The sequence below is a fragment of the Coenobita brevimanus genome, chromosome 71, assembly GCF_032717465.1.
Source record: "Coenobita brevimanus isolate Jiangsu-jjx chromosome 71, ASM3271746v2, whole genome shotgun sequence".
NCBI lineage: Eukaryota > Metazoa > Arthropoda > Malacostraca > Decapoda > Coenobitidae > Coenobita > Coenobita brevimanus.
This window is the reverse complement of record NC_137024.1, coordinates 28,901,694-28,973,782: the sequence shown is the minus strand read 5'-3', so window position 1 is coordinate 28,973,782 and position 72,089 is coordinate 28,901,694. Positions and strand designations below refer to the sequence as shown.

Genomic DNA, 72,089 nt, shown 5'->3' with positions numbered 1-72,089 from the left:
TACAGAGAAAATGGTAAACAAGTAGAGAAGGAAGATATGCTGATAGAAATATCGAATTTCTGAGGGGAAGTATATAAAAGATTTGAAAAAGATATCAGTAGAGTATGGAATAAGCAAAAAAAAAAAAAAGAGAAAAGTATGAAAATAAATGTGAGAGAATAAGGGAAGACATACAAAAGGGAAAGCAGTTTTAAGTACAATAGTAGGACTAGGAGAGAGAGCTGAAGGGGTGGAGGAGGAAATACAGCATATACTGTAGATGCATGCAGTGAAAAAATTAGAGAACACATGGAAATGTCAAAGTAAATGGAGGAATAATCAGTATGGAAGAAGGAATTAACCCATTAGCTGCCAATGTTCCCATCTGGGAACATATTTTAATGTGCTAGTTTTACAACTGAAAAATGCTTGTTGAGTGAAATCATGTTGCATCATGTATCAGCAGGATTGCTCTGCACCAATTATCACTCTAAAACTTGTTAGGCTGCCTCAGACTCTGATCAGTGATGATCTGAAATTTGCTGAATTCACACATACCTTGGTGTTCTGTAACACTTATTGATTTTGGTATGTGCTATTACCTGCATTTCAGTAATATGCATATAAAAGTACTGACAGATGTTTCCTCTTTTACAGTACAGGTATGTGACAAAAAGCAAGCCTATTTATTTTTAGTTAGAGTTATTATACTTTCATAAATTTGTTCCCAAATGGGAACAATGGTGGGATCTGCATACAGTAGTCCCTCATTTATCCAGATGCTCAGTATCCGGACATGTTCATGATCCAGACGCTGGACCTTGGCTCTATTAAACCATCATCCGAATTTGCTTGCTATTATCCGTATGTAAAAAGTCCCCGAGAACTTGGGCCGCCCATCCAATGTGTTCAAACATTCGGAATTATGGCCGCTGGGCTCGAGCCATGAGAGGGAAATATGTCGTAACCCACAACCAGAGTCAAAATGTCCGTCCCTCCCTGTACTGAATGGTCAAAGCCGTGTGCTAGTCCCATCACTCCCAACGAACCTCTAGCGCCCAAGTACAGTAATATGACTGTAACCCGCAAGCGGTGTCAAAATGTCCACATGCATCCCCACTGAATGACCAATGCTGTGCGGCCACCAGGCTAAGTCTTTCCCAATCGCCACCACCATCAAACACTGACCACAAGCCATAAGTACATGTTCGGAGACCACGGCCGTCTGCCTCTCTACCGAACATCGAAAGTCCCCCGGGCACCGTGAGATGTGTTCCCGCATGGCCACTCAGTATCTAACAGACGGCAAGCCATGAGTAAACGTACAGTAAAAGTGCCCGTCTGCCAGCCTGTTGACTGAAGGGGGAGAATCCTGCCCACAGCCTCGTCTCTCCTCCCCTCCTGTCCCTTCTCCATACCCTCCCGGATCCCCCGTCACTCCTACCCTCCTCCGTGGTGATAACACTGACTCATGATTTTTCAAAGTTTTTTGCGATTTATTCAACTACTGAACTATTGGTCGTATCAAAATTCCACAAAATCCTCGAGAAAGCCCATGAAATTCTACATCTAGACATAGGCTTAACTCTTGGAAGGTGCTGGCAAAATTTTGCTCTAGGATGGTGGGAAGTTATATGAAGGTATGTTTTATTCCTGAACACTATTCTCACTGCACTTCTGTACTTTTATGAATTATTTTATGTGTTTTTATTACCTTATCTTATAATATAAACACCAGCAAAGATGAGGGTATACAATTCATATCAATATACTAGTAACCAATTTCTGGTGGCATAGTTGGCTTTTTTTTTTCCCCCTGGGCACAATTGCTCATGACAGGTAAGTGATTTTCAAGCCGTCTTCAGGTTTTTTGTGCATTTTTGTTGGTTATGGACTGTTTTTTTGATGTTGAGCATTAATATGGATAATCCTATGTGTGTTCTGATGTCTCAATGTGGCAGAATGACCAGAACATAGTGCAAAATTAGGAGGGTTACTGTACATACAGTAGTGTATAGGTCAGGTGCTTTTTGGTTTTCATTTTTTTTTTTTTTTTCATGGTTTTCTTGGTGTTTAGCATTACTTCGGATATTCCTATGTACGTTCTGATGTCTAAATATGATAGACTGACCTGACAACAGTGCCAAAATTGGGAGGGATACCATACATAGAGTACAGGTGGCCCTCCACATTCGCAGAATAAACTTTTGCGGGTCTAGCAGATTTGTGGATTGCCCTTCTGTGGAGCCAAGACTGAAATTAATGGGTATGACTGTTAGAAGTTGTGGTATATATATGTAGCTCATGTGTGGGCAAGTCATTAGCTATATGTGAAATTTTATGCTGCTTTCAGGTCCCAGATATGGTTTATTATGTACAGTATGTGCACACTTGCTCACAAGGGGTGATTTGCGGGTGTAGAGGCATTTACGGGAGGGCACACCAAACATCTGGGGAAAATCCACATTTGCAGAGGTCTGTGTCCCCTACCCCTGCAAATATGGAGGGCCGTTTGTAGTTTACAGGTAGGGAGTTTTTTGGTTTTCAATGTTTTTTTACTTTCTTTCTTTTCTGGTGTTTAGGATTACTTTGGATATTCCTATGTGTGTTTTAATGTCTAAATATGGCAGATTGACCTGAAAATAGTGCCAAAATATAGAAAAGTACATACAGAACTTTGGGGGATGAAGTGCGTGAAAGGGTACAGCAGGGAAGGAAGGTTGTTGGTACACTGAAAGCAGTGATGAGAAATAGGGAGGTGAGTATGGAAGTTAAGAAGTCACTGCATGATAGTATTGTGATCCCTACCCTGACGTATGGAAGCGAGGCATGGACCTTGCAAGAGGGGAACAAGTCAAGAGTGACAGCAGTGGAAATGAGTTACTTGAGAGGAGCATGTGGAGTGACGTGGAGGGACAGGTTGACGAATGAAGAAGATAGGAACGCTGTGGGGTGGATGTGGATGTCGTTGAGAAGATTAGGAGAAATACACTGAGGTGGTTTGGACATGTGAAGAGAATGGAGAATGAAAGACTGACTAAGAGGGTGTATGTAGGTGAGGTGGAGGGAGGGAGGGAGAGGGAGAGGTAGACCGAGGATGAGGTGGAGGGATGAAGTTGAGAGGTATATGAGGGAGGGGGGGGTGAGTTGGGGGGAGGGTAGTCAAATGGTGGGTGACAGAGCGACTTGGAGGCGTTTTGTCTGCGGCCACCCTTTGCGGGATTAGGGCGTCGGGCTATAGATAGATAGATAGATAGACATACATTAGTGTCTAGGTAGGGTGTTTTTTGGTTTTCATTTTTTTTTTTTTTTTTAGCATGGTTTTCTTGGTGCTGAAAATTATTTTGGATAATTCTATTTATGTTTTGACATCAAATATGGCAGAATGACTGGAAAAAGCTGCCAAAACTAGAATGGCACTCAGTAGAGCACATACCTCCGCCAAAGCCCAAAATGCTTTTAATTCAATCACTGAAAAATTTATGAAAATGTTGAAAAATACCCTATCTCACGATGTTAAAAGTGAAAAAAAATTCCTGGGTCCGCATCTTTATCCGGATCTGAACTAAAATTTAATGAAGCCTATTCTGGGCCAAGGACCATTCTTCTACCAAGTTTCAGGGAAATCTATCCCATAGTTTTTGTGTAATCTTGCTCACAAACCAATCAACCATCAAACAAACTAACAGGGGTGAAAACATAACCTCCTTGGTGGAGGTAATAAGGAGGAGTACTGTACATACAGTACTGCCAGACAGGGCTATTTCAGACAGCTGGCCACTGGTCACATATGTTTTTTTCGTTAATACAGTAATCCCTCCACTATCCGATGTAATAGAGCCAAAGGCATGTCCGGAAAGTGGTCCCCAGCCTCCTCGACTTGTACTTATGGACCCTAACCTGCCCTGACTCAAAAAAAAACCTATACAACTCCCTACTGGACATGCATAGCACCTACTGAAGACCCAAATCACACCAATAAGGGACATAAAAGACTGAAATAAATGCAAAAGAACCAGAGAATGAGGTTTTAGAAGTGGGTTTATACAATATTAAACACTCTGCATACTCACAAGAAGTCCCTGGTTCCTGGACTGGTTTCAACTGCCAGTTTGCACTCCACAGTTGATCCTTTGCTCTCTAAATTCTAATTTCTTAACACTGCATAACACTGTAAATTCCCGTGTGGTCTAGTGGCGAGGTATTGCAGTTTATTCACTGTTTATTCACAAAAAATGAGCACATGTAGCTTCCATTATGATAAGCATCTGCTCTCGATCAGAGTTAGGCTGTGACTGTTGATGATGGGGCAACAGAGTTGCCAGATCGTAATGGCCACATTACCAAACTCCTCAATTTTCATTACCACATTTTACTTTTCATTACCAAATTTGTAAAGCTAGCATTTATTCTTCACTAATTATATATACAAGTGGAAATTCATGTAATCACTGTTCTTATAATTAACAGAATGCTGATTATTTTCACGCTATGTTGGCTAGCAGATTAATCAGAGAGAGCAAAAAATCCATCATCTCCATCCTGTGTATCCTCATATGTGAAAAATCCGTTTGGTAATGCATTATTCTGATTCATTACCAAACGAATTTTTCATTACCAAATTGGCCCACATTTGGTAATGAAAATTACCAAATGGCAACCCTGACAGGGGAGAGGGAAGGAGGGAGGAAGGAAGGGGTGAAGGGTCCATGGTGTACCTGGTAACAGCTGTTCGGTGCCGAGCGGCAGTTTCAAATCATGGGTGGGAAAAAATTCTGATTTTCGGGGGATATCTTTCCTTTTTTTTGGCAATTTTCGGGTTCCGATGGTCCAGGCCCACAATGTCCGGTAAGTGGGGTGTCCGGAAAGTGGGCTTCCGGAAAGTACAGGAATTACTGTATATTAAAAATATTCACTCAAATTACTTGTTCAATTTTATTTTTCAGAAATGCTGCATGCTTTGTACTTTAATTCTATGGAGATGTTATTTTTCTAGTCTTTGTTTTAGTCCCTTTTTCTTTTTTTGTTATCATTTTGTTCTTATGGCATTGTTTTTTCCCGCAGAATTGGTGAGAAAATATTAAGGAGCTGATACCGGACTTAAATACACCCAAAAGCAACTAAATTTTTTTTTGGAGGTTTGTCGACTTAATTATTAAGGTTTGTGTACCCAATATTTTAATAACTTTGATATAAAAAAAAAAAAAAAAAAGTCCAGGGCTATGTCAGACAGCAACACAATTGCTGTAGCATTTTCAGTTTATTCAACCTTGCACCTCCTCGGAACTTACAAGGGCCTTTTTTTCTCATTTATCTGTGTACAGATGGTAAGAAATTACATGAAGAGAGCCATAGAGAGGACTGACAAGTTTAAGAATTACCGTACTCTCAGGAGAAGTTTAATGCAGCTGTTCAAGCTGTTCTGGATGGACAGATGACTGTTCACAAAGCTGCCATCAAGTTTAATGTGTCCCTCAGCACAATCCTGGACAGAAAGATGGCCACAACTGAAGGGCTGCACATTCTCCAATCAGGACATCCCACCCCACTAACAAGGGAAGTGGAAGAAACAATTGCCCAAAATGTAGTAACTCTTGGGGACTATGGCTGAGCATTTGACTCTAAGGACCTAAGGAATTTCATCAAAGTACATCTGAACAGAACAGCCAGGATGGTTGTGCTTTTCAACAACAACCTACCAGAGGAGGACTGGGCTGCTGGGTTTTATAAAAGGAATTGCCATATTCTTACCAGAAGACACAGTCATAATAACAGTTGAAAATGTGAAGCCATCAGCTCAGAGCAAATTCAAGACTACTTCTGCCACCTAAAAGACTCCTTGTCTGGCACTCTTCCATCAAACATCACAAATTACAATGAGACAAACCTACAGGATGATCCCAAATCAAAAATGCAGTTTTTCAGTAGGGGAATCATGTATGCAGAGAGGGTTGTGAACACAAGCAAGACTAAGGGTACAGCCACACCGAATGTGATGAGTGGGGAGACTTGAACGGGGAGGGATGAGGCGACAGGATAAAACACACTAAATCCTGTGTGGGTGGGCACACTGAATGAGTGGGGAAGTTTGTTGCCCCGCTCACCCTCCATGCTTGTCGTTACGTGACACAGCATGTTTCAAAATGTCGTGCACTGCCTAGCAACATCCCCACTCCCCAGGCATTTCCGTCACCATTCAGTTGTGTAGGTACTGTGTGTTGGGGTGGCTGGGTTCTGGTAATTATGTCTACTGAACACCTTATTGGAGCCGTGTACCACAGGAGAGTATTGTGGGATCCAGATGATCCACTCCACAAAAACACTGGAATGTTGAAGAAACACTGGCAAGATATCTGTGAACAACTGTATACAAATGGCAAATTGTAATCGAGCATTATTTTGTCATACGATTGCTTAAGTAATGTTTATTCCAATGTTGTTATAAAACCTTTCAAAGACCATTAATGTCTAGAATTCATACTATAGTCGAGCGCGTGACTCTGAGGTTCTTATTATCATGATCTGTCAACCTACCCCTCAACAGTGCCTCCGATTTTGTGTATAATATGAGACACTTGATTCGTGTATACAGTAATCCCTGTACTTTCCGGACACCCCACTTACTGGAGATTGTGGGCCTGGACCTTCGGACCCCCCCCCCAAAAAAAAAAAAATCCCCCACCCGTAATTTGAAATTGCTGCGCAACACCAAACAGTTGGTGCACCATGGACCCTTCACCCCTTCTTTCCTCCCCCCTCCCCCCTCCCCTGTCAGGGTTGCCATTTGGTATTTTTCATTACCAAATGTGGGCCAATCTGGTAATGAAAAATTCGTTTGGTAACGAATCAAAATAATGCATTATCAAAAAGATTTTTCACGTGTGAGGATACACAGGATGGAGATGGTGGATTGTTTGCTCTCTCTGATTAATCTGCTAGCCTATATAGCATGAAAATAATCAACATGCTGTTCATTATAAGAACAGTGATTACATGAATTTCCACTTGTATATATAATTCGTGAAGAATAAATGCTAGCTTTACGAATTTGGTAATGAAAAGTAAATTTTGGTAATGAAAACTGAGGAGTTTGGTAATGTGGCCGTTGCGATCTAACTCTGTTACCCCATCATCAACAGTCACATCCTAACTCCGATCGAGAGCAGATGGTTATCATAATGGAAGCCACATGTGCTCATTTTTTGTGAATAAACAGTGAATAAACTGCAATACCTCACCACTAGACCACACAGGAATTTACAGTTTTGTGCAGTGTTAAGAAATTAGAATTTTGAGAGCAAAGGATCAACTGTGAAGTGCAAACTGGCGGTTGAAACCAGTCCAGGAGCCAGGGACTTCTTGTAAGTACCCACAATGTTTAATATTGTATAAACTCACCTTTAAAACCTCATTCTCTGGTTCTTTTGCATTCATTTCAGCCTTTTATGTCCCTTATTGGTGTGATTTGGGTCTTCAATAGGTGCTATGCATGTCCAGTAGGGAGTTGTATAGGTTTTTTTCTGAGTCAGGGTAGGTTAGGGTCCATAAGTACAAGTCCAGAAGGCTGGGGCCCACTTTCCGGATGGGACCACTTTCCGGACATGCTTTTGGCTCTATTAGATCGGAAAGTGGAGGGATTACTGTAATATGTTCATGTATAATAATATTTTTGTACAACATATTCGTGCATAACAATATGATTTGTGTATAATATGATACGAAATTGGAAGCACTTTTGAATTGTTGGTTACCAGGGTACAATAATGACAACCTCAGAGTCAAGCACCATGACTATAGTATTCAGTGCTATATTCCCTTTGTTACACAGTAGGCTTAAAACGAATAAACAGATGTGTATATACACTATATGTATGTGTATATTATGAACATCGAAAATATTATTATCTATCAATACAGGAAACTATGAAATATAATTCAGCAGGGAGTGAATTGTCCAGCAGACGTTTCACTATATGCAGTCAGGAGAAACTGGTATCGTGAAACAGTTCACGTGAAAAATCACGAAAAATAAATCACGTGATAAGTAATCCCTCCACTATCCGACGTAATAGAGCCAAAGGCATGTCCGGAAAGTGGTCCTGTCCGGATAGTGGGCACCAGACTCCTGGACTGGTACTTATGGACCCTAACCAGCCTAACTTTGAAAGCCACCTAAATAACTCCCTACCAGACATGCATAGCACCTATTTAAACTATTTAAGACCCTATTCACACCAATAATGGACATAAAGGATGAAATAAATGAAAAGGAACCAAAGAATGAGGAATTAGAAGTGACTGTACCTCAGCCAGGGTACTTACATCACGTTTGTGGCTGCCTTTCTAAGGTTTTGGCAGTGGTGAAAACACTCTTGAAGCACGTACAGTAATCCAGTGTTGTGCTGCACTTAATTCTTTGCACTGTGAGTTATAATTGTTTAACACTGCACATTGTTCTTAACTGCACCACTGCAGTTCTAACCGCAGTTTAAACCCCCAAATTGCACTCCACAGTTGATCCATTGCACTCTAAGTTCAAATTTCTTAACACTGCACAACACTGTAAATTCCTGTGTGGTCTAGAGGCGAGGTATTGCAGTATAATCACTGTTTATTCACAAAATACGAGCACATGTGGCTTCCAGTGTGATAAGCATCTATTCACAATCGAAGTTAGGGAGTAAGTGTTGATGTCGGAGAAACAGAGTTGCCAGATTGCAACGGCCACATTACCAATCTCCTCAACTTTCATTACCAAATTTAACTTTTCATTACCAAATTCGTAAAGCTAGCATTTATTCTTCACCAATTATATATACAAGTGGAAATTCATGTAATCACTGTTCTTATAATGAACAGCATGTTGATTATTTTCACGCTATATAGGCTAGCAGATTAATCAGAGAGAGCAAACAATCCACCATCTCCATCCTGTGTATCCTCACACGTGAAAAATCCGTTTGGTAATGCATTATTCTGATTCATTACCAAACGAATTTTTCATTATCAGACTGGCCCACATTTGGTAATGAAAAATAACAAACGGCAACCCTGACAAGGAGGGGGGAGGGGGAGGAAGGAAGGGGTGAAGGGGCCATGGTGTAAGCAGCTGTTTGGCGCCGCGCGGCAATTTCAAATTATGGGTGGGAAAAAAAAAAATTCGGATTTTGGGGGGATCCCCCCCCCCGGGTTCCGATGGTCCAGGCCCACAATGTCCGGTAAGTGGGGATGTCCGGAAAGTGGGCGTCCAGAAAGTAGAGGGATTACTGTAATCTTTAAGGTATCGTCAAATAAAAACATTCATATCAGTTAGCCATTGAAATTTTATTAATTCATTCATCATGTAATCCAGTGTTGCCCCATGAGGAGAGCAGAAGCTCAGGGCTAGGCAAGTTGGTCCTGTCGTTTAAGATGATAGTGAACAGCGTGGACAATGACATGTCTACACTGATGAACAGCTTCTGACTGTCCGTCACCTGCAAAGTTACCGTTTCCTATTTGGACACACATCGCGTTGATGCTCAACTCACTGCTCATCGCTTGACGCTACCTCCCTGCTCGTCACGTTTGGTGTGGCCGTAGCCTAATATCTCCATCATGTTCGCCGGCATTGTGGCCGGGCAAATGGTTGCCCTTTACGTTGTCGACATGGCTGAGCATCTCATGGATACATGGACTACAGGAGGTCCAAGCAACTGTCACTAACTGCACAACCAGTGATTGGTTGGACAGTCACATTTTCTCTGAATGGGTCAAGACGTGTGCACTGCATTACATCAGAATGCTATCACTAAATGAAACAAAAGTTTTATTGGGGGATAATCTGCCCTCACACATTTAATTTGACATCCTGTCTCTCTGCGACCAACATAATGTTAGTGTTTCTCCCACCAAATTCTACCCACTTACTACAACCTTTAGATGTCACTGTCTATGCGCCAGTAAGGAGAATATGGAGAAGAGTGCTGGAGGAATGGAAAGGAGGAAACGGAATGCATGAAGGGGTAATGCTGAAGTGGTTCTTCCCACAATTGCTTTCAAATTTACTGAAAGAGATTAGCGACAAGTGGCCACTGTTAATCAAGGAAGAATTTCAGGCTTGTGGTATTTACTGGTACCCGTTCAATCCATCTCGTGTACTGAATAAGTACGGAAATGACCAAAATGACACACCATGGAAACATGTGAGCCCAGACCTAATGCACATGATCAAAGAAGGGTGTGAAGGCACAAAGAAGCCTACAACATAAAGAGGAAAAAGGTTAAATGCTCCTGCTGGTTCATTTCGTTTCGTTTTTCAAGGCTCCAACATGCTTGCATGCGTTGGCTTTGGTCACCTAATGGCAGCTCTCCATGCTGCACAATCTATTGCAGCCTCCCTGTTCAGTCCCTTAACCCTGAGGTCACACTTAATGACCCCATCCCATGTCTTTCTTAGTCCACCCCTCATAACCCCTCTCCCAATATTAACACTTCTCACCTTCCAAACCCACTTATCATCCCCCATTCACTCCACATGCCCAAACCATCTCAATCTACCTCTCCTCATCACAACACCAATACACTCCAGTCCCATCCCACCTCTCAACTCTTCCATCATATACCCAGCCCCCCCAGACCTTGAACGCATGGACGCACTAAACATCCACCTAATCACTGTCATTTCTGTACATCTGAGCCTGCAAATATCCTCCTCCATTACTGCCCACGTCTCACTACCATACAGCATTACACTCCTAACACATGCTGCATGCAAAGACCCCATAGCATGTAGGTAGAGTCCTCTCAATGTCAAGAAAGGCAAGAGCTCCCTGAACTTCTTCCAACCACTTGTCACCCTAGCCACAGAACTAGCTTCAGCCCCACCTCCAGCACACAACATGTCTCCCAAATAACAAAACTCTTCTACACACTCAAGAGATTCACCAGCAAGTTCAATCCTTTCACACCTGACAATCTCCACCTGCTCTCCCCGACACACTGTACACATAAAATCAGCATTATCTCATAGTCTACCTTTGATACCACTACATCTCTTGTGTACCCATTTATCACAAACACTGCACAAGATGGAATTACTTCCCATGCCCTAGTGGCAAACTGCACATGGCCACTCTCCCTCGTCTCTGACAGTACCGCCACCAACCCTAGATATCATCACTTTTGTTTTATCTGCATTTACCCTTAAGCCCTTGTGCCCCATACCATCTCTCCACTTCCTAAATCTCTTCTCCACCTCCCAATAATCTTGGAGATGAGTTATGTGAGAGGAGCATGTGGAGTCATATGGAGTGACAGACTGACAAACGAGGAAGTGAAGGAGCATTGAGGTGTGAATGTGGATGTGATAGGAAGCGTTAGGAGAAACACAATGAGGTGATTTGGCCATGCGGAGAAGATGGAAAGCGAGAGACTGATGAGGAGAGAGTATGTGAGTAAGGTGGAGGGGGGAGAGGGAGGGGGAGGCCAAGGATGAGATGGAGGGATGGAATGGAGAGGTATATGAGAGAGAGGGGGGGTTGAGAACTGGGAGAAAGGCAGTGAAATGGCAGGAGACAGGGCGGCATGAGGTGATTTGTTTGTGCCCACCCCTTATGCGATTAAGGCATCTGGCAATAGACAGATGGAGGACTTGAGGAGTACAATTGACGAAATGAGTGAACAGGGGAAGAGAATGTGGCTGAATGAGCTTATAAAAGATCAGAAAAGTGCAGGAAGAGAGAGTGGAATTATGGGTAATGCAACTTGTGAAGAAATAAAAAAGAGAATGAGAGAATGGGGCACAGATGTGTGGAAGCAGGAAATGAGTGAAAAAACAAGTCTGAGAACTTATTAAGAATGGAAAAGAGAAACTGGAAGACAAGAATGGGTGTACAGTACGGTAATAGAATAGATTCAATATTGCTTAAGTGTAGGTCAAACAATCTGAGTTTGAAGGATAGGAATTTATTTAAAAATGAAGAGACAATTTGTGATAGTTGTGGAGAAGAAAGAGTATATTTGATGCACTTCATTATGTGGTGTCCAGCCCCTGCAACAGAAAGACAGAAATGTGCAAGACTTCAACAACCTTATGAAGAAGAAGAGGAACAAGTTATATATAGGGAACTTTTTGGTAAGGTACGGTAAATTTTTACAAGTTGCCAATACATCCCCTAGGTAGTGCAATATATTCTTCTGGTAGTTTTTGATGTGATCTGAATGTTTCTGACCTTCATTTTTGTCGGAAATGCCTCATTTCCCCTCTTTTCCAATCACGAACTTTGGTTGGATAAGTAGGTGAAATCAAGCATTTTCCAAAAAAAAAAAAAAGAATTAAAAACAACAACTCAAATTGCATCAAAAACCACCAGAAAAATATACTGCACCACCAGTTAACGTGATGGAACAGACGAAACCTAACCAAACACGTAACGTAACCTCACCAAACACACTACAGTATAGCCTAACTAACCAAACCTAACCTATCCTAGGGGAATAAATAACGTAACCACACCAAACACACTAAACCTAACCCAACATACCTAACCTATCCTATGGGAATACGTAACATAACCTCACCAAACACGCTAACCCTAACCAAACCTAACCCAACATGCTTAACCTATCCTAGAGGAATATGTAATGTAACCTCACCAAACACACTAAACCTAACCCAACATACCTAACCTATCCTAAAGGAATACGTAACATAACCTCACCAAACACACTAAACCTAACCAAACCTAACCCACCATACCTAACCTATCCAAGGGGAATGCTTACCCTAGAGATACAAAACCTAACATGCTGTAGCGGAATGCTTACCTTAGAGGACGGTCCAGGTTGTCCAGTGTATTTTTCTGGTGGTTTTTGGTGCAATTTGAGTGATTTTTGCCTTCGTTTTCTGCCGAAAATGCTTCATTTCACCTCCTCATCCAAAGTTCATGATTGGAAAAGAGGCAAAATGAAGCATTTCTGACAAAAATGAAGGTCAAAATCACTCAGATGTCATCAAAAACTACCAGAAAAAATACACCATGTTTTCTCAATAACTCAAAGGCTTCCTCCGGTTCCGAGTGGAAACGCTTAATAATGCGTAAATAATCAACATTACACCCAGTGCTTAGATTACGTCCTACCTCATTGGATGCCAGAGCTAGAAGGATTTGAATTTTCCATCCAGAAGGAATCAAAGCCTGCACTTCAAACTCATTGGTAGAATATAATCACGTGACCTAAAGTATGCCTATGAGTGGCTGAAACAAACCTAGCAGACGCATGCACAGTCAACAGAAGGATAAACACAAGTATGAATGCACGCATTTTTTATACGGACTGGCCGAATCAAGATCCAAGGTACGTTTTTTTTTTTTTTTTTGGGGGGGGGGGTTAATTAAATTCATTATCACTGTATATATATCAATTTCTGAACAGGGTTATGGGGGGTTCATTAGCATTCTTAGGTAATATACTATGCATTTATGGTGTTAATACCCCTGAACTGCATATTGGCAACTTGTAAAATAATACCGTACCAAATCTTAATTCGACAATGACAGAATAGAAGAGACAAAGAGAACACTACATAGTTTTTGGAAAATAAGGGAAAAAAAAAAAATACAGACCATAAAGAAAACAAAAAGAAGAAAAAGCAGGAAAGAATAATAGGAGGAAGAGCATATCAGGGATTGTCGTTACAAAGGCAACTGAACTGAAAACTTGGAAATGGTAGATTTGCAACTGGTTTTAATGTTAATTTAGAGTGATTCACAACAAAGAACAGTAAATTTGCACTTTTAGACAGTCAGGGTTATTCTGTTTTATCTAACCCAACCTATACTGTTTTTTTTATCGAGGCAAAGATTCACTTGACAGATTGGTGATTATTGGCTGAATGCAACATTGCTTCATAATCTATATACTAACAATAAATATGTGAGAGGAAAATTTGGGTTAGTAAATATTTTTTGGATATGCTGCATTCAGCCAGACATCATCAACCTGTCAAGTGCATCTTCACCTCAATAAAAAAAACAGGGTATAGCTAACTTAACCCCTAAAACGTGGGTCGTCGCGTTTGCGACGCTCTCCAAAAAAGACATAACGGCAGAGCGTCGCGTTTGGGATTCAAGTTAATTTTGAATAAACGCGAGCAAGGATGTTCCAGATGGTATTGTCTATCAGTACCACCACCCTTTAGCTACAATTAGCATACTTTACCTTTGTACTACTGACCTCCGTTGTTGCCAAGTATTGCGTTTCCCCCCCCCCCACACGGCCCGGCCAGCCTGGCTGTGATACATGGCAGCGCTCTGACTGCTCAGAACTGTAAATCTGCGTTCTCCTCTCACAAGCAGTTTATGCTAATAGGAAACGCTTGTTTCCCCAGTTGTCACACTAGCTTTTATTTGCACGGTTTACCCCTGTTTAGCGTCAGTTTACCACAGGCTTTCAAAGTGACATTATGGCGAGTTCTAGCTCTTCCGAGTCAGTGCGAGCGGCCGACAGGAATGAGAATAAAGTGACGGGCGTAAGGCAGAATAAAAAGCGCGCTGCGGTGATCTTTTGGGAAGTAATATGATTGAAAATAATGTAGTATACGTGTTTTTAGATGTGAAAATGGAAATGTTTGTTGAGTGACGGGAAGACCGCCGCCGCGCTGCATGTCGGCCGTACACTTCATTGATTTTAGCCTTATTTTCAGTGCTTATTGTACAAATACGGATTCCAAACTACCTGTACGTTGTAGTATAAAGTTTACTGTGACAGAATGAGGCTGTGGTAGAGGGGAAACCGGGTTGCTGGAGGTATGAAAGTGAAGATTTTGTTGCCCAACTTTGCAAGTCTCCACAAGTCCTTGGGTAGTCCATGAAGGCTCAACACCTGTCTCTGGAGAAAGCTGAATGTAAGTACTATCTGCCATACCAAGTATAATGTTCTAGGGTTAATCTCTGATTTTTGGCTAATATTTTCCTACAGGTACTCAGAGCGCGATCGGACCCCGCCACCCAGGCAGGGTCGGCTGTCCATTGTCCACGCATTAGGGGTTAATCTCAAACATAACCTCATAGACCTTCTCTAATCTTCTGTAGGCTAACTAATCTGATCCAATTCAATCGGTCAAATTTTACACGTTGCCCTCATCCGATTTTCGACTTTTCGTTAACATTTTCTAGTAGAATTGGTCATTCTAAGAATCTTTTCTTCTATGACATTTCTCTCGCAAATTGATAATAAACGAGTTACACGCGATTTACTTCTGCCAGTCACAATCACAGATAGGTGATATTATTTCGTACTTACACCCAACTCACTGACAACAAAAGTGGCTAACTCACCTTATACTTTATGCAATTCTAAGCATTTTTTCTTCTATGCCACTTCCGTCTTAAATCAACCGTTGATGAGTTATGCAGTTTATTACACATTTTCTATATGAGAGAGAGAGAGATTTTCCCTGCCGTGGTCGGACAGTTGTGTGTGTTCGTTGGTGTGTTATGTGTGTGGGTGGATAAAGTGCATGCGTAGCACATGAATCTGCCAATCACAAAGTAGAATTTCAAATGCCCCACACTAGGGCCCGCAAGATTTGAAAGTCAGTTCATCTCCAACCATGGACTGGAAAGCCTGCAAAAGTTATTACTTCACTGCTATTTCACAGTTCTACCAGCAAGAAAATAAAACTGTAGCCTTCGTGCGATCGCATGATATTTTACCATCAACAAGAACAAAGTACCCAAATCAAGGCAAAAGTCTCATTTTACGTGAGGATCAGAAAGTGTTGCACTGTTGCCCATCACCAGCTGCTGTTACAGCTACAGACGACTCTTCAGATGCAGACGAGTAATTGTAAACTGCTAGGTAAATGTATTTTTTCCTATTTACACCAGGTTAGGTTAGGTTAGATGAAGTTTGGTTAATGTCATGGGGGGTCTCGGGGGTGAAGCCCCCCGGTTAGGAAGCACGGCCAGGGTTGGGGGATCTGGGGGGCAGAGCCCCCCAGTTAGGAAACACGAACTCCCTAAGAAGCTTAAAATTATTTTCTTCCGAAGGATTTTAGTGTTTCTCGTTTGATTTTGATAAGTTCCAGTAGGAAATTACTTGCTCTTGCGTTTTTCCCCCACCCAAAACCCCGGTTTCCCACATGTCCCCCAGTATTCTTGGGGGGAGGGAGAAGAACCGAAAAAAAATACGTTTCACGTGATAACAGGCATCCAACCTGAGTGTTTTCTGTTGTTTTTGGTGTGATTTTTGTTGAGTTGGACCGGTCCTTTCCATCGGAAGTCGCTAGTGGTGTTCAACAAAAACTAGCAACTTGCGATAAAAACAAAGGTCAAAATCGATCGAATCACACCAAAAACAACAGGAAACACTCATGTTGGATGAAAAAATCGGATGAGGGCAACGTGTAAAAATTGACCATTTAATCTAACCTAACCTGACAACCAAGATGCGTGACTGTCCGAAACCGCAAAAATACCCCAAAAACGCCAGAAAAAAAGAACCCAGTATCAAAATCCACGGATGTCCGAAACGGCTGATTGACCAAGAAGACAAACTCAGGGTATGACATCAAAGAAGAGAGAATTTTTCATGGCTATTCTCCTGATCAACCAACAGTTTCATCATTACGAACTGCTTACCTTCCCTACAAAGACGCCTCACTTCCGAAGAAAGCAGGGGAAGCGGTGCAGGCTACAGGGTCCCAGCCATCACACACCACCTATCACCTCCACCTCTCCCTCACAAACACCACACGTCCCCTAACCAGTCTCACGGAAGCTTCTTGGATCTTCTCTTGCACCTTTCCGGTTCAAATCACCCGTAATTTACTGTATTTGTAACACTTCCACGCACTCCCGCGTTCAGAACTTGGAAGCTGTCTTGGTTTCTCCAGACAGCCTCCTTAAAGTCTCGCTTATTCTGAGTGTATTGCGTGCTTAATTTGCGGCTGTTTCCAGTACATCACATAGAGGATCCCTTACCTCTTGCCCATAATCAATTTCAAGTGTAACAAGTATTTAATTTAGAAGGTTTTAAAACATCTCTATACATACAGCGTTTGTGTTTGGGTAAACCACAAACAACACTACTGACGGTTCAGTGGTTCTTTTGTCTACACTTTCAATAAATTTTGTAAGTAATAAAAGAAAATAAACTGGCTTAAAATCATGTTTAGTATTGCTTGTCACTATTTTCATATAGATTGGTGGATATATACGAGTTTAAATGTAGAAACTGATGTTATAATGAGTGACTGGAAAGAAAGCTATTAAAGATCAATAAAGTATTTTCCTGCTCTCTCAGCCTCAGGATAAGAGAAGTTTATAAAAATTTGAAGTTGTTATTTTTATTCATACTCCTACTTATTATGTCCTTGAAAATGCTGAGGAACAGCGTGAGCACCTTCAGAGGGAGAACGGAAAAACGTTTAAGTATTCATTAATACCTGACTATAGCAACACCAGTATACTTAAAAAAAAAAAAAAAAATCAAGTGGAGGCGTCAGCTGATACGTCCGACCAATATTTCCTGATAATTTTGAGGTACCTTCATCACCTTCATACCTTCATACCGTCTGTAAATAGAAAAAAATATATTATCCTAATTGTGAAATCCACGTTATACTCAAATTAAGTAAAATAGATTGTAATTATATGAACAGAATCAGTATTAATTTTAATTATTATGAAAACTCCAATTATTAATCCAAAGCCACTTGACATGAAAGCAATTTTTTTTCCCCCAGTATGATCTACCGTTTCAGTCATTGGTCGCTTAATCTATCTTACAATACATGCAGGAATGCAAAATGCAATGAATTTTGTGGTGCATAATAAAATCTTAACGTCAGTTGGTTACAGAAATGACCTTGTGAGGTCAAATCTTATTACAGTAATGAACTTAATTTCATTTACAGATTAGGTGGGTACAGAAATCAAAGCTGCGACTCCACCATCCTGGAATAAAACACGTTAGTGATGGTGGGCGGATGCTAGGCGAGCGTAGCGATTCTCTGTATCTCGGCACATTTTTCACTCGGTTCCCAATAAGATGGTGAGTGTTGTGCGTCTGTGATTTGTTGCTTTTAACCTGGGGCTTTCCAGGAGGGAAAAAGGACCTCAGGCGTTATTTGTGGTAGCATAGTAGGAGGAATTTCCCTCGAGTAGTGTTGAGGTTTTGACAGCAGAGCAGAAGTTTGATTCATATATAGATTATTTTAGCTTTGCTCGATTTCTGTTATTTCCCTGAATACAGGTTTCTCGTTATCAGAATTATTGACATTTGATTGAGTAGATATAAGTGCTCAGCTATTTTTCTAACGTGAGATTGTTATGTGTGAGCGTGGTTGATTGAAATTCGTCAAATTTCCACACGCCCTAATAACATTATTACAGTAATCTGTACTTAATTGTAGGACGACAGTCAGACTTGCTTAAATTACGAGTTCCGGCAGTTTTATTGCTGGTAGTGGTAATGGTGAAGGAGGAAGAACATTGGAGTGGAAAACTACTGGCAGGAGGGAGAGGTCAGTTTTTACTTTTGTACAGCCATTGACTTTGGGAGTTCCCTTTTGCATTCTGCTAGCATTTGGTGAATTTTTGGAATTATATTTAACTGATGAGCAGTTAGATTGATGTGCTTACCATTTAGTTAATTCACCGTTAAGTAGTTCTGTTTTTTTTTTTTTTTTTTTTAAGTCTGCCAAATGGGCACAGTCTTTCCTTATTTCCCGTTGAAATTGGTCATTCACAGGTTACTTGCCATGCTTCATAGGCTATTACAGATACAGGGCATTTTTTAAAATTTTACCTGTGAAATACGTACTGTAGTCTTGTTTATATCACACATACGGTCACCCTGATGAAGCTACCACCAATAGCAGAACTTGCTTCCAAATTCCACGTACTGTACACGTCTCACATTTGGCGTAATTTCAAATTCTCTACCGATATTTTAGGTTTGGTTAATTTCAGCTGATTGTTAGGTTAGGTTTTGATAGATTGGATTAGGTTCAGTAAGTTGACTGGGATTTGGCCTGATACATATTCAGGGACTCTCTAAGGTTAGGTTAAGTGGCAATCCTAGGTCGTTCAAATTACAGAGGTTCTGGTGGGGCAAAGCCCCTCTGTTAGGTAGTTGGGTTAGGTTAGGCTGCATCATCATGTTTCGTATAGAGTTGAATGTTTGATACACTGATGCGTCTTGTCGGCAAGATTATTGGTAATTGAAGCATCCAGTCAGTTACAGGTTGCCACAGGCAAACTGGTGGCTCCTTTTAAATACCCCAAAATAGGTACAGGTATACAGTATGTAATTTTTTCCAATCACTTTCTGCAGTCAAAATTCAACACATAACTATTTGTGTTGCATATGCAGACTGCCAAAGCTACTTTCCTTCAGATTGTGAGTCTGTAGGAATACAGTGTAGATAGAATTGCAGTCCTAATGGATCCCAGTTCAGATCCCCACTGGGGCAGGGAACAGTTAATGGATTTGAATTTCATAAAAAGTAGAGTTTACTGATCTGCCTGAAGACCCGCAGACATGTCATAAAAACACCCCCGCTAATGCCAATACACCAGTCCTGTATGAGACAGCCATGGCATGTATTCAGTATGGACGGTGGGTGTTAGTTTTGAAGTGGTGACATGTGGAGATGTAGGAGGACTACTGGACCTTGGGGATATGTCCTGGGGAAAGCCCTTAAAGTCTTTGCCCAGAGTCAGACATTAAAAAAAATTGCAAAAATAATATAAAAAATAAGGAGTGGGGGGGAGTGGGTGTCCAACTCATAGCTCTGTGTTAAAACTGAGCTGACCCATCAGCTGAACCTAATGGAAGTGGACCTAACAGTTTCCTTTTTTTTTTTTTTTTTTTTTTTTTTTTTTTTAAGCCTGATCAGTACTGAGAAAATGAATTTCTGATGGATGATGATGCAGGAGAATTTGTTTAAAACTGCAGCAGCATACTGATATCATTTGGGGGGAGGCAGTGGCTCGATCGGCAGAGAGGTGGTCTGCAGTCCAACCAGACCCAGGTTCAAATCCCAGATGGGACAGGGAACAGTTTAAGGATTTGAATTTCATAAAATCAGACTACTGATCCACTAGAAGACCCTCTGACGTCGTAAAAACACCCTCGTTAATACCAATACACCAGTCTTGTATGAGACAGCCCTAGCATGTTCTGTATTTAGTATGGACAACGGGTGTTAGTGCTGAAGTGGTGACATGTAGAGGTGTATGGTATGTAGGAGGACTACTTGGCCATGGGAGCAGGCTGTGAAGCCTGTGCCTAGAGCCGGACACCTTAAAAAAAAAAAAAAAAATCTCCATTAGTAAGGTGTAATTCTAAAGAGCGAGAGAGAGAGAGAGATACAGTAGTACCCCAATATCCGATTCCCCAAGATGCGATACCCCAGCTTAACCCCTAAAGTACTAAGCTCGACAATCGGTCTTTTTGTGCAATTTCTTAAAAAGACGAGCAACGCCAATTGTGCAACATCCACAAAATACTGGTGGCATATGGCTCCACCCTGGCTGTGATGTAGATGGCTTCTAACCAATCAGAACTAAGTGTTGGACACACCGTAAGGGGGACCCAGGCTCGTACCCAGGCGGTGGTGGGTTTATCCCCCCACCCCCCTCTCGCCACGTCTCTTTGCCCCACTTCCTTGTTACTACCCTACCTCCCACTGTTCTCACCACCACCACCCCTCCCACACCCTCTTCATGCATCCCTCCCCTCCCATGTGGATCCCCCCCAGTCATCTGGAGGGAGGGTATTTCCCCCTAACCCTCCCTCCATGTCCTTGTACTCCACTTGGGCCCTTCCTTTGTGTCTTGTGGTGGTCTCCTCCCATCCCTCCATCCCCATACACCCCCTCCTAGCTTTACCACCACCCCCCACCCCAACCCCCACCCTCCATCCCCTAGCACATAGTATCTTTACCTCCCCAGCGTCAAATATTTTGCATATTTTTTATTCTTTATGGCGCGTGTTTTTGAATCAATACCTGTAATTTATTTGTGTCTGCATACAGATATGCCCACCACAATTATTTTAGCTGTCTTTATTCAAAATCCACTAAAAAAAAAAAAAATATTTTTCCTAGCTAGATTTCACAGCTTGGAGCGGAGGGGAAAGGGGGGAGGGAAGGTGAGGAGAGAGGAGGGGAGGGAGGGGACTGGAGATATGGGGAGGGGAGGATAATTTTTACTATTTATCATGTTTTTATGGGGGGGGGGTCATGATCCTTTTCCCCAGCTAGATTTGACAGCTCAACAGGGAGGGGAGAGGAGGGGAGGGAAAGGAAGGGAAGGGAAGGGGAGGGGATTGGAGGTATGGGGAGAGGAGAGGAGGGGAGGATCATTCTTACTATTTATCATATTTATTGGGGGGGGTTGTCACCATTTTATTTTTTTCTAAGCACATTACACATTCCTTGAAGGCAATGATAAGAAACAGGGAAGTGAGCATGGAAGTGAAAAAGTTATTACATGACAGTATTGTGATACTAACTCAGACGTATGGAAGTGAAGCTTGGACGTTGTTGGAGGGACACAAGTCAAGAGTGAGAGCAGTGGAAATGAGTTATTTGAGAGGAGCCTGTGGAGTCACATGGAGGGACAGACTGACAAATGAGGATGTGAAGGAGCGTTGTGGTGTGGATGTGATAGGAAGCATTAGGAGAAACACACTGAGGTGGTTTGGCCATGTGGAGAGGATGGAGATTGAGAGACTGATGAGGAGAGTGTACTGGTATGAGAGTGAGGTGGAAAGGGAGAGAGGGAGGGGAAGGCCAAGGATGAGATGGAGGGATGGAGTGGAGAGGTACCATATGAGAGAGGGATGTATGAACTGGGAGCAGGGCAGTGAAAAGGCGGGGGACGGTGACATGGAGGCGATTTGTTTGTGGCCACCCTGTATAAAGGATTAAGGCGTCTCGAGATAGATAGATAGTTAGACATTACAGTGGTTTATAGCATCTATCTACACCAAAAAAAATTGATTTTGGTGATTTTTGTACGTATTTTTGTGATGAAAACAGGTGCCAGCAGTGTATTTTCTTTCTTGCCGGGGCCGTGATGGGTAACTATTATCAACTTTGACGAGCCATAGCTCGGTAACTATTGGGTCTAGAAGGGTGGGGTTTGCGTTTCAGGTGTGTAATTCAAGCTCTATAAATTGGGCATAAAGCTTTTAACCTTTGAGAAAGTCAAAAAACAGGCCCGTTTTTGCATCCTGGGGGGTAGTCGAGGCTGGAGAATTGCATACCAGAGGGGTTAATGATGGAGGTAGAAATACCGTAAACTGGGGTGACTTCGGATGATTTTGAGGGTTTTTTCAACCTGCTACAAAATATGTGGGCCAAATTCATATGTTAAGTACTGTATTACATACGTGCGTGAGACGGTAACCTTTCAGTACCTATCAGCACAAAAACCTCAGTATCTCCATTATTCTAGAAAAAAAATAGTTTACAGGTGTCCGAAGTCACCCCATTTTTGGGTGACTTTGGACAGCCCTTTAAAATACACTGAAACAGGCCTCTAGTAGCTCGGTTGCATTTCCGGACAAGTCTGGGGGGACTTCGGACACCTTGGGAGTTTTTAAAAAGAATGCGGCAAAAATTACAGAAAAATACAGAGCAACTGATTTTAATATTTTGATATATCTGTTGGTGTTTTCAAAGAAAAGATTTACTGACAATAAGAAATTTACAAGCTGATGTCCTCCTTTTAAGTATAATATTAAAGAAAAAGCATCAAGCTATACAGCAAAATTTAGTTTCTATAATAATCATCACCCAACAGTATAAGGGAATTTTTGTAAAATGACTGAAAAAAATAGACAGATTCTGAACTTACATACGACAACACTTTCAAGACTATTGGGATTACAACCCTGTCTGCTAGTTTAAGGCTCTACTATGAGCTTGAATATATTGAGAACACATCAAAATGTAACAGGAACTTTAGTTTGAAAGAAAAAAATGGAGAATAGTGGTTTGGCCAAAAAAGACTTCAAGACAAAATATTTAAAGATATCAAAAGTTAAATAATATTTCTTCTCAGATTAAACTAACTAAGCTAAACTAAATAATATCTCTTCTCAGACTAGAAAAATGAAAAGAATATACTTTATCTTTATCTCACACTAGAAAAATGAAAAGAATACTGTACTGTACACCTGGCATTTTAGATCATGGTGATTTAGTGTGGCCATGAATTAACATCAAGGTCAAAAATCATTCGTTCTCGTTTGTCCACGAGTGGTTCCTGTAAATACATTACAATATCTGACTCATCTATGACACGCATTTCATCACCGGGAACATTAGAAGTAACAAAAACATTTTTTGTATCTCTGACATGTTTTAAGAACCGAACATTCAGTGTTGGCACAACTTCTGTGACTATAGCTACAAAATATTTCTTCTTCTTTCTTTTCTCTTCTGAGATTTGAACAATTACCCATTCATGTAGCTTTGGAGTATGCCACACATCTGTCTCTGCTGTCTCACCAGTACTTGCTCCTGTAGTTCCAGCTGCTTCAGCTTGTACCTGTTCTCTTGAACTTGTGTCTTCTCTTGGCCTTACTTCGGCTGAATCCTCTTCTGGTGGACTCACTGCACTTATTATCATTTCATCTCCTCTTACATCGAAAACAGGGATCTCTGCTTCATTTATCATGTCATCTTCAACTTTTGTCAGGTTTGTAACAGACCCTGGTGAAATGAGTGACTCTGGACAAGTTCCATGTGATGTTGAGGGTCTTGCCTCTATATCTACAATGCTACCAGTACTATTCTCATGTGTCTCTGCTGTGCAAACATCAGAATCTGTACAACTTGTGGTTTCAGTATCTGTCCATTGCCTTAGTTGCTTAGCTTTCACACTCTTGCCTGAAGGAACATTTAACTTCCTCTTCCGGGGGCGTGATTCTTTCTGTCCATACCTCAATTCTGAAAGAACAGAGACTAGTGAAGCATCGAAGTCTGCAGCAAAGTCACCTCTTTGACTTTCTGCACGGTTTGGGGTTGTTGAATGACTAGAGGTAGTCTTGATGTGAAGTATCTGTAGTGGCAGTTGTATCAGTACTCGTACCGGTAGGTTGTGATAGACGAGATAGCACCTCATGTGGATTAAATGGCACTATCCCACACTTGCAAAAGCCATTGGATATGTTCTTCATTATGTTCTCATTTTACTTAATGAGCAGTTGTCCTAGAAGCTTGGGAAATTCTGCTTTCGGAAGGGATACACATCTCCTTCCAATACCTGAGGTTTTGAATTCAGTGAGAATATTCTCCAGTGAGTTTTCAGTGGTCTGGAAACAGCAACATCCAAGGGTTGGGTGAGATCCGTTGAATTAGGAGGCAGTAAGACAATGGCAATGTTATATTCTTCACAAGGTGTCACAACAGATAGACACACATGGCTGACAAGATTATCACCAGTGATAACTATTTTGCCTTCCTGACGTTTTGCATATGGGAGGGCAACTTTGAAGAACCAGTCTTCAATCGTGCTGCTATCAAACCAGCCACTGTCAGTTCAGTTGTATCGCACATGTGATGGGCCACCTTCCGTCCATGTGTCATACAAGTTTTCTCCTTTGTACGCTACATATGGTGCAAGCAATTTCCCCGATGCTGTGCAGGAAAACATGATGGAGATGTTGGATTTAGTGCGATTCATCACCCTTTCCGGATATCTTGCTCCACGGCAAACTATGATTTTCTTGCTTCTTGGATCATCTGCGAGGTTTGTCTCATCGTAATTAATAATATTACTAGGAGGAACATCTTGCAGTCTTTTTAAGGTTACTGAAATAATCACTGATCACACTTGGACTTACTTTAGCATGAGCAACTTTGATATTTTGAGAAATTCTTTGAGCCAGTTTGTCTTTGTGACGAAACAAAAAACACGAAGACCAATCAGTTCCAGGCAAGTTGTTTTTTAATTGTTTCACAGTAACTCCACGTTTATTTAAGTAGCATTAGATCAACATGCGCAATTCAAAGGTGTCCAGGGGCAAACCCCAATCAGCAAGTGTTAACCTCTGGGGTTAACACAGTTTGTCCACCAGGTTTTCTTACATGTTTCTTTTTTATAAAGTCATGCAAAGTACTCTTGGAAACATCGTACTTCTTAGCAGCGTGTCTGGCACTTAGTTTTCCATCTGCAACATCTTTACTAGCACACTCGAAAAGGGTGCCACGACTTTCCACTGTATAATGTCTCCCACCATCACTGGTTGAAACCACCTTTTTCTTGTAATTGCAAGGCATTGTTGCTGATTAAATCCCACATATCATCTGTAATATTAATGCAGAACCAAAAGATTACCATACAGACTATGCAGAGTACAAAATTAGTTATATTTAGTAGAAAATCTAGTTAAGCTGTAGTGTCCGAAGTCTATATATCTATCTATTGCCAGACCCCTGAATCCCGTTCGGGGTGGCCACAAACAAATCGCCTCTACGTTGCCCTGTCCCCCGCCATTCCACTGCCCCGCTTCCAGCTCACACCCCCCTCTCTCATATACCTCTCCACCCCATCCCTCCATCTCATCCTCGGCCTCCCTCTCCCTCTTCCCCCCTCCAGCTCACTCACATACACTCTCTTCGTCAGTCTTTCACCCTTCATCCTCCCCACATGGCCAGACCACCTCAGTGTATTCCTCCTAACGCTTCCTATCACATCCACACCCACACCACAACGTTCCTTTATATCCCCATTTGTCAGCCTGCCTCTCCATGTGACTCCACAGGCTCCTCTTAAATAACTCATTTCCACTGCTCTCACACTTGACGTGTGTCCTTCCAGCAACGTCCAAGCTTCACTTCCATGCTCATTTCCCTGCTTCTTATCACTGCTTTCAAGGAACCAGCAACCTTTTTTCCCTGCTGTACCCTTTCAGGCACTTCACCCTCCAAACCTCCATCCGAAGTCACCCCCTTAAATCCCCTAAAAGTAGTGTCCGAAGTCGCCCCTCTAAATCCCCAAAATGCATACACATACCCACGTCACGTTTTACCATATTTAAAGTACAGATCTTAACTCTGTTTCTGTTTCAGTCTTCAAGATGGACATAACACAGACCTCTGAACCTGTAGAATCATGATATGTGTTATGACTCATTCCCACCAGAGAAAGTTTTGCAGTTCTCATTTTTGTGTAGCATTTAAACTTTATACCCAAATAATGTCCAAAGTTACCCCGTGTCCGACGTCATCCCTGTTTACGGTACCACCATACCTCACCTAATGATGGCCAAACCCCGGTGTAACGATGGGTTTTTATTTTAATTACCAATTTTGATGATATTTAAGACAAAAATTATGTTTAGGTTGATTTATAAATAGTTTTAAGACTTACTTTAACGTGTTTTAGCCATAGCTGGGGTGAGTATTGTCATTTTGGGGTACAATTTACTAAGTTTGATTTTTTCCAGACATTTGACAAATTTCAGAATTTATTTGTTGGTTTTAGTGAGTTATTTACAGGTTTTAGGCTTAGGTTAGCTTCTTTTACAGCTATTAGGCCATTTTAATTGGCTTTAAACTTGTTTTTGGGCTGATTTGGATGGGTTTTGGACTTGGTTGGGGGGAAACCCAAGGCTGAAAAATGCATCCCATTACTTTACATGTTAAAACTACCCTGATATATGATACCCTACCTAATGATGGGTTTTTACCTAACCAATTGCATTGTTGAACCGGGATATACCTGTAATATGTCAGCATCAACTCCAGTTAGGCTGTATGGGCACATGGCCTGTTTTACTGAGGGTGACCCTGCCCACAGGGCTCTGAGAGAGTTAACCTAGGTTGGAGGAGACAGAGGGGAAGGCAGCAGAACTCATGGCTGGAGCAGGTTGATCATTCATATCAAGAGATACTTAGAGGGGGAAGAGTCACTACTTGGAGGGTTGCACAAAGTGACCCTCATGGGTGTAGTCAGAGGATGAGTGAGACTGTGCGTCATGGCTTTTGTCCTCCCAGATGATGATGATGATGAAATTGTTTTGTTTCATTTCATTTCACAATGTAAAGGCTCCAACATGTTTACATGCATTGGCTATGGTCACCTGTTGGTGGCTCCCCATGCTGCTTGATCTTTGGCAGCCTCCCTATTGATTTCTGTATCCCTGAGGTCACACTGTGTGACCTTGTCCCAGGTCTTTTTTGGTCTGCCTCTTGCAACCCTATCCCCAGCGTTAATACTTCTCACTTTCTGCACCCAGTTGTCATCCCCCATCCTCTCCACATACCTAAACCATCTCAGTCTACCTCTCCTCATCACAGCACCAGTACACACAAGTTCCATCCTTGCTCTTAGCTCTTCCATCATAAAGCTAGCCTCCCCTGGCCTTACATTCAAAGATGCGCTGCACATCCACCTAATCGTTATCATTTTTGTACGATTGAGCCTTTGAATATCCTCTTCCTTTACTGCCCAGGTCTCGTTACCAGACAATATTACACTCCTAACACATGATGCATACAGGGATCCCTTAGCACGGAGGAAGAGCCCCCACAATATCTGGAGAGGCAACAGCTCCCTGAATTTCTTCTAACCACTCCTCACTCTAGCCACAGGGCCAGCTTCAGCCCCACCTCCAGCACATAACATGTCTCCCAAGTAACAAAACTCTTCCACACACTCGAGAGACTCACCTGCAAGATCAGTCCTTTCACACCTGACAATCTCCACATGCTCTCTCCGACACATCGCACACGTGAAATCAGCATTATCTCTCAATCTACCTCTAATACCATTACATCTCTTATGCAACCACTTACCCCAAGCGCTGCACAAGATGGAACTACAGTACTTCCCACGTCATTGTGGCAAACTGCACGTGGCCAGTCTCCCTCTTTGACAATACTGTCACCAACACTAGATACCATCACCTTTGTTTTATCTTCATTTACCCTCAGGCAGGTATGAGTATGGAAGTTAAGAAGTCACTGCATGATAGTATTGTGATCCCTACCCTGACGCATGGAAGTGAGGCGTGGACCTTGCTAGAGGGGAACAAGTTAAGAATGAGAACAGTGGAAATGAGTTACCTGAGAGGAGCATATGGAGTGACATGGAAGGACAGGTTGACGAATGAAGAAGTGAAAGAACGTTGTGGGGTGGATATGGATGTGATGGAGAAAATTAGGTGAAATACACTGAGATGGTTTGGACATGTGGAGAGAATAGAGAATAAAAGACTAAGAGGGTGTTTGTAGGTGAAGTGGAGGGTGGGAGAGGGAGGGGGAGACTGAGGATGGGGTGGAGGGATGGAACTGTGAGGAATATGAGGGAGGGGGGAGTGAGTTGGGGGGAGGGCAGTCAAATAATGGGTGACAGAGCAACCTGGAGGCTTTTCGTCTGCGGCCATCCTTTGCGGGAGTAGGGCATCGGGCTGTAGATAGATAGCATCAGTTCACATCATTCAAAATGCGATAGTCATTGAAAAAACCTATACGGTAATAGGTACAGTAGGTTTGTCTTACATAGATGACTGGGTTGTGGTTGAAGTTGGTGCTGCTGTATTTGCCACAGGAATGATCTCAACACTTGGTGAAGATTTTGAGGTTGTTGCTGTATTGGTTGTGATCATCACTGGGACAGCTGAGGTCACTGAAGGGGTCATCCAGTTACCTATTCTTATGCATGTTGGACCTTTCATAGAAATAGCCTCAAGTAGTGGATAATTAGAGATTTGATGCAAGTGAAGTATCATTGTGGGTCTGTGAATGTGAAACTGCTGTCAATAGAAAGTTCACAACAGGACTGTTCATCTATGCAGATACCTCCCTCAGTAAAAGAGCTGACATGGCTCTTTAATGCAGCGTCCAGTGCTGAAACAGGACGTAACTGGCGGCTGTATGCAATATCTGGCATCGAGGCGTATCAACCGGCTTGTAAATAGTTCTGTAGCCAACTGATGCAGTATTAATGTATTTATTAGTGTATACCCCCTGGGGGTAGGGGGGTTTTCAAGAATACTCCCCCAGTATCCCTGCTTGTCGTAAAAGGCGACTAAAAGGGTTGGCGGAGGGTTAGTGCCCCTCCCCGGAAAACAACTAACTAAAAAAACAAACAAGAAGCCTCGGACAAGGACTGACCAAACGATGACGACCCAGGACCGGACAAAGGACTTGGTAATGAGTACATGGAATGTAAGAGGAGCGAATGATGAGGTGAAAGAGAGAGAGATTGTCCAGGTGCTTGAGGATGCGAAAGTGGATGTATGTGGAATAACTGAAACAAAATGGAGAGGAGAAAGTGTGAGAGAATGGGAGTATGGATGGGGTATATGTGCAGGAGTAGATGAGAATGAGAGGGCAAAGGAAGGAGTGTGTATAGTTGTGAGTAAAAGATGGAAGAAGAGCATAAGACAGTATGGATCAGTTGGGTCAAGGATTGTGTGGGTAAAGTTGAAAGTTGGAATACAAATGTGGGCGATTGTGTGTGTGTATGCGCCAACGCAAGATCGTGCTAGAAGAGTGAGAGAAGAGTTCTGGACAAATGTGGAAGTGTGCATGGAAAAGTTTGGAAGGAATGAGAGAGTGTTTTTGATTGGTGATATGAATGGTAAAGTTGGTAATGTGAAGGTGGATGGAATAGTTGGTGAGTGGAGTGTGCCTGCTGAGATAGATGAGAATGGGAGTGCGTTAGTGGACATTTGTGCTGGGAGGGGGTTGGTGATAGCCAATACCCTCTTCAGGCATAAAATGATCCACAGGTATACATGGCAAGTGATGAGAAGGGTGGGTGGCGAACTGAATGAAAGGAAGGCAATGATTGATTATGTGTGTGTGGATGAAAGGATGCGAAGATGTGTAAAGGATGCAAGAGTGTACAGAGGTTGGGGGAGTGGACTTTCTGACCACTACTTGGTGGTGGCCAGAATTAGGATGCAAGTAAGATGGAGGAATAGAAGAAGGGAAAGACGAGAGGAAGGAGTAGTTGCAAGGAGGGTGGAAAGGTTACAAGAGGATGGGAAAAAGACAGAGTATAAGAGAGAAGTGGAGGAACGATTGGGCAAATATGAATTGGAGCAGATGGGAGACGTGGAAGGTATGTGTAAGATATTTACAGAAGAAATATGTGCAGCATGTGATGTGGTGTGTGGAAGGAAGAGAAGACGGAGGGGGGTGCAAGGAACAGCATGGTGGACTGAAGAGGTGAAACAGGCTGTGGCACAAAAGAAGAAAGCATACAATGAATGGATGAGAAATAGGGGCGTGGAAGAAGTTGAGAGGCTGAAGAGAGAGTTATATGTGGAAAGGAAGAGAGAGGTGAAAAGATTGGTAAGAGAGAGTAAGAAGAGAGTGGATGGAGAATTTGGTAGGAATTTGAGTGTAAAGTGGAGGGACTGTAAGAAAATGTTCTGGAGAGAAGTGAAAAGAGTAAGACAAGGTGGAAGTGAAGTTAGCAGGGAAGTGAAAGATAAAAATGGTAGATTATTAGTGGAGAAGGGAGAAAAAGTGAGCAGATGGAGAGAACACTTTAAGGAATTGTTGAACGTAGAGGATGGAAGTACAGTAATGTGAGTATAAGTGGCTGGGGAATGGCTGGGAGAAGGAGGGAGTTGAGAAGACAGGAAGAAATCAGTAGGATAGAAGTTGTGGAAGCAATGAAGAAAGTTAAATCGGGGAAAGCCCCAGGAATTGATGGAGTGTGTGGTGAAATGCTGAAGCATGGGGGAGAGATAGTAGTAGAATGGATGTGGAAGATGTGCAGATTGGCCTGGGAGGAAGGTAGAGTTCCGGAGGATTGGAAGTCAGGTATAATTATTCCCTTGTACAAAGGAAAAGGGGAAAAAGAAGTGTGTGGTAATCATAGGGGCATTTGTCTCCTTAGTATAATAGGAAAAGTGTATGGTAGGATACTTATAGACAGAGTTAGAGAAAGAACAGAGAAATTAGTTGGAGAAGAACAGGGAGGCTTTAGGAAGGGAAGAGGTTGTGTAGATCAGATATTCATTCTTAGATCTTTAGTGGAAAAGTTTCTAGAGAAGGGAAAGAAGTTGTATGCGGCTTTCATGGATTTGGAGAAAGCATATGACAGGGTGGATAGACAAGGATTGTGGAAAGTGTTAAGGATATATGGAGTAGATGGGAAGTTGTTGAATGCTGTGAAGAGTATGTACGATGGTGCGAAGGCTGCAGTGCGTGTGGATGGTGAACTAAGTGAATTTTTCTCTTTGAAAGTTGGTTTGAAACAGGGATGTGTCATGTCTCCATGGTTGTTCAATCTGTACATGGATGGGGTAATAAAAGAGGTACAAGGTAGGGTAGTGGATGTTGGAGTGGCCCTGGTGAGAGAGGATAGTGTTTGGAAACTTCCTGTACTGTTGTTTGCAGATGATACTGTGTTGTTGAGTGAAGACGAAGGGGAGCTGCAAGGCTTGGTGGATGAGTTTGAGAGAGTGTGTAAGAAACGGAACTTAAAGGTGAATGTAGGGAAGAGTAAAGTGATGGTCTTTGAGAGAGGTGAAGTTAGTGAATGTACAGCGAGGTTGGATGGTGAGGAATTGGAAAATGTGAGTACGTTTAAGTATTTGTGTGATGAGTAAGGATGGAGGTTTGGAGGGTGAAGTGCTTGAAAGGGTACAGCAGGGAAGAAAGGTTGCTGGTTCCTTGAAAGCAGTGATAAGAAACAGGGAAGTGAGCATGGAAGTGAAAAAGTTACTACATGACAGTATTGTGATACCAGCTCTAACGTACGGAAGTGAAGCTTGGACATTGCTGGAAGGACACAAGTCAAGAGTGAGAGCAGTGGAAATGAGTTATTTAAGAGGAGCCTGTGGAGTCACGTGGAGAGACAGGCTGACGAATGAGGATATAAAGGAACGTTGTGGTGTGGATGTGGATGTGATAGGAAGCGTTATGAGGAATACACTGAGGTGGTTTGGCCATGTGGAGAGGATGGAGGGTGAAAGACTGACAAAGAGAGTGTATATGAGTGAGGTGGAGGGGGAAAGAGGGAGGGGGAGGCCGAGGATGAGATGGAGGGATGAGGTGGAGAGGTATATGAGAGAGGGTGGTGTGAGTTGGGAGCAGGGCAGTGAAATGGCGGGGGACAGGGCGACTTGGAGGCGATTTGTTTGTGGCCACCCCAAACGGGATTGAGGCGTCTGGCAATAGATAGATAGATTAGTGTATTTTATCTTTACAATACTTTATTGTATTTTATGCTTAATTTTCATCTTTTACTGATGGGAAAGTTTTTAGGATAGAAAGTTGAGAAGGATAAGAATGCAGTGTCCCCATTTTGCAATATCCAGCATAGGGCTTGTCTGAATTATGCCACATAATTGAGAGGTCACTGTATTAGTAGAGGGAAAAGAAAGGTTGGAAGAAACATGGAAATATCATATAGTGCTGACAGACAAGACGACGATTGCAGTGAGGAGAGAAGGATTGGAGACAAAAGAGACTTTTTTAGTCACCTTGTACAACAAGCAGGGATGCTGGGGAAGTATTCTTTTTTGTCTATCCCTGGGGGAAAACATGAAAGAAATACAGTATATAGGTATTATTCTTATCCCCAAGGATAATTACCTGAATAGCTGTGTTTAATTCGTTCTAAATCAAGACACCTTTTAACCCCTTAATGTCCACTGGCGTTGAACGATGGTTTACTGTATCGGTGCCAGTAATGTTGAATTAGTGCAAGCTATAAAAATCAATCAATCTATCTATCTATTGCCAGATACCTTAATCCCGTAAGGGGTGGCCTCAAACAAATTGCCTCCATGTCGTTCTGTCCCCCGCCATTTCACTGCCTTCTCCCAGCTCACACCCTCCTCTCTTATATACCTCTCCACTCCATCCCCCATTCTCATCCTTGGCCTCCCCCTCCCTCCCCCTCTTCCACCTCACTCACATACAGTCTCCTCATCAGTCTGTCACTTCCCATCCTCGCTACATGGCCAAACCACATCAGTGTGTTTCTCCTAATGCTTCATATCACATTCACATCCACACCACAATGCTCCTTCACTTCCTCATTTGTCAGTCTGTCTCTCCATGTGACTCCACATGCCCCTTTCAACTCATTTCCACTGCTGTCACTCTTGACATCTGTCCCTCCAACAAGGTCCAAGCTTCACTTCCATACATTAAGAGTTGGTATCACAATATTGTCATGTAGTAACTTTTTCATTTCCATGCTCACTTCCCTGTTTCTTATCACTGCTTTCAAGGAACCAGCAACCATGCTTCTTTGGTGTACCCTTTCAAGCTCTTCACCCTCTAAACTTCCATCCTTACTCATCACACTACACAAGTACATAAATGCACTCATATTTCCATTTCCTCTTCATCCAGCCTCACTGTACATTCACTGACTTCACTTCTCTTGAAGAGCATAACTTTACTCTTCCCTACGTTCACCTTTAGATTCCATTTCCAACACACTCTCCCAGACTCGTCCACCAAGCCTTGCAGCTCCCTTCGTCTTTACTTAACTACACAGCATCATCTGCAAACAACAGTACAGGGAGTTTCCAAACACTGTCCTCTCTCATTTGGGCTGCTCCAACATCCACTGCCCTACCTTATATCTCTCTTATCACCCTTGGCCATGTACAGATTGAACAGCCATGGAGACATGACACATCCATATTTCAATCCAACCTTCAAATAGAAAAATTCACTCAGTTCACTATCCACATGCACTGCAGCCTTAGCACCCTCATACATACTCTTCACGGCATTCAGCAACTTCCCATCTACTCCATACATTCTAAATACTTTCCACAATCCTTGTCTCTCCACCCTGTCATATGCTTTCTCCAAATCCCTGAAGGCTGCATACAACTTCCTTCCCTTCCCTAGAAACTTTTCCACTAAAGATCTAAGAATGAATATCTGATCTTCACAACCTCTTCGCTTCCTAAAACTTCCTTGTTCTTCTCCAATTAATTCCTTCATTATTTCCCTAACTCTGTTAGTAAGTATCCTGCCGTATAGTTTTCCTATTACACTAAGAAGACAAATGCCCCTTTGATTACCACACACTTTTTTTTCCCCTTTAACTTTGTACAGGGGAATAATTATATGGTACCTAACTTCCAATCCTCTGGGACTCTGACTTCCTCCCAGGCCAGTCTGCACATCTTCCACATCCATTCTACTACTCTCTCTCCCCAGTGCTTCAGCATTTCACCACACACTCCATCAATTCCTGCGGCCTTCCTCATTTTGACTTTCTTCATTGCATCCACAACTTCTATCCTACTGATTTTTTCCCCTCTTCTCACATCCCTCCTTCTCCCAGCCATTCCCCAGCCACTTATACTCGCATTTCTTTCATTCTCTATGTTCAGTAATTAAAATGTTCTCTCCATCTGCTCACTTTTCTCCCTTCTCCACTAGTAATCTGCCATTTTTATCTTTCACTCCCAGACTAACATCTTTGACATCCTGTCTAACTCTCTACACCTCTTTCCAGAACATTTTCTTACAGTCCTTCCATTTTACACTCAGATTCCTTCCAAATTCCTCATCCACTGTCTTGTTACTCTGTCTTACTAATCTTTTCACCTCTCTCTTCCTCTCTCATATAACTCTTCTGTCTCTCAACTTCTTCCACACCCCTGATTCTCATCCACTCACCATATGCTTTCTTCTTTTGTGCCACAGCCTGTCTTACCTCTTCATTCCACCATGCTGTTCTCTGCACCCCGTTTCGTCTTCTCTTCACCCCACACACCACCTCACATGCTGCATAGATTTCTTCTGTGAATATCTTGCACACACCTTCCACGTCCCCCATCTGCTCCAATCCATATTTACCCAATTGCTCCTTCACTTCTGTCTTATATTCTGCTTTTTTTTTTTCCATCCTCTTGTAACCTTTCCACCCTTCTTGCAGAAACTACTTCCTCCTATCCTTCCCTTCTTCTCTTTCTCCATTTCATTTGGACTTTAAGTCTCACCACCACCAAGTAGTGGTCTTAAAGTCCACTCCCCCAACCTCTATATGCTCTTGCATCCATTACACACCTTCTCAAACTATCATCCACATGCATAATCAGTCATTGCCTTCTGTTCTTGCATTTCACTACCCACCCTTCTCATTACTTGCCACATATGCCCATGGATCATTTTGGGTCTGAAGAGGGTATAGGCTATCACCAACCCCCTCCTGGCACAGATGTTCACTAAAGCACTGCCATTCTCATCCATCTCTACAGGCACACCTCACTCACCAACTTCTCCATCCACTTTCACATTCTCTGCTTTTCCATTCATATCTCCAATCAAAAACACTTTGTCATTCCTTTCAAACTTTTCCGTGCACGCTTCCACATTTGTCCAGAACTCTTCTCTCACTCTGCTTGCATGATTTTGAGTTGGCACATACACGCACACAATCGCCCACAATTTTAGTCCAACTTTCAATCTTACCCACACAATCCTTGAGCCAGCTGATCCATACTCTCTTATATTCTTCTTCCATCTGTTACTCACAACAATACACACTCCTCCTTTCGCCCTCTCATTCTCACCTACTCCTCTACATATACCCCATCCATACACCCATTCTCTCGCAGTCTCACCTCACAGTTTAATTTCAGTTAATCCACATACATCCACTTTTGCACCATCAAGCACCTGAACAATCTTTCTTTGTTTGACCTCATTATTTTGCACCCCTTACATTCCGTGTCGCAATCCATACCATGTTCATTGTTCCAGGGTTTGAAAAAACATGGGTAAAAAAAAAAAAAAAAAATGGGTTTTATTGTTTTTTTCTTATTCCTCATATTTATATGTAAATCAGTTAAAATAAGCAATTAAGAAGTAATTTAGAGTGAAACAAGGTTTTAAGTGTTATCTGAAGAACAGACACTTGTTTAAGACATGTTGTTTTTGTTATTTGTGGTAGGTGGGGGCACTCACCATCCACTCACTCGATGTAGTGCTGCTCTCGGGGGTGTGCCCTTTCCTTTCCTCCATCCTTCTTTCCTTCCATCCTCCTCTGTCTTTCTTTCCTTCATTCTTTCCTTGTCCTTCTGCCTACAGGTGACTACACTCCCTCTTCCATCTTTCATTCCTTCATTCTTTCCTCTTCCATCTTTCATTCCTTCATTCTTTCCTCTTCCATCTTTCATTCCTTCATTCTTTCCTCTTCCATCTTTCATTCCTTCATTCTTTCCTCTTCCTTCTGCCTGTGGGTGACTATGCTGAGTGACAAGCCAAATGGTTTCTTGTACACCAGGAAACCATTTACTATGCTAGGTGGTAACCATATAACCAATTTTTGGCGCCTGGTGGTTTAATGGGTAATTATTGCGTTCCAGTCAGATTGAGCCGGTGAAGGTTTATATCCAAGGGGTGGTTGGGGTTTATTGCTCATGTAATGCCACTCAGGGATGAGCGAGGCTGGTCACTCTTATCTTAAATGTCAGGACCAACTGCCTAGCCCCGGGCTCCTGCGTTCCTCATGGGGCAACATGGGATTGGATGATGGATGGTGATGTTTTTGTTACAAGGTGGTCCAGTTGGATAAAGCCTCTGTTAACTTGTTCTGTACAGGAAGTGGACGGGTGAGGTAGGCTTGACTACTCCTGACTCCATACTCAGTGTCTCAGTCTCTCCTTGGTAGTGAGAGGATGACAGCAACAAAATGCCTGCTGGTAGCGGCAGAAAAAAGGCAACAGAATGGGACAAAGTTGATATTTTAGAAAATGATAAACAGAAAGCAGCCTGCTAATACCGGTACTGCAACCAAATAATATCTTAATGGGTTTTAAAATCTGAATGTTTATGTATGTAGACCTCATTTACCAATATGATGTAAACCTACATTTTTGTATATAAAATTTAACTATATTAAATAAAAACTAAAAAAAAACTTAAGCTTTTTTTTTTTTTGTTGGGTGTTTTTTTTAATGCCAACCCTGCTTTGTTCAGTCCTTAGTCATCACCTGTTGGTCAAAGAATTATGGAAAGGGAACGAATGTCACCTTTATGTTTATACGACCCTACTCCACCATCCCAAGCACTCAGGCGGTCACTTCATCTCAGATGTTTTTTCTAATTTCTTTACTTGTTAATGGCACATGAGCTGTAGTTTTATTAATTCTTCCATGAATCATTGTGAATCACAGGATGGGTTTAGAAACCTAAGAAACACGGTGCCGTGTGCGCTGGATGATTCTCTTCACATCTATAAGATAAAGAAATAGATTTTAGAACTTTGAAAAAATGGTCCTGGGGTCATCCAGGGGAGCACGCAGATGTATGAAGGTACCGCCATTAAGATGTTAAAGTTTACCTTTGCTACCTTTTCAGACAATTTATTCAGCTTAGAAAAGTATCAAACAGTGCCTTCTCAGTTATGGTACTGGTTTTACCTTATGGATTTTTATTTTGTGCACTTCCCTTTCTCAGGAAGTGATACTGATACATAGACAGGTCATTTTATCATAAAATGCTCTTATGTACAGTATCTTATAGATAGGAGGGAAGTAAAATAGTTGAAAATAAAAGACCTTCCAATGAAAACGTGAGATCAACTAATTGAGGTTAGAGCAAAAAGAAATTCCACAAGGTACTGTTAACATGATTCAGGAGATGGTTTATTGTATGTTTGCAAAAGTCAGTTATACTGAAGAAGGTATTTCTGTATAATGTACATGTACTGGTACGTACAATATATTTTTTCCTCCCAACAGATTCGCTTTATCCTGATCCAGAACCGTGCGGGCAAGACGCGCCTGGCCAAGTGGTACATGAACTTTGATGATGATGAGAAACAGAAGTTGATAGAGGAGGTGCATGCAGTTGTCACTGTCCGTGATGCCAAACATACAAACTTTGTTGAGGTACAACTTCTGCAGGGCCATGCCCTTTTTGATGTTGATGAGTATGATTATGGATGCTTTGGCAGAGATAGGTATTGTTTGCCAAAAACTAGGTCTTGTATTCTAATTTTGAGTTAGTGGATTATATTATTAAGCTTTTCCATGTCATCATGTGCCACTACTAATACAATAATTACATGTCCATTTAACTCAGGGTTCATGTAAGTATGTGTACCTGGATTTTTCTTATGCCCTAACCTGTGTATGTGGAAGTAGCAGCAGACATATTATATGCTGGAGCTACAGTATTTCTTGATGCTAGAGAGGGACACCTTCAAGTGGTGGCACCATTAGCCTATAACAAGGGAGCCCAGTCATGCAAATGTCCCTCAGTTCCCTCCTTATCTTCCAAAAGGAGGATTGTGGACTGCAGGAGAAAGGACATCTTGTGCCTGCAATCCACTGGGTTCACATTTAGAAGCCCGGGACCACTTCAGAATACAGGATCAAAATTGTATGTAATCTCCCTCACTGCTCCACAGTTCCGTAACTTCAAGATTGTGTACCGGCGCTATGCTGGCCTGTACTTCTGCATCTGTGTAGACATTGCTGACAACAACCTGGCATACCTGGAGGCTATACACAACTTTGTAGAGGTTCTTAACGAGTACTTCCATAACGTCTGTGAATTAGATCTAGTCTTCAACTTTTACAAGGTTGGTCCATTAGGCAGATATAATGTTTCTCAGTATCATTGTTTTTTTATTTTGTGTGTTAGTTTTATTGGTGTAGACTTGTTAGTTTTAATGTTGTAGACGATTTCATTTTGAAAATCTTCCACTTACAGCCTGACCTTCAGTAATTTCTATTTATCTGTCTATCTACCTATAGCCAGATGCCTTAGTCCTGTTAGGGGTGGCCACAAACAAATTTCCACCACGTAGCCCTGTCCCCTGCCATTTCGTTGCTCCCCCATCCTCTCATATACCTCTCCACTCCATCCCTCCATCTCATCCTCGGTCTCCCCTTCCCGTATCCCCTCATCCACCTCACATACACTCTCCATGTTAGTCTCTCATTCTCCATCCTTTTCACATGGCCAGACCACCTCAGTGTACTTCACCTGACCCTCTCTGTCACATCTCGCACTCTTCATCCTTTTCACATGGCCAAACCACGTCAGTGCACTTCACCTGATGCTCTCCGTCACATGCATATCCACACCACAACACTCCTTCACTTCCTCATTTGTCAGTCTCTCTCTCCATGTAACTCCACATGCTCCTCTCAAGTAACTCATTTCCACTACTCTCACTCTAGACTTGTGTCCTTCCAACAAGGTCCAAGCTTTGTTTCCATATGCTAGAGTTGGTATCACAGCACTATGATGCAGCGACTTTTTTACTTCCATGCTCGCTTCCCTGTTTCTTATCACTGCTTTCAAAGAACCAGTAGCCTTTCTTCTCTGTTGTTCCCTTCCAAGCACTACATTCTGTAACTTCCTTCCTTACTCATTACACTACCCAAATACAAAAATGCACTCACATTTTCCATTTCCTCATCATCCAACTTCACTATGCATTCAGTCTTGTCATTTCTCATGAAAACCGCAGCTTTACACTTCCCTACATTCACCTTTAGATTATGTTTCCTACACACTCTCCCAAACTCATTCACCAAGCCTTGCAGTTCCCCTTTGTCTTCACTTAACAGCACAGTATCATATGCAAACAAGAGAACAGAAAGTTTCCAAACACTGCCCTCTCATATTAGGGCTGCATCAACATCTGTTGCCCTGTTTTGTATCTTTTTTATAATGCCATCTATATACAGATTGAACAACCATGGAAACATAGCACATCACTGTTTCTGTCCAATATTCAGATAAAAAAATTCAGTCAGTTCATCATCCACACGCACTGCAGCCTTAGCGCCCTCATACGTATTCTTCATGGCATTCAACAGCTTCCCATTTACTTCATATATTCTTAATACTTTTCACATTCTTTGTCAATGCCCTCTGTCATATGCTTTCTCCAAATCCATGAAGGCCACATACAACTTCTTTCTCTTCTCTAGAAACTTTTCCACTAAAGACCTTAGAATGAATATCTGATCTACACAACCTCTTCCCTTCCTGAAGCCTCTCAGTTCTTCTCTAACTGATTCCTTTGTTATTTCTCTAACTCTGTCAATAAGTGTCCTACCATTTACTCTTCATGTTACTCAAAGAAGACACATGCCCCTATGATTACCACACACTTCTTTTTCCCCTTTTCATTTTTACAGAGGAATAATTATACCTGACATCCAGTCCTCTGGGACTCTACCTTCCTCCCAGGCGAAACTATACATTTTCCATATCCATTCTGCTGCTATCCCTCCCCCATTCTTGAGCATTTCACCACACTCTCCATCACTTCCTGGGGCTTTCCCCAGTTTGACTTTCTTCATTGCTTCCACTACTTCCATCTGCTGATTTCTTCCTCCCTTCTCATCTCCCTCCTTCTCCCAGCCATTCCCCAGTAACTGGTACTCGTATTACTTTCATTCTCTATGTTTAACAGTTCCTCAAATTGTTCTTTCCATCTGCTCACTTTTTCTCCCTTCTCCATTATCAATCTACCATTTATATCTTTTACTCCCCTGGAACCTTCTTTATCACCCTGTGTAACTCTCCTTACCTCCATCCAAAACATTTTCTTATATTCCCTCCACTTAACACTTAAATTCCATTCAAGTTACATATCCACCCTCTTACTATCTCATACTAATCTTTTCACCTCTGTCTTCCTTTCTACATCCATATTCTTTCACAACCTCCTTCATTCCTGTGCTTCCCATCCACTCAGTATATACTTTCTTCTTTTGCGCCACAGCATGTCTCACCTCTTCATTCCACCATGCCGTTCCTTGCATCTCCTTTCATCTCTTCACCCCATACACCATCTCACATGCTGCACAAATTTCTTCTGTGAATATCTTGCACACACCTTCCACCTTCGCCATCTGCTCCAAATCATATATACCCAGTCACTCCTCCACTTCTCTTGTATATTCTGCTTTTTTTTCATCCTCTTGCAACCTTTCCACTCTCCATGTATGGACTGCTTCCACCTGCTCTTCTCCCCTGCTCATCGATCACATGTGTACTTTCACCACTACCAAGTGATGGTCAGGAAGTCCACCTCCCCAACCTCTTTATGTTCTTGCATCCAGTACATGCCTTCTCATTCTTTCATCCATGTGCACATTATCAGGCATTTTCTTCTGTTCATTCAGTTCACCACTCACCGTTCTCATTGCTCGTCACCAGAGGCGCACCCAGGGGGGGGGGGGCCGGGCTGGCCCCAGGCCCAGGCCTCCCCCTTAGCTCTCTGGGTCCTTTAAAAATTTATATATATTTATTTCAATAACAGCAAAACATGAAAAACTGGCAAGTACAAACAAAGAGTAACACATGAGCCAGCAGCTCTCTGACTCTAAACCTTCATATGACCTCCCAATAATTATCGGATTACCTGACCTCACCTCACTACGGGGCCCCCCCTTAGAAAATTCCTGGGTGTGCCCCTGCTCGCCACGTATACCCGTGGATCATTTTGTGCGTAAGGAGCGTATTGGCTGTCACCAACCCCCTCCCAGCACAAATGTCCTCCAGAGCACTACCATTCTCATCCACTACTGCAAGTACATCCCACTCACTAGCCACTCCATACACCTTCACATTCCCTACTTTTTCATTCATATCTCCAGTCAAAAATACTCCCTCGCTCCTTTCAAACTTTTTCCATGCACTCTTCCACATTTTCCTAGAACTCTTCTTTCACTTTGCTCGCACAATCTTCCGTAGGTTCATGTACAGCTGCCAGCACTCCAGCGTGTTACAGGGACATGAGGATTTGAAGAGATATGGCACCACTGTGATTATTTACTTCGAAACAGTTCATGTGAGTGAAGCGGAGAAACCTTGATATAGTTACGTTAAGGAAAGACGTTTGTTGTATGTAAGCTCCATTTCGCAAGGTTGACATTTCAACCCAAAATATTGGTATAATTTACATCATTCCTCTAAGGATAATAGTCACCTTTATATGACGTATTATGACTGTCCACAGTTTTTAGGTGAACTGATGTTTAAAGGAGGGTGCGAGGGGAGGGAGGGTGTTCCCCAACCCCACCTGGGGTAAGAGAGAGGATCCCCCACGTGGACACATGGAGTTGGAGGGGGGGGGGGTGTAAGCTTCTAACATGACACGGTGAGGCGAGACCACATCTGCTTCATTACCCTCAATACGGAAACTCGTACTGAACAATCGAGAAATAATGAGTAACTTCTTGAACTATGTTTATGTGAGGAATAAGTCATGATACAAAGGGAAAACTATATGTTTCAGTTTATGCATTAAGGAAATATTACACTGTATAATCATAAACTGTGGGTGAAACCTTGCCCATGACTTGAGAAGACACTGAGCCAGACTGAGATTTGTGGATGGCAGCCTTCAGAGATCAAGGTCACCCCACTCTAGTAGTGTTAATCTTATCTATAATGATTATAACATCTTAGGCTAAAAGACTAAACAACATGGTGATCCTAGCATTAACACCTATACTGAGACAAATATTGATAATGAAGTTAAATTGCTTAATAACTAATGAAGGATTTTGATACACCAAATGAATGTAGTTAAATATATACTGTATAATATATATATATATATATATATATATATATATATATGTATGTATGTATATATTAATAAGCAATTTACATTATTAAGCAGTTTAACTCCATTAGCAATTTTTGTCTCAGTGTAGGTGTTAATGCTAGAATCACCATGTTATTTAGTTTTTTAGCCTAAGATGTTTTATTCATTATAAAGATAAGATTAACACTACTAGAGTGGGGTGGCCTTGATCCTGAAGGCTGCCATCCACAAGTCTCAGTCTGGATCAGTGTCTTCTCAAGTCAATGGACATTTTTTCACCCACAGTTTATGATTATTCAATGTAATATTTCCTTAATCCTTAGCCAGCGGGATCAGTTGGTGAGAAGCACCTAGAAAAAAAAATCATCTTTCTATAAACGCCCCTGACCACAGGACTGCACCGTATATATAGTTACACAACATTATGCAAGGTTTTAACATAATATATATTTAGACTCTATCACATGGAAGGCTTTAACATAGTCTGTATATAGACTTTACTGCAATGTATATAGATTCTACTGCAATATGGAACAGTTGTTACATTTCATTAGAATAGCAAAAGATGCTTATTACACTAAAACCATAATTTTGTTAGCAGCTATTGTTCATATTTGTAAAAGTAAGGTAAATGAAGTCACTCACACCTACAGACAAAGCTGTGTCCAGGACTTGTGATCTGGATGTGGTTTCTCTCCACCCTCCCTCACTAAATTGTTGCTAACCTAACCTAACCTTTAATTGTTGCATCATATGGCATTTTTCTTTTCATCTATTACTGTGTACATGATTCTGAGTACAACATCCAAATATCAAAAGAAAAGCATAAATTGAGTTCTACAGGAGAAACAACAGAGTGCTGCACCTTTTCTAACAGCTGAGAACAGACTGGTTTAGTCACCAGGTGTGCACCCTTATATAGGCCCCCCGATATCTGTCAGTTGCCAGAGGCTCTGTGGCACTTACATATTACCGTCTACGTATAGTCTCTGCTAGGATTTACAGGGGACAAATTTTAGGGTAGCATCTATACACAGTCTCCCCTCGTTTTTTCAGTTTATTTTACACAGTCTGTATATAGTTCCACAGCCAGCTAAGGGTTAATACATAAACTGAAACCTATAGTTTTCCCTTTGTATCATGATTAATTCCTCACATAAACATAGTTCATGAAGTTACTCATTATTTTTCGATTGTTCATTATTGCTGAGTTTCCATATTGAGGGTAATGAAGCAGATGTGGTCTCGCCTCACTGTGTCATGTGCAAAGCTTACAGCATCCCCCTCCCTCTCTCTGACTCCATGTGGGGGATCCTCCCTCTTACCCCAGGTGGGGTTGGGGAACACCCTCCCCCTCCTCCCACTCCTTTACATGTCAGTTCACCTAAAAACTGTGGACAGTAATAATACGTCATATACAGGCAATTATACTTGATTTTTTTCCAGCTGATGATCCACTTTCGTGAATGTGGCGCCTGCGCACTCCTGCCGCGTGATTGGTTGGTTTCAGTTTCATACCTGAAGTATCATGTTTACAAAAAACAATTGTACGTTATATTCCAATTCTCGTAAATGCCGTTTTGCATTGTCATTGTACTATACAGACAGACATGAAACAAGTATGTATCTGTGCCTCACCCAAACAGACAATGAATTCGAGGAAGTTGAATTTGAATGGAAATATTTATTGTTGTAAAAGGTACAGAGTTATTACATCTCCTTATCTATATACCTGTACTGTATTTATCTTTTAACCCCTTAAGCGCGGGCATGTCGGAGGCGGTCCGTGCACCTCATGTGGGGATATTCGCGTTCCGACTGACTTTTTAAAAATATTTGCCAAAAATCAGTTATTAGTCCTAGATTATTATAATTACATATGCATATGGCACATACCTTCAGCTTTCCCCTGGGATGTTTGTTGAGCCTTCGTCGACTACCGTAGGACTTGTGGAGACTTCTGAAGTTGGGTAACGAAGTCTGCACTTTACACTTCCCGACACTGCGTAATATGGTTACCACTGCCTGATATTATAACTACAAACACTATTCTATGATTGTTAAGTAGTTTGGAATCCATACTCCAAAAAAAAAAACACTGTGAAAGCAATGTAAATTATGAGCGCATACGAGCTTTCCTCCTGTGCTGGTTCCCTGATGGTATTCTGAGGTGGAGCTGTCATTTATTATTTATAAACACACTCACACTTTATATTCCTAGTACATTATTACACTTATATATATATATATACAATATTTATCTATAAGTTTCTTTCAGTACTAGTAGTTATTTTCACTCCAGGCATTCACTTTCTCGTGTATACTAGCTTAGAGAGCGAATCTGTCTCTTTTATTTTCATTGCTTTCACTTTCACTTTCATTACTCCTAGTATATATATTCGTATTCTTATATTACTACTTTACAATATATATCTATAAGTTTCTTTCAGTACTAGTAGTTTATTTTCACTCCAGGCGTTCACTTTCTCGTGTATACAGTAATCCCGCATTTTTTGCGGATTTTTTGTCTACGGTTTTGCCCTCTCGCGGATTTTCTTAGCATTAATAAGTTCAACTAAAATATCCTTGAATATACAGAAAAAAAAAAAAAATTGAAATTCCCGCAACTTCCAATTGTAGCGCGGTAAACTCACGCCACCCTCTGTCCCTTTCCCGCGGCCCCTCTGCCAGTGTTACCATATCTAGCATAATTTTATTCTTTTAGCATAATTTTGATAAAATTTTCGAGTCTGGAATATTTTTTAGCATATTAGAAGTTTTAGCATCATTCTAGTATAATTTAGAATGGAATGGAATATTTTTGGAATAATTTTATAAAAGCTACAAATCAGAGAGAGAGAGAGAGAGAGACGAATAAGGTAAGAAGATGTAAGGTTTGAATAGTTGGTTACTTTCAGTTTGGGCTTGGTTGGGTTGGATTAGGTTGAGTTGGATTAGGTTAGGTTAGGTTTTAGGTTAGGTTAGGTTTTAGGTTAGGTTAGGTTTGGTTCGGTTAGGTTTGGTTAGGATAAGTTTGAGCTTTGTATTTTACCCATGAAACCTAGGTTTTTCCGATGGATTTTGGTATGATTCATTCGATTTTCAGCTTCATTTCAGTCGGAAATGACCATTTTCTGTGTTTCCCCCCCTCCCTATAACCCCCGATTCCCCAAAGCTCCTCCATTGTTGCAGGGGGATGGGGGGGGGTCATATCTCAAAATCTGGTTATTTCCGACGGAAATGATGCTCAAAATCGAATGAATCACATCAAAATCCATCAGAAAAACGTAAGTTTCGTGGGAAAAAGCAGTATGGGCAGAAAACCGATATTTACCCTCTTACTGTATGTAGGTTCATTTTAATATTTTCATAGTAAACAGTACATAATTAATATGTAGCATATGTATAGAATTTTATTATTTAGCTTCAAGTTAGCATAATTCATTTTTTACTTGGAACAAATTTGCTCAATCTAGCATAATTTTTTCACTGCCCTAGCATAATTTCGTTGTTTGGATATGGCAACACTGTTTCTCTGCCCCACATTCTTCAGTCAACGCCTGACTGCCTCACGTGTTTGGTGTTCTTGTAACTGCACTATGATACGAGCCTCTTGCCTCCCACTTGCTTTCCACATGGCCCCAGGACGTAAGCCAGCTTCACCAAAGGCTAATAATACAATTAGTAAACACTCCAAAGTGACAAAACGATCAAGAAAAGTTATGACAGCAGAGAAAATTGTGTTACTGGACAAGCTAAGAAGCGACCGTGCGAGTGTTTGCTATCACCAGTTAATGCATCTTTTCATTTTGTACTGTTTTGTGAATAAATGTGTAGATAATTGTGTATTACAGTACGGTGTTTACGTTTTTCCTTCATAATGGAGTATGTGCTTTCAATCTTGTAAGAAGGTATTTCGGGATGAGTATGGAGGTTTCGGGACAATTCGCAGTCACAACAAACACAAGATAATTCGCCTTCATTAATGAAGATAGCTGTGGGTGACGCTAGAATATAATTAAAAGGCGACTACAGCGAGGAAGAAACAAGTTAATTATTGACTAAAGGTGCAACTAGTAAATAATATCCAGAACCTACGCTACTGAACCTAGACTTTGCTGGATCCCGGATCCCCCTGAAATATAGTTATTAAAGTATTGATTAATTAATAATAAGTATATTTATAAAAGTATTGATTAGTATATTTATAAAATGGCGGGGAATCGTCCAGGGTGAGAATTGTTCTGAAGGGGAATCATCCATGTTTTGACGGGGAATTGTCTGACGGCGAATTGTCTCGCAATCAGTATGGACATGGACTGTGTGATGGGCAGCATGGTGGACACAAGTGCAAGATTCAATTGTTAATAGAGTATTCGCGGATTTAAATTTTCGCGGGGGTTACAAGAACGTAACTACCGCGAAACATGCGGGATTACTGTACTAGCATAGAGAGCGAAGCTCTCACTTTCATTTTCGTTACTTTCACTTTCACTTTCATTGCTTCTAGTATATATATTCGTATTCGTATATTACTACTTATTTGCATTTCTATTCATTCTCTATTTTATTTACATTATTTACATTTCTATTTTACTTACACTTTTATGCACTGTCACTTGCAGTAACTTATAAAACTATTCTCCACTGTTCAGTTATATTTACATTCATTGCTTTCACTTGCTGTTTACACGTTTTCGTTTTCGTTTCGTTTTCGTTTTTAAAGGCTCCAACATGCTTGCATGTGTTGGCCTTGGTCACCTAATGGCGGCTCTCCATGCTGCACGATCCATTGCAGCCTCCCTGTTCAGTCCCTTAACCCTAAGGTCACACTTAATGACCTCGTCCCATGTCTTTCTTAGTCTACCCCTCATAACCCCACCCCCAATATTAACACTTCTCACCTTCCTCACCCAACTATCATCCCCCATCCTCTCCACATGTCCAAACCACCTCAATCTACCTCTCCTCATCACAACACCAATACACTCCAGTCCCATCCTACCTCTCAACTCTTCCATTGTAAACCCAGCCCCTCCAGGCCTTGGACGCAGGGACGCACTGCACATCCACCTAATCATTGTCATTTCTGTACGTCTGAGCCGGCGAATGTCTTCCTCCTTCACTGCCCAGGTCTCACTGCCATACAGCATTACACTCCTAACACACGCTGCATACAAAGACCCCTTAGCACATAGGGAGAGCCCCCTCAATGTCAGGAGAGGCAAGAGCTCCCTGAACTTCTTCCAACCACTTCTCACCCTAGCCACAGAGCTAGCTCCAGCCCCACCTCCAGCACACAACATGTCTCCTAAATAACAAAACTCTTCCACACACTCAAGAGATTCACCAGCAAGTTCAATTCTTTCACGTCTGACGATCTCCACCTGCTCACCCCGGCACGCCGTACACATAAAATCAGCATTATCTCGCAGTCTACCTCTGATACCACTACATTTTTACTTGCACTGTTTTAGAGACCAGAAAGATCGTAGTCACTGTCCATCATTATCATTGATAATTAGCTAGTTCACGTTGCACAGCATAGTCACTTAGCCATTACCCCTTCCCACACGAGCTTTAGTAGGAGTAGAGGTCACAGGGACCTTTGCATGGGGCTAAAAAGCAGCGGAATTGGACAGGCGCGAATCCGACGTGATTTCACCTTTTAAAGACGAGAGTAAACTGACTGCTGGGTCTAGGGGCAGTGAAGGGTTGCCAACGTCAGCGTGGTGACAGCTGCTAATATATATGCTGTGAAATGATTGGCAGGAAATATAGACAATACATAATAAATTAGGTAGTTCCAGGTGAATGTAAATATCACTTAGGCCTCTCCCTTCCATTCTTATATATATTTTTATTATGAGAACAGGTCATACAGCATATTTCAAGGGGAAATAAACAGGGAAAATTAGCGAACAAGTGCATGTGGGGTGTTGCCAGGTGATAATTAGCCAATTCCAGGTGCATGGCACTATCAATTCCCTTTTTTCTTTTTTATATATATTATTTTGTATGAGAATAAGGCATAGGGACATTCCAATGGATGAAATGAATGGAAAAATCCGGGCAAGATTTGCCTAGCGCTGTGCAGCTGGGGTAGGCGGGAGGAGAGGGTAATGGAGGGGAGGTAGGGAGGGGAGTCAAGAATGGTGAGAAATGGCTAAATTGTCAACAGTGGATGGGAGAACAGATGACAATAGCAGCACTGACTATTGTTAGACACTGGCAGTATGACAGATGATACAAGCGACCACTTCAATGCCCGGGCGAATTCAAAATAACACAGAATCGCAAAAATGACGCCCCACGGTATGATCCATTTCACCAGAGCGTCACAAAAGTGACGCCCCGCGGTTAAAGGGTTAATAAACTCATTTGGCTGGGTAAGTGCAGATAAAAGGTATCTTAATACTAAAGGACTTGTTACATTAGAGTGTATAGTACCGTTCTTAATAAATTAACGGTTTTATCAGTGGTAAAGTGGTGGAAGTGGGGAGGCGAATGGAACAGTTGCTACAGAGAGGGGGGGGTGACACGAGAGACGGCCAGGCGAGAAAAACATAGTTGTCTCGTCTTGCAAGATGTCAGACTTTATTATGGATCACACCTACTCCATTGCTTCCATACCTTCGCCCATATTATCCGTAAGTATACATATCCTTAAGTATAAATATTTATTAGAGATGTAACAAATCTGTACCTTTTACAATAATAAATACAGTAATCCCTCCAATATCCGACGTAATAGAGCCAAAGGCATGTCTGGATAGTGATCCTGTCTGGATATTGGGCCCCAGCCACCTGGACTTGTACTTATGGACCCTAACTCAGAAAAACACCTATACAACTCCCTCTGGATATGCATTGCACCTATTTAACCCCTTAACCGTGGGGCGTCACTTTCGTGACACTTGGGAGCAAGGGATCATACCGCGGGGCGTCACTTTTGTGATTCGGTGTTATTTTGAATTCACCCGGGCTTTCAAGTGGTGGCTTGTATCATCTATCAGTACTGTCAATGTCCAACACTAGTCAGCACACCTAATCTCATCTGTACTCCCATCCATTGTTGACAATTTAGCCATTTCTCCCCGTTCTTGACTCCCCTCCCTACCCCCTCTCCATTACCCTATCCTCTCGCCTGCCCGGCCGTTCTAAGCTAAGTAAATCTTTCCTGGAATTTTTCACTGATTTCATCCATTGAAATAAGCCCTATGCCCTATTCTTATACCAAATAATATATACAAGAAAGAAATAAGGTAAGTGAGAGTGCCATACACCTAGAATTGGCTAATTATCACCTGACAACACCTCACGTGCACTCGTTCGCTAATTTTCGCTGTTTATTTCCCCTTGAAATATGCTGTATAATCTGTTTTCGTAATAAAAATATACATAAGAAGGGAAGGGAGAAGCCTAAGTGATATTTACATTCACCTGCAACTACCTAATTATTGCAGTCCACCACACTGTATTCTGTGCTAAGTAAATCTTCCCTGGAATTTTCCACTGATTTCATCCATTGAAATAAGCCCTATGCCCTATTCTTATACCAAATAATATATACAAAAAAGAAATAAGGTAAGTGATAGTGCCATACACCTGGAATTGGCTAATTATCACCTGACACCACCTCACATGCACTCATTCGCTAATTTTCGCTGTTTATTTCCCCTTGAAATATGCCATATAATCTATTTTCGTAATAAATATACATATAAGGAGGGAAGGGAAAAGCCTAAGTGATATTTACATTCAGCTGGAACTACCTAATTTATAATGTATTGTCTAGATTTCCTGCCAGTCATTTCACTGCTATATATTAGCAGCTGTCAAGAGGCTGACATTGGCAGTAATGCATTTCCCTAGGTAGGCCATCCAACCCACCCCTATCAGTTCACTGTCATCTTCCAATGTGAAGGTACGTCTGTTTGCTCCTGCTAACTTCAGCCACTTTTCACCCCCATGCAAAGGGCCCTGTGACCTTTACCCCCTACTAAACCTCGTGTGGAAAGAGGTAAAGGGCTTACGATTAATAAAAGAGTGACTACGATCTTTCTATTGAGTAAAACAGTGCAAGTGGAATTGTAAATAATGTGTAAATAATGTGTAAACAGCAAGTGAAAGTAATGAATGTAAATATACGTGAGCAGTGGAAAATAGTTTTATAAGTTACTTCAAGTGACAGTGCATAACACAGTGTAAATAAAATAGAAATGTAAATAACATAATTAAAATAGGGAATGTAAACAGAAATGTAAATGAGTAGTAATATAAGAATACGAGTATATACCCTAGGAGCAATGAAAGTGAAAGTTTCACTCTAGCATGTATGAATACTATGAGTTATGAAAGTGAAGGTGAAAGTGACATTCACTACAGGACGAGAAAGTGAATGCTACGTATTTTAGTGAAAGAAATTGAATCCCTACAGTGACAATAAACTACTGTTTCTGAAAGAAACTTATGGATAAAGACTGTAGATATATATAAGTGTTATATAGTAACAGAAATATAAACTGTGAGTGTTTTTATGAATAATAGACAACACCAGCGGTGAACGATCGGAAGTGGGATGGTCATACGCCCTCGTAATTTTCATTGCTTTCACAGTGTTATTTTTTGGGGGGAGTATGGATTCCAAACTACTTGAGAATCATAGATTAGTGTTTCTAGTGATAATATCAGGCTATGGTAATCATATTACGGGTTGTCGGGAAGTGTAAAGTGGAGACTTCGCTACCCAACTTCAGAGGTCTCCACAAGTCCTACGGTACTCGACGAAGGCTCAACAAACACCCAAGGAGAAAGCTGAAGGTATGTGCCATAAGTATATGTGATTTTAATATTCTAGGACTGATAACTGATTTTTGGCAAATATTTTTAGAGAGTCTGTCGGAGTGCGAATATGCCCGCAGGAGCCGCAAGTCAAAGCAAAACAAGCCCGCGGTGTAAGGGTTAAGACCCAAATCATGCCAATAAGGGACATAAAAGACCGAAATAAATGCAAAAGAACAATAAAATGAGGTTTTAGAGGTAAGTTTATACAATATTAAACATTTTGGGTACTTACAAGTCCCTGGCTCCTGGACTGGTTTGAACTGCCAGTTGCAGTCCACAGTTAATCCTCTGCACTCAAAATTCTAATTTCTTAACACTGCACAACACTGTAAATTCCCGTGTGTTCTAGTGGTGAGGTATTGCAGTTTATTCACAAAAAAACAAGCACCTGTGGTTTGCACTGCTATAAGCATCTGCTCTCGATCGGAGTTTGGCTGTGACTGTTGTTGATGGCAGGGTAACAGAGTTGCCAGATCGCAACGGCCATATTACCAATCTCTTCAACTTTCATTACCAAATTTAACTTTTCATTACCAAATTTGTAAAGCTAGCATTTATTCTTCACTAATTATATATACAAGTGGAAATACATGTAATCACTCTCCTTATAATTAACACCATGTTGATTATTTTCACACTATGTATGGTAACAGATTAATCAGAGAGAACAAACAATCCACCTTCTCCATCCTGTGTATCCTCATACATGTGAAAAATCCATTTGGTAATGCATTATTCTGATTCATTACCAAACGAATTTTTCATTACCAAATTGGCCCACACTTGGTAATGAAAAATACCAAATGGCAACCCTGACAGGGGAGGAGGGAGGGGGAGGAAGGAAGGGGTGAAGGGACAATGGTGTAACAGCTGTTCGGCGCCACGCGGCAATTTCAAATTACGGGAGGGAAAAAAAGTAAGATTTTTTTCGAATTTTTTGCGGTTTTTGGCCCATTTTGGGAATATTGGATCACAGGACGATTATGTCTGGTTAGTGGGGATGTTCGGATATTGGGCGTTTGGATATTTGAGGGATTACTGTATTTCAATTCAGATTCAACTTCCTCAAATTCATTGTCCGTTTGGGTGAAGCGCAGATACATAATTTGTTTCATGTCTGTCTGTATAGTACAATGACAATGCAAAACAGCATTTATGAGAATTGCAATATAAGGTACAATTGTTTTTTGTAAATATGATACTTCAGGTATGAAACTGAAACCAACCAATCACGCAGCAGGAGTGTGCAGGTGCCACATTCACGAAAATGAATCATCAGCTGGAAAAAAATCGAGTATAGTATCCTTAGGTAAAACAATGTAAATTATACCAACAATGCGGGTTGAAATGTCAACCTTGCGAAATGGAGCTTACATACAACAAACATCATTCTTTAACGAAACTATGTCGAGGTTACTCCTCTTCACTCACATGGACTGTTTCGAAGTAAATAATCACAGTGGTGCCACATCTCTTCAAACCCTCGTGCCCCTGTAACACGTGGGAGTGCTGGCAACTGTACACATACAGTTGCCCATGCTTATATTCCTGCTTTCAGTCTTACCCACACGATCCTTTAACCAACTGATCCATACTCTCTTATATTCTTCTTCCATCTCTAGCACACATTGATACATTCACTCTCCTTTACCCTCTCATTCTCATCTACTCCTCCACGTATACCCAATCCATACTCCCACTCTCACCTCTCCATTTAGTCTCAGTCAGTCTACATATGTCCACTTCTGCATCCTCAAGCACGTGGACAGTCTCTTACTCTGTCACTTTATCATTCGCACCCCTCACATTCCATGTTGAAATCCACACTATGTCCTCTGTATGGTCCATGTCAGGCCTTGCCCGAGGCATTGTGTTTGTCTTTTTAGTTAGTTGTTTTCTGCAGAGGGGCACTAACCCTCTGTCAACCCTCTTGTTGACATGTAGGGAACACATATTGGTTGGTTAAAAGGTTACCACCCAGTGTATTAAAGTATTTCCAGGCTTAATTTATTTGCAGTATCCACTTGTCAGACACTGGAATTAAATGTTGACCTTAGATAGAGTGTCAAGATGTACAGTGCCTAAAAAAAGTATCCGAACAACTCTGTGGTACACAAACTGAAAAACCAAGGATGTGATCTGAAACACGACTGAGAGCTTGTGACACATGTTGGTAGCCCTGAAGATCCCAGTTGCCATGTGATATACTGTATCTATGATACGAGTTATCATAGTAATTTTCTACAGTTGTAGATGCATGGGGAAATCCCCAGGAATTGATGGAGTGTGTGGTGAAATGCTGAAGCTTGGGGGAGAGATAGTAGTAGAATGGATGTGGAAGATGTGCAGATTGGCCTGGGAGGAAGGTAGAGTCTCGGAGGATTGGAAGTCAGGTATAATTATTCCCCTGTACAAAGGAAAAGGGGAAAAAGAAGTATGTGGTAATCATAGTGGCATTTGTCTTCTTAGTGTAATAGGAAAAGTATATGGTAGGATACTTATTGACAGAGTTAGGGAAATAACAGAGGAATTGGTTGGAGAAGAACAGGGATGTTTTAGGAAGGGAAGGGATTGTGTGGATCAGCTATTCATTCTTAGGTCTTTAGTAGAAAAGTTTCTGGAGAAGGGAGAAGCTGTATGCAGCCTTCGTGAATTTGGAGAAAGCGTATGACAGGGTGGATAGACAAAGATTGTGGAAAGTATTAAGAAAAAATGGAGTAGATGGGAAATTGTTGATTGCAGTGAAGAGTATGTATGAGGGTGCTAAGGCTGCAGTGTGTGTGGATATTGAACTGAGTGAATTTTTCTATTTGAAGGTTGGATTGAAATAGGGATGTGTCATGTCACCATGGTTGTTCAGTCTGTACATGGTACAAAGTAGGGCAGTGGATGCTGGAGCGACCCTAGTGAGAGAGGGTAATGTTTGGAAACTCCCTGTACTGTGTTTGCAAATGATACTGTGTTGTTAAGCGAAGACAAAATGGAGCTGCAAGGCTTGGCGGATGAGTTTGGCAGACTGTGTAAGAAACAGAATTTAAAGGTGAATGTAAGGAAGAGTAAAGGTATGGTCTTTGAGAGAAGTGAAGTCAGTGACTGTACAGTGAGGTTGGATGAGGAGGAAATGGAAAATGTGAGTGCATTTAAGTAGTACTTGTAAAGTGTGATGATTAAGGATAGAAGTTTAGAGGGTGAAGTGCTTGAAAGGGTACAACAAGGAAGAAAGGTTGTTAGTTCCTTGAAAGCAGTGATAAGAAACAGGGAAGTGAATATGGAAGTGAAAAGCTACTACATGACAGTATTGTGACACCAGCTCTAATGTATGGAAGTGAAACATGGACCTTGTTGGAGGGACAGAAGTCAAGAGTGAGAGCAGTGGAGATGAGTTATTTGAGAGGAGCATGTGGAGTCACATGGAGAGACAGACTGACAAATAAGGAAGTGAAGGAGCGTTGTGGTGTGGATGTGGATGTGATAGGAAGTGTTAGGAGAAACACATTGAGGTAGTTTGGCCATGTGGAGAGGATGGAGAGTGAGACACTGATGAGAGTGTATGTGAGTGAGTTGGAGGGGGGGGAGAGGGAGGAGGAGGAGGAGGCCAAGGATGAGATGGAGGGATGGGGTGGAGAGGTATATGAGGGAGGAAGGTGTGAGCTACGAGAAGGACAGTGAAATGGCAGAGTACAGGGTGACATGGAGGTGATTTGTTTCTGGCCACCCCTTACAGGATTAAGGCATCTGGCAATAGATAGTGACATATCAGTGCTATATATAATATTTGTGTATTATTACTATTGAAGTGAACATATGATTTCAAAACTATCTACCACCAAGTGAGGATACTTTTTTTAGGCATTATACAGCCATAGTTTCCCATATATTGCTTTGGTAAAGAACACTTTGCAGTAGTTTCACACAATTGAAAAGTCCTTTAATCTAGGAAACAATAGTCTGGGAAACCCAGTATCATAGCTGAACATCTGGAGAAGCCATGGATGAAGCAGGAAATAATATTTAAGGAAAGGGAAAGGAAATTAAAGGAAGATAGTCATGCAGGATAATTATGAACATTCTTGTACAGCATTACTTCACTGTCGGAGAGTTGTTAGGGAATGTGATAAAGGATTAAGGAACTAGGAAAAAAAGTTATGATGCATATAGCACCACAGTACCTGTGTAAATAGAGTACTGTATGTATGGTATGTGTTAACACATTTACTCTGATTAATCCCATGTAATTGAGGTGTGGGAAACATTTGAGGCGCTTGGAGGGAAAACCAGGTACAAGTGCCACCCCAGCCAGAAACGGAGTTACATATACCACTTTATTCCCCAAATCCTCTTCTACCACTACAACAAGGGTTTAAGTGAAAAAGATGTCCCTAAGGTGGTTGAAAATTACGATTTTTAAAGGGCTGTGAACGACTGTACTGCTATTGATAGCCAACCACTCCATGACATTACCATTAGGTCCATTTTGGCTTAGTATTTTCCTCTTCCAAGTACTGCATCCTTGGAAACCAACATCATGTCCGGTTTTCCTATTTGAGTTAAGGCAATTTTACCATAGTATTCATGTCAAAACACGCGCTTGTTGTAAGCCTCATGTATGTGAGGCTAAGAGTGAGAGGGAAAACCAGGCGAGAGCCACACAGCAGGAGGTGGCTGCAAGACGCGCCAATCGCGTGGCTCGACACATACCACCAAGCTTTTTTTTATGACACCACCATAAAGGCGCATGTCGTCACTTACCTGCTGACATATTTTCAATGTCAATATCTTATAGCTGACCTACAGTAACACATACTGTATTATGGGTAAAAGTACTGCTACTTTGTCGTTGATTGTTGTCTAACGAGAGGAGAAAGAAGATGTTATTGAATTTTTTCATTTAAAATACCACTAATTATCAGTGTCTGAGTATCATTACGGAAAAGTAGATGAATTAGGCTACATGGAAAAAAAAAACAAGAGCAGAAAATCTTCATTGGTTGAAAAGTTATGTCATATTTAAAGTACACATACTTTAACTGCGTTTTTTTCTGTTTTCCTTTTTTGGCGCTTACTAGGTTTTCCCTCTAATGGCCTGATTTATTAACTTAGGATAGTTAAAGGGGAAAAAAAAAAATCTTAACCAAAACAACAAAGAGGAGAGGTTTTTATTTTGTATAAATAGCTAATAAAATCAAATGAATGAGGAACTAGGTTGAATGGGCATCCTCTTACCCTTCTTCTTATCTCACGCGTGCAAAGTCCTGCTTACATGATGGAAAGGCCCATTCTTGTTTCCTCTCACTTTCTCTCTCCCTGCTGCAAATCCATCTGCATCCTCACAATTACCACTGTACTGTCATTACAACATAAGGATTATTGTAGCTTGCCAGTGATCACACAGTTCTTAATGCTTTCTCTTCATGTTTCTCATAAGTTACCCATACCTATAAAGCACTTTACCTATTTGGAGAAATAACTGAAAACTTTCCTGAAGGTGTATGATTTTTGTTAATGGTACAGTCTTGTGCTTGAGGGCTACAAGCTTTAGCAGGTGCCATTGTTTTGATATACAGTATTTTGTAGTAATGTTATTTCAGTGGTTTCAGCACTGCTGAATTCATTAGAAGAACTGGTGCATTTGAGAAACAAAAGGTCAGTCATTTGCTAGTAGTAAGTAGTAGTAGTAATCCAGATCTGGCATTGCATGACAACTAAGTCAGCAGCTTCTGGTTTCTCCTGTATGCATGAGAAGGATACATTTGAGAGTTGCCAATTGTTTCATATTGTGCTACTGATGTCCTGTTATGACATGTTGAAATATGATGCAAATTTGTGGAAAACTTTTCTCTCCCAAGTCGCTCTGTCACCCACCAATTGACTACCCTCCCCCCAACTCACCCCCCCCCCTCCCTCATATACCTCTCAACTCCATCCCTCCACCTCATCCTCGGTCTACCTCTCCCTCTCCCTCCCTCCACCTCACCTACATACACCCTCTTAGTCAGTCTTTCATTCTCCATTCTCTTCACATGTCAAGGAAGGTACAGTAGGATTATCATTGTTTCATTTTTCAAGGCTCCAGCATGTTTGCATGCTTAGCCTTGGTCACCTAATGGCGGCTTTCCATGCGGCTTGATTTCTGGCAGCTTCCCTATTCAGTCCTGTATCCCTGAAGTCACGCTCAATGACCTCGTCCCAGGTCTTTTTTGGTCAGCCTCTCGCTACCCTATTCCTAATATTAACATCTCTCACTTTCTGCACCCAGTTATCATCCCCCATCCTCACCACATGCCCAGACCATCTCAGTCTACCTCTCCTCATCAGAACACCAATACACTCCAGTTCTGTCATATTGTACCTCTCAACTCTTCTATCATAAAGCTAGCCCCACCAAGCCTCGCATTCAGGGATGCACTGCATATCCACCTAATCATTGCCTTTCTGTATGTTTGAGCCTGCAAATATCCTCTTTCTTTGTTGCTCAGGTCTCACTACCATACAGCATTACATTCCTGACACATGCCACATATAATGATCCCTTTGCATGTAGGGAGAGCCCTCTTAATGTCATGAGAGGCAACAGCTCCTTGAACTTTCTTCAACCACTCCTCACTTTAGCCACAGAGCCAGCTCCAGCCCTACCTCCAGCACATAAGATGTCTCCCAAGTAGAGAACTCTTCCACACGCTCAAGAAACTCACCAGCAAGTTCAATCCTTTCACGCCAGGCAATCTGCACATGCTTTCCCCGACATACTGTACACATGAAATCAGCGTTATCCCACAGTCTGCCTCAAATACCACTACATCTCTTATGCACCCACTTATCACAAACACTGCACAAGATGGAATTACTTCCCACGCCCTTGTGGCAAATCACACATGGCCACTCTCCCTCTTCTTTGACAGTTCTACCACCAGCCCTAGACACCATCACTTATGTTTTATCTGCATTTACTCTTAAGCTCCTTGTGCCCCATACCATCTCTCCACGTCCTAAATTTTTGCTTTGCCTCCCATTCATTCTCTGCATTCAACACCAAATTATCAGCCACAACGTCTCCCTCGAGAGTCCATATCTGGTACTACTGTATCATCACTATCCCCAAACACAACAGAAACCCCACATTACCTTCCTCACTCCACCCCATCACACTCCTCTGCACCCCCTCCAGAGTCACTGAACGACTGGTATTACAATTAGTAACACCTCACATTCCCCTAGCCCCATCACAACATGGTTTTAGGCCACTACACTCCACAAACACTCTTCTTACGGACCTTACACTAAAACTTTTTGATGGCATCAATTCAGCTAGGCCACCACACAACACTCCTAGTCACCCTAGACATTAGTAAAGCTTTTGATACCATCCCCCACCACAGCCTCACAAACAGAATGTTCATCACAAACATGCACAATTACACAAAAAGATGGCTGGCAAACTATTTAGCAGGCAGATGTGCACATGTAACATTTGCTGGTCAGTCATCTAACATCAGAAACTTTACAAACTGTATCCCTCAAGGATCTGTTTTGTCCCCTATGCTCTTTAACCTAAACATGCACGACAGACCCACATCCCACACACCACAAATACACATAGCTTCCTGTGCAGATGACTTAACACATGTACACACCAAAATGCAAACACAGCCACACACATTCTCCAGCCTTACCTCAACGCACTACACGAATGGTTCACTACAAACAGACTCACAATAGCCCCAGCCAAATATACAGTGACCCTTCTCACAAACTGGGCAGCAGAAGATAGTCACATTCCAAATCTCACCATAAAATACACTCTCCTACCCTTCCCCCCTCCACACACACACACAATCCTTGGTGCAACATGGATCAATGTCATTTAAACAATACATCACAAACATTAAAACTAAATTAACACCAAGACCTAACATCCTAAGGTCGCTTGCTTATACAACATTCTGACACAAAGAAGCCACCATCACAGTTTACAAATAATATATATGATCAGTGATGAATTATGCAAGCCCTGCTTGGGCTTCTAATCTCACTAAAACACACTACAACACCCTACAGACCGTACAGAACAAGGCCCTAAAAATAATCAGAGGCAGCACAGCTACTGCACCTACAGACCACCTACACCAAGAAACCAAAGTCCTCCCTCAAAGCCAAGGATCATCTAGACATGAGAGGCACAAGTTCTTGCCACAGCCTCCACAAACCCACACCATCCACTACACTACATGGCAGCACATCCACATACACCAAGGAACCTCAAAACAATACTGAGCACATGATATCATACACAAATACTGTCATCTCTTCCCCCTTTCCCTCCTCAAACCAGCTTCCAGAAGCATATTGATGCTCAAATCACTCGCCGCTTTACTCAGTCACTCAAAGACAACACACAGCTGCATGCACGGCCTCCTGATATCCACCCTTTCTGAATCCTACCTCCCTCAGGAGGACAGGGTCTACCTTGCCAGGTTTAGATGTGGGCATCATCCAGCCCTCTTCAGTTATTACAAGAGGCTGGGTGACTCCATCACTGATGCCTGTCCAGGATCCAACACAGCACCTCATATTATTAAGCACATTATGGAAGACTGCATTGCACACAATTGCTTGTGCCAACAACACAACATACACCCCTTGAGAGCTCTGTGGGAAAGCCTGGTCTCGGCCGTGGCCCTCCTTTGGGACTCGGGGCTGTTTGGTCAGATTGCCAGTGGAACAGCTACTACTACTGCAACAATAAGGGGCTCAAGACTGACTACTAATGCACACCAACATTCACAGAAAACTCTGATGCACACCAACATTCACAGAAAACTCGTCACTTAGATCTCCATTCATCCTTACCTGTGTTCTAGCACCCACATTCATGGCCATAACCACCCTAACCAGCCTCTCATCGATCCCAAGCTTTCTCATTGCCCACTTCACCACCTATCTAGGGACTCTAAGGCCTTCTCCAGATCAACAAAAACAGAGTACAGTTCCCTTTTCTTTGAAATATATATTTTTTGAAGCTGTCAAGCAGTGAAAATGACATCAGAGGTCCCATTGCCTGGCATAAACTCAAACTGCATCTCATCAGTATTCACTCTTTCTCTAATTGTGCCTTATAAAACTCTCTCCATTACCTTCATTATCTGGTCCAAAAGCTTTATGCCTCTATAATTTCCTCTTTCCATGGCATCACCCTTCCCTTTGTACTCGTTTACAATTACATTCTTAAGCCAATCATCTGGGACAACACAATTTTATATATATATAATCGTATTTATCAAAGCAGTGACTAACCCCACTCCTATATCTCCTGAGGCTTTCAACATGTAAGCAGTCAACCCAGACACACCTGCTGCCTTCCACACCTCCATCCTGCCTATTGCCCTGCTCACAGTAACAGTGTCAGTCAAAGGCCAAGGACCAGACACTGAATCTGCTGGCTCCATCCCTTCCCTGTCCCAGTTAAACTCCTCATTCAACAACCAGTTGTTGTGCTTTCTCCAGGTGTTTTTAATATCCCCACAGTTCACTACTACCTTTCCTTCATCATTCTTCACATACTGCTCACCTGTGGTATTCCTATTCGCCTTCCTCGTCTGATTTGCCACCTTTAAGTATCATATTCTTCCATTCCACACTATTTAGGTTATCAAATAAAAGTCCCTGAGACTCAGACTTTGCCATGCAAACCTCTTTCTAGCCCTATGTTTGTCAGCCAAGCATTCCTTTTTTGTTATCATCCTTCTTCCATTCCTGGGAAAGCCTTCTTTTCTCCTTAACTTCAGCTTCTACACCCTCATCCCATCACCAGAGTACTTTGTCTTGGGAGAAGGGGGGGGGGGGGGCTTTGTCCATCCACACACTGAATCAGCAACTCTCAATAGGTTGTTGTTGAGGGCTTTGTACTGTTCATTAACATTTCTGTCAACTTCTCCCTGTTGAGCCACCACTCTCCTCATCTCACTATAGAAGGCATTCCTTACTGTATGTTCTTTCAGCCTCCATATTTTCCCCCTTGAACGTGCTTGGGGTTTCATTTACTCGGGACTTATCTTGGAAAGATCATATTACATCTCTTGTAAAATCTGCTTCCAAGAGATTGGGTGTGCTAAGCCGACTCCGTTCTTTCTTTACCCCTGCACAATTGTTGACCTATACAGGGGTTTTATCCGCCCCCGTGTAGAGTACAACTCTCGTGTGGGGAGGCTCCCCACATACAGCTTTTCTCAATAGGGTGGAGTCAAAGGCTTTTTGTCTCATTAACTCTCCTCCTCTTACTGACTTCCTTCAACCTCTGTCTCTTCGCTGCACTGTTGCATCTTTATCTCTTTTCTATTGCTACTTTAATGGTCACTGCTCTTCTGAACTGTCTGCATGCATTCCTCCACCTCTATGACGGGTGTGTAGCACCCATCTAGCAGCAAACTCTCATCCCTTTTCTGTCCAACTCTCTAATGCAAGAGTTAACCGTTACTCCCAGTCCTTCATTTATGCAACAGGTCAACTCTGGAACTGTCTCCCTCTGTCTGTATTTCCTGCTGCCTGTGATCTCCAGTCTTTCAAATGCAGTGTGTCCATGCATCTCGAAATGAATGGATCTGAATTTGGCCCTCTCTTGTATTATGTTTTTCTCTTGGAGGGAACTCTTATTACGGGCTCATGGCCTTTGGTTCCTCCTTCCTCGCATTAAAAAAAAAAGAAAAAAAAGGAGGTCCTCTTTTTCATCACCCGCTCCTTGAGCACCATGTCTCATATCAATAACCTGTGTTGCAGCACACACTCATTACTTCCTATAACTTTAAAGTCCCTCACTAACTTCCTGTCAGCCCCTCTGACTAGGAAATAATCTATCTGGCTGCTATTTCCCCCAGACTTGTATGTAATCAACCTACACTCTCATTTTCCTAAAATGTGTATTGCACCCAGTTATGTTCATTCCCTCCCCAAACTCAAGTATCCTTTCCCCTTCCCCATTTCTTGTACCTTATGCACATTCTCCATTTACTCCTTCATATCCCTGAGCTGCTTCATATACATAACCATTTAAGTTCCCTACCAAAACTACAATGTCATCATCCTCCATACCACTTATTACACGTATTAGGTCATCCCCGTATATATCCTTCGCTACCTCATCCAAGCCTGCCTGTGGAGCATACAGCAATATAAATGCAAACATAATCCCACAGAACAAAATTTTCGCTATTATCCTTTCACTACTCTCATTACATTCATGACATATTCCACCCAATAATCCTTAACTAACACATCCACACCACCATATCCATCTGCCCTCTCCTGCCAAAACAACTATTTGCATGTAATGTATTACATGAAGTCCATCCATCCATCCATTGCCAGATGCCATGTATCCCAAATGGGGTGGCCAAGGGCTTAGAGTTAATTGTTTTACAGGGAGGGGCACTAATCCTCCACCAACCCCACTTGACACGTAGGGATGCCAACAGCATCTGGTGTTCCCAGGCGGTCACCCATCCGAGTACTAACCAGACCCAACGTTGCTTAACTTCGCTGATCGGATGGGAAGCGGTTTACTCAATGTGGCATGGCCGTTGGCATTACATGAAGTATATGTAATAGAACAGTAAAGAAATTTAAAATATTTGATGTTCATTTGTGATCCCTATGCTGGTCTGTCTGGCTGAGCAGACCCATCCACTACAGGCAAGCAACTGCCCATGCAGGGCCTTTCCATGCAGTGAATCGGTGTTTCCCTGTGGTAGACAGCGCCTAGCCGCAGCAAAGCATAGGGAAGAGCGTAAGGGTTGGTTCCTGGTTGGATGCCAGGTTTGTGTCTCTCCACCCACTTAATGGGGGTACCACAGTAAGCTCCACATCACCCCATTACTATATTCTTTACCACTGTTGCTACTCAGTATTTTAAATGGTTTCATGAGTGACAGGAAACCATTAAGCATATCACTTCGTGTAGAGACACCTGGAATGGAAAGAAGAGTAATGTGACAGGAAAGTTGGGAGAACCAGAAGAGAAGAGAGCAGACACAAAAGAATGATAAAGGTAAAGGAAATAGGCAGCACTGCATCAGGTTATTGGATGATGGTTGCCACCATCTACCACCATTATTTCATAAGTAGATAGATTAACTCATACACATACCAGTGACGACCTGGGTTGTCATGCGTTTGTCAACCTCTGACGTCAGTATGACAACTTTGCCCGGCATCTGGTGTAATCTCTAAAGAAATATTTAGGGAGTCGTCATTTTTGTTGGATGACGGGCAAAAGTGGGCAGAGCTAAGCCTGCCACAGCTGGTTCGCGCGTGCTTACTTGGTTTGCTCGGCTCAGTGTGGTGTGAGGTTCTTCACAGGTAGGATGTAAACCTAATGACCTCCTGCCAAACACTTATGCTCCTTTTTCTCACGTATATATGCGGCGTTATTATTTAAGAAAATATAACAAATGATGCGTTATTGGAAAGGAAATTTATTTTGCTATGTATTGAAGCAAAAAGTATTATTACTTCTTGAATAGTTTTTTTTTAGCAAATATTTTTTTAAAGGACAGTGTAAAACTTTAGCATGTCAGCTAAGTTCTACTTACTTTTTTTGCATTTTATTTTGTATACTGTATATTGTCTTTTTGGACAATGTATGACAGAGCAAAATTCCTTCAAAATGAGACCAAAGTGGCCTTTCTATGATGAATACTTACTTTCCTACGAGTGTTAGAAGTAAAATATCTCTATGCGACTTCTGAAAGCTCTCGAATGAGAATTACACGCACAGCCAGAATTTACGCTCCTCCCTTTACAGGATAGGGTTAATATGTGAAAAAGAAACAAGGGGATATGATGCTGCAAAGCAGAGTACTGCACAGTATAGTCATGGACCATTTTTTAGTGAAGATAGTCCATCCATCCATTCATCATCCAGTCCTACGACGCCCCACGAGGAGTGCTGGGACCAGGGGCCAGGCAAGCTGGTCGTGACATTCAGGATGAGAGTGACCAGCCTCATTCATCCCTGAGTGGCATTACTTTAGCAGTAAACCCCAACCACACCTTGGATATAATCCTACACAGGCTCAGTCTGATTGGAGCACCTTAATTACCTTACTAAACCACCAGGCACCATGATTTGGTTATATGGTTACCACCCAGGATAGTAAATGGTTTCCTGGTGTACAGGAAACCATTTGGCTTGTTACTTAGTGTGGAGTCACCCATAGGCAGAAGGAAGAGGAAAGAATGAAGAAAAGAAAGACATAAGAGGGAGTGTAAAGTCAACCATAGGCAGAAGAAAGAGGAAAGAATAAAGTTGGAAAGAAAGACAGAAGAGGAAGGAAGGAAGAGAGGAAAGGGCAGACACCCAAAGCAGCACTACATCAAGTGAGTGAATGGTAAGCGCCCCCACCTACCATAGTATTGTATGTAAATGATACAGATCTTTGGGGAAACAAGTAAGTTTAACTAAATTGTATATTGCAGCCAAATAGCATTATTATAATTTGTGTTACTTCTCAATTTTTATTATTCTACTATTAAATGGTGCAGAGATAGCTAAAATACCATCATAGTCAGTTGGATATAAGTGAGGAAATTGGATGGACTGCTTGGCAACTCTCCCACACTAGAAATGCCATGCCAACCCCAACTGCTCCTATCATCTTTGACCAGTAAGGCTGTTATGCTCTAAATTGCCCACATTTTGTGAATTGCTCAGTACAAATTCTTTTAATTTGAAATCTGATAGTTCAGAAAGCCTAATGGTTCAGAATTTTTACTCCAACGTAACAAGGAGACAAAAATGACAGTTTGGTTGAGCTGAACTGTCCATTTTAATACCCATGCCACCACTCATAAAGTCCTGGATGTAGCCTGGCTTGTAGTCTGCCATTGTACCTTTCCCAGTGTGGTTTACTCCTGGAATTTTCATGGAATTCTTGTGTATTGTAACTCATGATGGCTTCCACCACCCCACCAAGTACAGTACAGGAAAGATGCCAAAACCTGTGACTCTAACCATAGCCAATAAACTGGAGATACTGAGAAGAGTGGAGAAAGGTGAAAAAGTAACCAGTTTGATGCATGAGTTTAATGTTATTAATGTTTGGGAGATGTTTAGGGGGCTTTTCAGAGGGCCTGTCCACCAGTCCGGATTTTTCGATAATCCGACACTCCCAATGTCCCGTGCATTCTGGATTAAAAGACTCTGACTGTAATCACTAATTTTACAGCAATATATATGGCTTTGCATGGATTGAGCAATGTGTGGGTTGGTGCAAGTGCATTTGTTTATTTTTATGAGCTAGCTTTGTACAGTAAACTCCCAATTATCCAGTGTAATAGAGCCAAAGGCTTGCCGAATACTGTCAAAATGTCAGGTTATGCAAAAGCCACCCCTAGGGGCCCCTAGCCCCCAACCCTGTAACACTTATCCAATGTTTAACCCAGGGGCGGGCAACCTTTTCAGAATGAGGGCCTGATGAGACTTTCGGGAGCAACCGTGGGCTGGAGTGACAAATGAGAACACAAAAATGACTATACAAGAATTTTATTGGTAAACATGCAAATCAGGTAGATGGCTAGTGCTGCTTGCCATGAAGAATTGATTCAGTGTCCAGCCCAAAGGGATGGAACGTGTTTGAGCTCGCGGGTTAAGATCTCAAAATATCTATGAACTTGAAAAGTACATGGGTACGCAACAAGTGTGTACCCGCCTTAAGAGTGACACATACCTCCTCTCAGTGCGGAAATCGAACAGACACTGGCGTCTGGCAGGATGGCGGAAAGATTATATTGTGCGGCATGAGGGGAGTGTCGAATTGTTAAATAGCATCTGCCAGCTGCAGATGCCATTAGTCAGAATTTAATTTGTTTTGGCTGGGGTTTCACGGGCCGGATTGCTATGCTCATGCCGAGCAGGTTGGCAGGCTGGACACTAGACCTTCATGGGCTGGATCTGGCCCGTGGGCAGGAGGTTGCCTGCCCTTGGTCCAACCTGCTGTGTAGAAAATGCTGTAAAATGTCAAAAAACAGCTAATAGGTGTTCCTGATATTAAAATACTGTAATGTACTATTAAGTACACTGCAGTTTTGTGTACAGAAGCAATTTCATGTTGACAATGGGGATGATATCAAAGTCCCCACAGCTGGGAGGGAGACCTGTTTTCTTTTACCTAGCAGTAATGATAAAAAATGCATAATAAATACTATAAATCATTGAAAAACAGCTAAAAGGCATTCCTAATATTGAAATGTTGTATGTACTGTGAAGTACACCGTAATTTTCTGTACAGAAGCACATTTCATGTTGATGATGGTAATATTGATGATGATGGTGATGTAAACACATTATTGGAGAATACTGTACAATAATGGCCAAAATAAACAATTAAAACTTAAAAAAAAAAAAAAAAATCAATAAAATGAAGCATGCTTCACTTTACTGTACTGTACCTTGTACACCATACTGTACAGTACTTTATTTGATCAAAATTCTAGCAGATGACTCCACCACACAGAACAAAACAAAACTTTAGTCTCGTAGTAGTAAGGACAGACTTCACTTGGGAAGAAACAGTTGTCTAAATGATTTTTAAAAAGCTGAATAGTATTACGAAGGACAACCCAACACCCCCAGAAGGAGCCTATGGAGGGGTGATTTGAGTGCGACTTGACTCTGGGCGACAGGGACATAAGTCCGCCCGGGCAGCGCGCCCCTATGACCCGGAACTCGCCCCCTTCCACCATAGCAGGAAAAAATGACTACCTTCCAGGCGAGCCAACCACTGACAACATCGGGGTGGGGCTATTACTCTAGCTCCAGTCAGCACCCCTGAGACGGCCGGTAGCCGCTCAACCCTCCTACAGGAGACGGCCTTTAGCCGCCCTGGAGATAATAAGGAGACGGCCTGTATCCACTTCCGCCTTCATCAGGAGATGGCCAGAAGCCGCTCTGAAGGTGCCCTTAAAGAGACGGCCTGTAGCTGCTCGACCCTCCTACAGGAGACGGCTGGTAGCCGCTCTGGGGGTGATAAGGAGACGGCTGGTAGCTGCTCCTGCCTTCGTCAGGAGACAGCCGGTAGCTGCTCCGAAGGTGCCCTCGAGTTGGCCTGTAGCCTCTCCCTTCCCCAGGCCACGGCCAGTAGCCGGGCCTTTGCGACGGCCGGTAGCCTCACCCCTAGAAGGCCACAGCCAGTAGCCAGGCCATGCAATAGGAGACGGCCGGTAGCCGCTCCTCCGTCAGGTGCTGACTCCCCTACACGAGACTACAACCCAGAGGGAGGCCTCAGCCTGGAGGACTACTGAAGAGGCCCCGTGACCACCACCAGGCTCTTCTCACTACATCCGGTCCCTGAGAGGCCTCGCCTAACGGACCCCGACGGAGGCCGACGCCGCAGCCCACTCCTGACAGCGTCCCCAACCACCGGGGACCGCAGCCCATGGGACCTCCAGACCGCCCCCAGGACCCCCAGGTGGGACATCCCTTCACCCCGATGCTGGAGACCCTCGTTCTCCGTCAGGCGCCTGAGTGAGAGATTCAGGCAGCTGTTCGACCCCAGCCCAGAGGGCCAGACTCCCGCCCCGAGCCCCGAGAGCGCAGGACCCTTTGCCACCAGCAGCCCCAGACAAGAGAGGATGCCCATACGCATGATCCCATGGCCCCTGAATACGGAGGCCCCCAGCGGAACTCAGCCCTGTCAATAGTTAGGCTGAGTTGTTCCCGTTGCCCTTGTACCTGACCGCCACTACACCCAGTCCCGAAAGTGAGTGACAGTGAAAGCACAGTGAAAGTGATACAGTGAAGCAAGGGCAGAACAGTGAATTATCAGAATACTGGAAGTCAGAAATAAAAGCGTCAATGTTAGTGTAAAAGCAAGGTGGAAGAAATAAAGTAACTGTGAGATAGTGAATACGGCCGGGCAGTGAAATAAGTGTCCGTCTGAGTGAACGCACGACCATCTTAATGATATAGCCTCACGCCGAGATCATACGGCCGGGCAGTCAGTAAGTGTCCGTCTGAGTGAACGCACGACTATCTTAATGATATAGCCTCAAGCCGAGATCATACAGAGGCTCCAGTGCAGTTACAAAAATTAATAACATGACGGATAAACGAGTTAGACTGCCAACAGTGAAAACAGTGCCACAGCCCTAGTGAACAGACCTCCACCCGATAGATCAAACCTGGACTTACCCCAAGTGATAGTATTTGGTCTCACTGCCCTAGGACTCCTGATTGTAGTGCTATTCACTTTACCTGATCTTGTCCCGAATAGTATCCTGCGTGATACTGATACCCACAATCTAGGCCTAAGGTTTATTATTGTTCAGTATAATTACTCTTGTGACATCTACCCGTTCCACTTGTAGAATTTAGCAATACAAGTGTAAGGTTGTTGCCTTGAGTTTTTGTGTCCTGCCTCTCTCTTATTTGGCTAAGCTCAGGTCTAGAAAGAGATCCCAGCTACACAGTAGGTGTTAGAGGGATGGGAAGCCAACCCTAAAACACCTAGCATTACAATTTTATATATTGTTTTAATGATTCCTTTGTAGCATGATTATTTTGTTTAGTAAAATAAACACATTTGTATCAATTCATCTTGTTTAGCAGTACAATTTAATTGACTTTTCTTTCCCGCACACTTTCATCTGTGCCTTAGCAGAATCCAACAGTCACTTGTATGGCACAGTAATGTAAACTTCAGAACACTAAAGGGGGGGGGGGTCAACAGTACAGTACAGCATGTTAGGGAGCTGCAGTAGCACTAGAAGGTTAGCCAAGTTTTGGAGGGAAACCCATCACAGTGTTGCCATTTAATAATAATAATGTTTTGGAAGTGACATACTGTGCAACGTAGGCTTGTTTGTTTATCGGCACCATTGCAGCAGAGGAATACGGTGGAGAGTGAGAGAGCATCCACCTTCCTGCTGCAAACCAGTGAAAACTTTGCATTAAAATTCTCCGTCTCCTGCCTTAGCCTACCAAAACTCATTTGCTCCCTACCTGTGCATCTCCCCACTAACACACCGTGAGCTTCTAGGCCCAACAACCATCAACCCTGCCTCCCCCCCTCCCTTTCATATTACAGTACAGTATAGCCCCATTTTTTTTTTTTTTTTTTTTAATATATAACGTTCTCCCTACGTGTCAAGTGGGGTTGGTGGAGGATTAGTGCCCCTCCCTGTAAAACAATCAACTCTAAGCCCTTGGCCACCCTGTTTGGGATACATGGCATCTGGCAGTGAATGAATGAATGATATATATATTTTTGCCTGAATGTTTGATGACAACTGTCTCATGGAGGAAAATAATGTACTTTTAGCCAGAAGAAAGGATCTTTCAGGCCAGATAGAGTAAAAGATTTTATACTTCCTGTCGGGTACCATTTTAATGCAGCCATTGGCTACGCCAGATAATGTCGTATACCAGGTAGTGCTGAGATGAATAATTGGGAGTTTACTGTATTTGATTAAAGTATTGGGCCCCACATGTGGTTGTTGTTGTTGTTAATGATCAACCCCAGTCTGTGTGGGTGAGCAGACCCATCAACTGCAGGTAAGCAATCATTTCTGCAGGGCCCTCCCATTCTGTGAACCTGATACCATGTGGTCGATAGCACCTCACAACAGTGAGACAGGGAAAAGTATGGAGGTGTGGTTCCTCAATGGATGCCATATTTGAGTCTCTTGACTCAGTAGGGGCACCATAGCAGGCTTCACATCACCTCATTATCTGGTTGTATGGTTACCATTCAGCTCTGTGAATTGTTTCCTGGATTACAGGAAACCATTAGGCTTGTCACTCAGTGTAGAACTCCCTAAAGTGGTAAGAAGAAAAATAAAAGTGACAGGAAGTAAAGCCAGAAATAGGAAGAGAGGAGGGCAGACACAGAATGATAAAGATGGAGGAGGAAGTAGGCAGTACTACAGCATACATCAAGTGAGTAGATGATGGTCACCACCACCCTACACATGGTGGTGAATTGATGAAACCTTATGTAACCCATTCACTTGTAGTATTTTTCTGCAAACAAGAATTGTCTGGTGTTAACATAAATAAGGATATTATTGGTACAGGTATAATATGAGAGAGCAACATGACCTTGTCTTCTTGTTCAACCCTTTAACTGCTAGGATTTTTCACAGTTGAAAGTAATTTTCTGGTACAGTATTAGTTTGAATAAAATACTTAATTGCATTAACCACAGCAGAAGGGCTATCTAACTGTTCAATTTTTTCCTTTCAGGCATACAGCGTAGTGGATGAGATGTTCTTGGCAGGTGAGATCCGTGAGACCAGCCAGACTAAGGTGCTGAAGCAGCTCCTTATGCTCAACTCCCTTGAATAAGTCATAACACCACATATAGCGCCTGTCCCCATCATCCTTGTTCTCACTGTCGTCCTCTCACTGTCATGTTAGTTTTTTCTTGGTTGTCCCCGTTTCTTTATTGTATTGAACTACAGTGGAATCTCCTAAATCGCGCAATTTTAAGTGTATTGGATTCATGATACGTGGCAACATCAGTATATTGCAGAAATTACACGAAATTCGTGGATGCAGCCATCAAAGATGATGCTTTTTCGATGCCTCCTGGATTACCTCAAGTCTGCATATCTAGCTGAGCGTAAACCAATCACAGTCGAACATGGCAGTTCCTAAGTCAGTCATATTCATGCATAGCACTTACAATAAGCCAATCACAGCGCTTCCTTCCCTCGCCAAGCAAGAAGGTTGTTAGTGTTCACTGGTGACCAGTTTGATGTAGGTTCAGAGATAAGGGTGGACAACTTTTCCAAGATGACAGACCTGTAAGTAATTTCCTCATAAGATTAGTCATTTCTAAATTGTGAATTCTCAAATTGCGGCATGTGCCCAGTCTCGCAAGACCACGATTTAGGAGATTCCACTGTATATGTTTAATTTTCCAGGTTATTCATTCGTGCATGTGTTATTCTGTTGATTTGCATGGCTAACTTCCTTTGTTTCTTCCTCCCTGTGTTATTTTGTTGAATGTGATATCCAATTTCCTACTGCCTTGCACACTGTTGTGTTAACCTGGATGTCTGATTGCCATTTGCTTAACCTTTTGTGCCTCACTTGTGTTGATCTTCATGTGATGCATAGTTTCTTTCTTGTAGCTTTTTTGGTAATTTCTTGTGTGTTGTTTTCCATAATTTTTTTTTTCCCCCTAATTATTTTACTTCTTTATTATTTTCAGATTCCTTCTTTCTCTCTAGTGTTTTGGTTTTGTTTGCCATACACTTCTACGTCATCTCAGTTACCAAAACTTTTCTCTACTTATATTTTTCTTTACTAGTTCTGCCATCACTTACCCATCACATCTTAAAATACTCCACCTATGTAACTAATGGGGTCATACATTTTGTGGTTGTCTACTTCATCATTTACTTCCTTGTACTTCATGATTTTTCATCTAATACTGTAATTCTGATCATTTTAGCCTTATGTTGCTTTTCTACATAAAGTATTTATAATTTCTTTCTCTTACCCTTACCCTGCCTAACTCCTTCACTACGATGACAATATTTCTTTCTTATTTTGACAGTTTACTGATGAAATTTTTAGATTGCAAAGTAACTTGGGGCAGTATTCTAAGGGGCTTTAGAGATACTGTGACTTCTACTGTGTAGTGATTTATCCCCTACATTGCACCTCAGTATGCTCTGTGTCACCATTACAAATTGTGTTAATATTATAAGGATATGAATTTCATACCAGAG

At 42.0% G+C, this 72,089-nt stretch overlaps 1 protein-coding gene and 1 non-coding gene across 3 annotated transcripts; one reads left to right on the top strand and one right to left on the bottom strand.

Moving 5' to 3' along the window:
• Positions 1–17,935: 17,935 nt before the first annotated feature.
• Positions 17,936–71,570, top strand: AP-2sigma (adaptor protein complex 2, sigma subunit). 2 transcript variants are annotated; one of them, XM_080278007.1, is made up of 4 exons: positions 17,936–18,018; positions 37,675–37,824; positions 38,346–38,519; positions 70,594–71,570. In XM_080278007.1, exons 1-4 carry the CDS (start codon positions 18,016–18,018, stop codon positions 70,693–70,695), a joined length of 429 nt encoding a protein of 142 aa, XP_080134133.1. In that variant the 5' UTR covers positions 17,936–18,015; the 3' UTR covers positions 70,696–71,570. The 2 variants fall into 2 exon arrangements, with proteins under 2 accessions (XP_080134133.1, XP_080134134.1); XM_080278008.1 differs by lacking the exon at positions 70,594–71,570 and adding an exon at positions 65,815–65,919.
• LOC145406986 (5S ribosomal RNA) lies at positions 62,819–62,937 on the bottom strand. Its single transcript, XR_013898651.1, has one exon. It is a non-coding gene; the product is annotated as a 5S ribosomal RNA (ribosomal RNA).
• Positions 71,571–72,089: the final 519 nt, after the last annotated feature.

Excerpts from the sequence above, each read along its gene's own strand:
- AP-2sigma (XM_080278007.1), top strand. Across the intron at positions 37,825-38,345 it reads AACATACAAACTTTGTTGAG|TTCCGTAACTTCAAGATTGT; the intron begins GTACAACTTCTG and ends ACTGCTCCACAG. Across the intron at positions 38,520-70,593 it reads TAGTCTTCAACTTTTACAAG|GCATACAGCGTAGTGGATGA; the intron begins GTTGGTCCATTA and ends TTTTCCTTTCAG.